This window comes from Sceloporus occidentalis, unplaced genomic scaffold, assembly GCF_023333645.1.
Source record: "Sceloporus occidentalis isolate IW3139 unplaced genomic scaffold, rSceOcc1.0.p SCAF_54, whole genome shotgun sequence".
Taxonomy (NCBI): Eukaryota; Metazoa; Chordata; class Lepidosauria; order Squamata; family Phrynosomatidae; genus Sceloporus; species Sceloporus occidentalis.
In genome coordinates, this window is record NW_028317034.1 from 1,932,668 (window position 1) to 2,004,756 (window position 72,089).

General features: G+C 39.2%; 1 protein-coding gene across 1 annotated transcript; it reads left to right on the top strand.

Annotated features, from left to right (window-relative positions):
* Nucleotides 1-15,929: 15,929 nt before the first annotated feature.
* Nucleotides 15,930-29,979, top strand: LOC149288025 (dapper homolog 2-like). Its single transcript, XM_089492163.1, has 4 exons — nucleotides 15,930-16,166; nucleotides 23,576-23,708; nucleotides 26,057-26,353; nucleotides 28,211-29,979. The coding sequence occupies exons 1-4, from the start codon at nucleotides 15,930-15,932 to the stop codon at nucleotides 29,977-29,979; spliced, it is 2,436 nt and encodes an 811-aa protein (XP_089348289.1).
* Nucleotides 29,980-72,089: the final 42,110 nt, after the last annotated feature.

The following is a 72,089-nucleotide window of genomic DNA, read 5'->3' on the forward strand; positions in this document are numbered from 1 at the left end:
AATTCATTCTTCATAAATTTGGGATGTGATACACACACTTCAAAATCGTGTTTGATTACACACACTATATGGCCAAAAGTATGTGACCATCACACCTGTATGACCTTGTTAGATACCCCATTCCAAAACCATGGGCTTTAATATGGAGCTGACCCCCTTTTGCAACTATTATAACCTCCAATCTTGTGGGGAAGATTTCATCAAGATCTTATGATGAGGAGGAGGCAACATAGCAATGGATACACTTATTTGAATTGAAATCTGCATTCACTCTAAATTAGAAGGATCTCTGGAAAGGCAGGGATCCTGCCCCTGCTAATTCAAATAGAATAACACTGCTTTTACTAAGTGGTTGCCGAAATCAATCCTGCAATCCAAAACTGAACAAATCACTCCACAGCTGAAACTAAATGATGAAATATATTTTTTTCTTCTTTTATTTAAGACTTTGGTAAAAAAAATAAATAGAAAAGACATCATGGAAGACAATGTGACCCATGTTAGTATCAAGCACATACCTGATGCATTTCATCCGAATTGGCCTTAATCGTAGGGGATATTTCCCAATTGGGGAAGAGAGTGTGCCTGGAGGCCCGTCCTTTTGCAGAATTGCACCGGGGAGCCTGGTTCCTTGGGGGTCCCTCCTTGTTTTTGGACATTCATACGAATTGACAATATTGGCAAATTTCCTTAGAATTACAATTTGTACCAGCAAACACCACCATGTAAAAAGCCATGCCTGTCACCTGCCCCAAATTTGCCAGGGCAGTCCTAACAGGCTTATGTCACAAGTTTTGAGTATCCCAGCAAGTGTACTGATACAGCTACAGTATGTCCTTGTGAAATAACATTCCATTGGTAGAACACATTGACACCCATGTCTCCGGAGTCTTAAGAATTGCAAATGTTCATAAGCATGAAGACTATAGAGTATACTCCCTGGCCAAACACTGTACAAACCCTCACATACCATATACATTAATGTTTTTATTGTTTAATGTATGCGCTTAATTTCAAAGTATAGGGAAAGTGGTCAGTGATGTGCCTATTTGGCATTTCTTAGGAAATACAAAACACATTGTGCTGATACAGCAATGTCACAAAGCATGTTGCACTTTGAACGTTGTATTATTTTTCTCATGCTGACTGATACTAGACAGGTGGCGGTCTCCATCCAGCCGTTGCAGTCATAATACAATCAGCTTGCACCATCCCTGTTCGTATGCTAATTATATTATGTTTCCTAGTCTAGTTTCAGTGGCTTGTAGTGCAAAACAATATACAGTAGCAACAAAGGTGGTACAATCCATTTCCTTTTCTTTTCATCCATTTTGTTGATGTTTGGATAATGGCATTCTGCAGTACAGAGGAAGAACCACGTTAGCTACCTTGTTGGTGGTTGGGAAAGTCATGGTGCCTTTGCTGAATTTATATGATAATTATACAATGGAATGCATACCATTCAAATAAGAGTTAAACAATAATACTAAAATGTAAAGGTTAAGGTTACAATATAAGTTTTTTCGTCTATTTTAACTTAATGATTAACTTTTCTCCCCTCTCTTTGAATTTGTGTGTTATTGATAGCAGGTGTGTGAAATTCATTGCTAACATAGAAGAATAGAGAAAATGGATCTTCTCAATTTTAGCAACGAACTTCACACACCTGATATTAATATACTGTACCTGTTACTGTTGTCTAAAATATTATTTTGTCTTATTCATACTTATTATTGTCTTATTCATATAGGGTGATCTGTAGGTGTCACAGGTGCAAGTAGATGGAAAAATGTATAAATCTGTATTTAGCACCAGTGTTTAAATTCCCTAAATGTTCAGTTCATGACAAGAGGTACATCTGAGAATGAAAAGGCACTTAATTGTGGCATATTTCATGTATAAATGCCTGTTGGAGAGGAAACGTAAAAATACATTACATTTTATTTTTACAATATGGTAGAGTGGAAATTAATAATAACATTAAAATGGAAAATATACAAGACTGAGAATAACATTAACACATGTTAAGCGATACTGGTACAGGAGAAGAGGACCTTCGTTGTGTGAGTTTATAATTTATTATGAAACAGTACAAAAGTATTGCTATCATATTCTAAACACAGCATCACATATACAACAGAGACATACATAAAGAATTATAATTATATGTTGAAATAAACTGCTAATTTTGTGGTGGCACATTAAAAAAAGTTAACAAAGCTCATATTTGACTTCTTCAGATTCTTCCCAGAATGAAGTCCTGTACTGCATGCTGAGTTAATCTGACTTTCTTACTCTATATTCTTAACAACAATATATATAATCTTACCTCTTATACCTGACTGCTTTTTACACACTGATATCTTACATTGTTTGTTTTATAGCTTTAATTTGAAGCCTAAATAATTATATGTACTTTGCCAATCCCATCTTGTGACATTTGCAGGGTTTATAGAATGTCATTTAAGGTGATAAAAATCAAAAAGCTGTTCTTTGTAGTCACTGTAGAAAAGAAAATAAGAGCTCTGCGGTGTCTAGTAGACTGGATAAACTTTGAATAAATGATAGACCTGTTGCCAGATACTTCATTAGCAAGTATATAACATTGCTGATGTGGCATTTCAATGAGAATGACAAAATCTTCCTGCTTTAGTTTAAAAGGGGAAACAAACAGCAGGAACGAATGCTAAATGTAATTTCTGGGGATGGGGAGACGCAGGCAATTTGTGGCTCGTTTGCTTTCTGTTGATTATTATCACTCTTATTTGATGTATTTTTGCAGTCAGTTCTTTTTTCTTTTCTCAATCCCACTATGACGTCGTGAGCCATGTTGAGTGAGTGCGCTGTCGATACTGAAATGGGTGCTTGTAAGCATGGCCCATGACTAGTCAATATATATTGTTGCCACATCTGCAGGCCATATTTTCGTGCTATTGTTTTGACTATGCCATTAGATAGAACCTTGCTATCATGCCTTTGTTTCCGCTCATTTTAATTATATATATATATAGATATAGATATATATATAGATATATAAATATATGTGTGTGTGTATCATGTCAGATGTAAACAATAAAGTAAACAATATAAGAATGTAAAAAATAAATAACTTTTTTGGATGGAGCTGATTTATGGATGGAGCTGATTTATGGATGGAGCTGGTTTATGCTGCTTTCAATCCCTAAAATGCATTGGGCTCTAATTAAGGCTATTAAGACACAAGACTTTATGTCTGTCTACTTGATTTTGATTTGTTGCCACACTGTTGACATTTGTAAAAGTTTCTCCCAATGGAAATATTTATCGTTCTCTGTGAGTTTATTTTGTATAAGCATCATCTGTCTTGCTATTTCAAGTTCTATGCAAAGCTGGAGAGTTTACACATATTCTATATTTCTTTCTTTTTTCAACAGTACTCTTTTTCAAGTGTTACTCTGACAACTACATTTTGGACATTGATCCTTGTACCCAATTAGCAGAAAATACAGAAATCAACAAGCAATAAAGCACTTACTCAAACAACCAACACAGTCAACCTAATATCACAGGTAATTTACCAAACTCGCATTCACTATAAGCAATAAATACCACTCCCCTGACTCTACTACTGGACACTAATTAGAAACTAAAAGTTTCCAAGTCCTACACAGCTATGCTGACATTTTACCACTAAAGATAATCAGGTAGATAAGTGAAAAAATAGTTCTGTGCTCCTGCTATTTTATAATTGTATTCCCCGTGTTTTGTTATTTAGAGTAAAAGAACAAAGATTTCAAGCTTATTTGATATAAAATACTACTGCATGTCATCTGCAGTAATTTCAAATACGTACTAGGCGAGCACACAACATAAAAAGCATAAAGGGCATACATATTCAGATTCCAGGGTTGCTGCTAGAATAATAATGACCAATAGACTTGTACATTCAAATTCATACGAATTGCAAATTTACCAAATTTTGGCAAATTCGGTGCAACGTAGCAACAAAAAGGACACCAGACCCCCTATGAAGAGGACAAAAAAGCTCTGAATTTTTGTCTGAAATTTGAGGGGCCCTTTCACTCACACTCTCACTAATTCTCTCACTCTGTCTCACACTATCTGTTTCCCCATGTTCTCTGCCGACCAGTTCCACTTCCGCATACTCTTCTCTCTTCTCTTCGGAAGTCGTCGGCAGAAGAAGAAGTGGTCGGCTGTGAAGAGAGAGTGTGAGAGAGTGAGTTAGAGGGAATGAGAGTGAATGTTGGCTTCATCCAGACCAATGTATGCGACAGAAAGTACAAAACCTGGATGACCCGGGGGAATATGGAATGCATATACTGTACTAAAACCACCAAGTAAAACAGAAATGGTTAAGACACATGGAAAATCAAAATGAAGGTTGATAGGCTTTAATAAACTGGCCCTTCCAGGTTTTGGATTTCCCAGGCGTGCCAACCCCGTATTCGTCACAGACCCATCACTTCCCACACTATACACATACGTGCATGTCACTGAAGAAACAAACAAAGATGACACTTGTAAATAGTGAATTATATTCACTCTGTCTTTAGCAATACGTACACAAGAGAGGCCTGCAGATTTGTCTCCACACAGGTGGAATATTGCCACATTAGGAAACATAATGCCATCACCACCAAGAAAACAATTGAACGCTCCTGCTTACCGAGCTACTTTTATTATAAATGAGCGTTCTAAATTACATTAAGTGTCTCGCACCCTACATATCTTTCCTTTTCTCCAAATGAATATATTCAAATAAGAATCTTGTTAAAACTTCTAGGTGAGTTCAAGAGATATAACCATTTGGCATTGCATCACTAAAAGTAGTTACATATTAAATAGGTCAAAAAGACAAAAGGTATCTAAAAAACAGCTTGAAGATGCTGCATTACCACTTGTAACTTGTCAATACCTTATCACACTGAACCTTTTGTCCCAGACGATAAGACATTTATCTAGTGATTTATTATGTCTCTAATAGCTTTTATGCTAAGTCTGCACTGTGTTAAAATAGATTTGAAAGGCATACATCAATGTAGTTTTAAGTATAGCTTAAGCCACATTTTAAAAAACCTCCAGAAGAAAATATTGACATATATATTACATCAATGATGTATGTTGTATGAAGAAATTGTTTTTGGCTTACGATAAATAAGTCAATATAAGATAATATAAGTCAAAGTTTACTAGATGTTAACATCATTTGCTAACGCAATGATATCACTCACATAGAACAATAAAAAATATATATTTGTGGCATTTAAAAACATCTTGATTCCATAAATAAGAAGTGAACCCTTCTCTCCTGCTCCATTACCTCTCATGTAAAGAATTGGTAGTTATGTATTAGAAGTGGGTGAAAAATTAGGGACACGTTACGTTCAATCGCACTTTATTGGGCACAAGCAATGACATGAAATTTAGCAATATATTGAACAAAGACCAAAAAAATTACCGGCACTCAAATCCAATGTTTAACTAAAAAGGAGACCATTTGTCTGTATTGGTTTGTACTTTTGTACATAAATCACGTGGTATAAATAAAACATTTCCGAATTTATTACATGAACGTCCACAAAAAAATTGCACATAACTGGTGAGAAAGGCCTTGTTCCCCGCTGTCACCTTAAAAAAATGTGTTTTAGTGTGCCAGTAATGTTACTGTTACTTTTCCAGTAACTCTTTACTCTAGGCTCAGTTCTAGGACCCTATTTGTTCCCAAGTTTCACTCTTTTTCTTGGCAAACCTATTTTGTCCTTTGGCTTATACTATCATCTCTATAGTAATGGTACTTAAATCTACCTTTCCTCCACTGATCTCTCCATCTCTCTTGAATGATGTCACTAATTGCCCTGCTCTGTTTCTAACTAGATATCTGGCCAATGTGTAAAACACAGTTTCTCACAATCTACAACTAAATCTCCCATCTTGACTACAGCAACTCAGTCTTAGCTGGTCTCCCTTGTACCCATCTTGCCCTCCTACAATTCATTCTGAAAGCCATGCTTATCTGTCTCACCATCACTCTACTTCCACCTTTCACACCTGTCGTTCTCTTTACTGGCTACTTATGCATGTCCAAGATTCAATCTAGAATCATGATTCTTCTGGCCTATTAAAGCTGTTCACAGTGCTTTCCCTACCTACATCTCTTCACTTATCTCTAAATACACACCATCTTGGTCCCTGAGCTCATCTGATGATCACCCTTAGTCCTCATTAGTCTAATCTCTACCTCTCATGCTTGAAAACAAGACTTCTAAAAGGATGTCCTTATCCTTTAGAATGCCATAACCCAGTTTATCATACCTTCCCTTTGTCTTCATTTCATCAGATTATACATCAAGGCTTGCTTCTTCAAGAAGTTTATAAATTTACAGGTTAAACCCTCTTCTCCCACTTACCAATGCGGGACCTTTCCCAGCCTCACTCTTTAGTGTTATGTGCAGGATTGTGGAATATATAAATTTAATACTATATACATTTAATAATACATGGTATGTTTGCAGTAGGTGCCCCATTTTCTGCTGTTTTAAGACAAACATTTAGAATACTATTGGGGATTTTTTTTCTAAAAACATCTTATTTTAATCATTTGAGTCGACTGTAAAGTTTGCATACCAGAGCAGTGCTTCATTTGGTGTAGCAGCTTTAAAGCAACCACTGGCCTATATCATGGCAGGCTATAAAGGCGGTGCAGTGTTTTATTGTATTGGTAGGTCACATTTATTTCATGAGCAGTTATAGTTAGACCGTGAATCATAAGGGATTGGCAGTTTTTAATGCCACTGATTTCTCCTGTAGTGTTTAGCAGGAGCAACAACATGATACTATAAAACAAAAATCTTCATGAACAGAACCCCCTCACCTTGTTCTCATAATCAAGAAGCTGAAATGCATGGTAAATCTCAATCTGTTTTCTAATCTGCATACCTCCTCATTATGCAAAAAAATATAGCTCTTCTTGACAGTTGCTTTATTATGATGTAAAATAATATGATAATATTATAAGGGCAGAATTCAATACAGCTAGACATTTGATGCTAACAAGCGCAGGACTGATTTATTGAGGAATATATTCACACCATGGATGCACAGACATGACAATGGTTATCCCACTTGAGCCTTTTATTCTGTTATTTGTGAGATGGCTGTAAATGCTACTATCTAATCAAAGAACCCTCTTGTTTGACCAGTAAGAAAAGTGTCTTACATATAGATAGAACAATAACCACAATGCCTTCAGCTGTTAGCCTCAGGCACTATGTTTATATCAGAAGCCTATTGTCTCCTTTCTAAACTCCATGAATACAGGCACAGCATTGTAACAGCTTCCTGTGCAGTATGTAGATGATAGGTTAGTCAGGATCAAGACACAAAGACATCAGCTAAGGGGAGGAACAGCAGGATAAATGCACTATGTAGAACTATGAGGCATCATTTGGGGCATTGCTCCCAGAAAAATATTTGATTAAATATTAAGTTGTTTATTCTCAGATGACCATAAACACTGGATACATAATGATCTCTTGCCGGAATGTATTTTTTATTACAGAGGTGAAAACAATAAGATTGTGGCCAACAATAAGATGTTTGACTTAGAGGGCCATAGACACTGATTAAAGGTCTAAGCTAAATGTGTTACTTTAAAATGTTAACCAATGTTTCATACCTTTGCTTAATGTAGAAACATTTTTTAAAACACCTCTAACCAAGGAGTAAGCATATGACAGGCGCATAGTCGATCCATGGGCCTATCAATGCCTTACCAAAAAACCTCCAATCAATCCCACAATAAGACACAGACACCAAATTGTGATGGAAAATACAGAACTTTTGTCACTGCCATGCAGAAATTTAACATGAATTCCCCAGCACCACCCGCCATTGAACACGTGACAATGACAACCAACAATAACTTAACATTATCCAAACAATACAATAATAATGTGCCAAACTTTTTCTAGCAAACTGCCCTACAATCCAGAGGGCAGCTCAAAACCAATTTACCTTTAGGTAACTTCTATCAAAATCCCATTCTTCTCCCCAACTTGCCTATCCAACCCCACCTCTGTGACATAACCGGGAACCCCCCTCAACCTTCACATATGAACGGTTGGTTTACAACAGGTCTGAAAAACTGATTAAATGTGCATTAACAAAATGACTACCCCTATTTATACAACCCTGCCCCTACCATAATTGACTAATTAAATGAAATCGAAATCCCCTAATAGGCCCACCTCCTGGCTCTGTCAGGGGCTCCACTCTGCTAATCGGTGCTCGTTTCAAGGGCTACAATATGATACATGATGTGTACTATTCTCTTATAACTACAGTCAAACTGCAATAATAACCGGTTAATTGATTAAAACAACAAAGCGATCACATGCTGTTCGGTACTGCTGGGTGTGTTTCAATATCTTTAAGATGGAGGAGTTTCATACACGGTATATGTTAAAGTTTTATATTGTCAGTATTATGGAGAGATTAAATAATGGTTTTTGCAAATACATTATTGATATAGTAGTTTGTGTAAGTGACCCTAATAAGGTGATAGCTACAGTATGTAAATCGGTTTGTGCATCGATTTACAACTCTATCTAAAAAAAAAAGTACAGTTCCCCTATCTTAAATCTGGAAAAGCATTCATTTTATCAAATTCCTTATTATTCTGCTAATATTTATACTATGTTAGCTAATTGTGTAAGCCTTTACTTAAAGTACAAATCTGGCATTCTGGAAGATAAGTGCACATGGAATAGGAGCTGTCCTTCTGTTTGTGAAGACATTATCTAGATTTGTCACAGGGGATGTGTTTAAACAGGAATGTTCTTTGCAAATAATGGAAGGGTCATGGGTAATGCAGGATAGGAAATAGGTGGAGCTGTGCGAGGATTAGATCAGCAAAAAGAATGTACATTTTTTTAGACACTTTCTGTGCTGCTTGGAGAATTTGGACACCCAGATGGAACAAATTAAGCCAGCGTATGATAATTACTGGGTGATTGCTGTGTAAAAGAACATGTACATTATACCAGAACCCATTTGGAAAGACCACTGCCTGGCCGGAATCTTGTATTTAGCATATTTGATCAGAATGGATTGATAGGACCTCGTGATTTTTGTAAATTATTTGGCAAAGGGTTTACTTTGGTTTAAACTGAACTAGGAGCAATCTAGAAAAGGGTCTGTGGTGAGTTGGACCGGGAAGTACAGAAAACAGATTTAAGGTGCACCCTACTGCTGCAGACATTAAGACACCTAAGCTAATATATTCCACTTGGCTTTACGTAACCCTACGCTTAGGGATGTCTAACCTTTTACTCATAGGCAGGTTTGTACATCATTGTGTACAGTAGATTTCTGTTTGTAGGCCTAGTACTGAGCATTCCTGTCTTCATCCTGAGATGTTAACATTGATTTGCACAAGCAGGCTTCTTAAAAGAGTATTTGAGAAAATGCCCCTATATGCATGGATAACGTCCACAAACCTTGTCATCGAAACAACCGTTCATGTGTGGACACTTTGCCTACAGCTCAACCGTGTGCACATCTTACAAATATGGAAAATAATTGTGTTGTATCTGCATATAACCATAGTTTTTTTAATATAGGATACCTAATCTAATTTTAGTAATTTTTAATCACGTTAATTTGCATGGTAGTGGGGAAAAGCCATTTAATGACAAAAAAGAGGGAATTAGGCTTATTAGGTGTTTATAATGAACAAGAGCACTTTGGGTCACCGACAGATTACATTTTAGTTGTGTGGGAATCCCAGCTCTCCTGTTTGTGTCTCTATGGTCAGTAGAGCTGAAAACTATGGCACTTTTAAAGTAAACTCAAGAGCTGAGTTAATTAGAAAGCTAGATGGATATCTCTAAACCTCCATCATGCCTGATTGTGATAGTATCTTCTCCAAACAACTCCAAATCAAAGCAAGACCTTGTCTTTTCTGTTTCCCTTTTTCCTTCCCTAAAGCCCCAGGGTAATTTTGTACCTTTTTTATTATCATAACAAACTTTCAGGTACCGTGAACATATTCTTACTCTGTTGACCTGCCTAATTTAGCTTCAGGGTGGACTCAAGTTTATATATGGTTTGCTATTGTAAGGCTGACAATTCAAATATCTTTATTATCCTAGCCTTTTACTCAACTGTATTGCATTTTTTTCTGCTCAGCAAAAAAAATTGAGCTGAGCTAAGTAAAGAAGGTTTCGGTGTGTATTAATTTCTTGATCAGTTTAATGTGCTTAGTCTCTCGCTTCCCATTCACAACAAAATCAGTAAACTGATTCTCTTTAGGGTTTCTTTATCGTTAACTAAGAATTAACTCCTCAAGCATTCGGTTCTGATTCAAATTAATGGGAGGAAGCTTTGAAACACGCAATGATTTATTACCCAGAATCACTAACTAAATTAAGTGGATATTTATAAAGCAAAATCAGGAGGTTACAGAGGTTGATGCACAAAACATACAAAAAAACTAGAACAATTTATTGTTTTTTTACTAATATAAATTTCACACAATGTGTCATTCATTGTACATAATGTTTATTATTAATGCTTTAAATCTGCATTATGCATCAAAAGAGGTAGCAAACTCTAGACTTAGGTCTTAAAATGTGCAATACAAGATGTCTGGAAGCAAATGCTTCGAAATGGCCCATTCTTTTGTATTTCTGGAATTTTGCTGAGCCGAGTGAAAGTTTTACAGGGGTATAGATCATTATGTACCTACCTCCTTGTCGAAAACAATCCATTTCTCAATCAAATACATTTTGAGTTTTGCTGCATTCATTTGACAGTTTACTTGGGCTAACAAATCGGTTACAACAAACTATTTGTTGTATATGTTTCAAAAAGAAGATTACTTGCTATTAACAAAGGACCCGTGTTGGAGAGTAATCTATTAATATAAAGAGATAATCCTGTGTCTGTCTAGGATTAAGATAGAAACTAATAACCCTTCTGGATAGAAGATGAATGCATGCTTGGATAAAAAAAAAAGATGAAAGAACATTAACAACAAAGGCAAAGCACTTTACAGGATGATAACATGAAGAAAAACAGAACTAATTTGTCACAAATATCACATTGAACAGTATACTTAACAGATCATGTGATCATATATATGTATTTTTTTTTAAAAGCATATTTATATATATACATTCAAGGATGGTTTTATAGATATTTATTAAATGCATGTGTTGAGGGGCCCCTGAGCCAATGTATGTATTTTCTGTATTATCGAGCTCATAAACGCTACATTTTTATTTGCCCAAAAATAAATCAGTTGCCTTGCACATGTCTACTAATAAACAATTTCAAAAGTCATTAGTGGCAGATATCATTAGTGGTAGTTAAGAAGGGCCAACTAGAAATCAGACTTTTGCAGGAGAAATATATTTGGAAAATAAACAACACTTTTCTTTGCGATGTATTTGCATAAAAACATAAATTTTTAATCTAAATCTACAGCACCATAACAAAACATGAAATATATAATACATATTTAAATATTTGACTTGAAATATATGGGCTTTCTAAAAAAACAGTGCAGTACTTAGGTATGCTCACAAAGATGCAAGTAAAAAACATCATTATTAAATTAAGAAAACTGTAGGACCATAAGCACACCAGTACAATAGTGAGAAATCCAGTAAAATAAATGTAAACAAACATAAAGTCAACAGGAAAGCAGACAAGCATGCAAGACAACCAAATGTTTCAGGACATCCACTCATCTCACTCTTAGGACCACACAAATACACAGCTGTGTACACTTCAGACTATGTGCTTGTCCTCTTAAACACTGACACTGCTCATTCGGCACCTTACAATACACTGAATCCCATCTCACATTAAGATGCAGATATGACAGCAAATATAGTTACATTTTTACAGTGTATTCTGCATGTGAGCGCTTTACTTTTGTCTCAATTGTTTTTTTCCACAACATGCCCTTTTTATTGATTTAGCCTTTTGCTTTTCCAAAATCTGCATCAGCCTTATCTCTCTTTGTAGGAACATGATAAACAATATTTCTATTGTGTTTCCTATGCTTCTCTGTCACTTCTGAGCAGCCTGTGGAGACACTGTTCCACCGCCTCCCAGGACAATTAGCCCCCTGTCCCACACTCAAAACCCATGCTGTGATGTGATGCCCCAAGCAACATCCCACCAACATCTTGGTCGCCCAAGAATGGTTCTTTTGCCCTTCATCAACTCAGACACACTCCTCATTGTATCTCATCCTGCATACCTCTCAAAATAAGAACTACAGTTCCACAACAGACTAGATTTCCATGACACTTGCATAGCTTGTCACAAGAGCTGCCAGGCTGTTCAGTGACTCTCTTGGTGCAGTTCGTTTTGGCCATGTTACTTCATAGCTTCTCATTTTGTGACTGACAGACCATGCCACTAAATTCAGGCTGTACATGGTCCCAAAACCCGCTTTGTAACTGGATATTTGCACATGGGCCTTAGAAGCACATGTTCCAAATGCATTTTTTTTTTAAAAATAGCTTAGCTCAGCAAGGAACTCAACAGCAACCCATCCATGTCATTTGAGATATTGCACTATTATTTTTTACTTTCTTCCCTACATGTACATGCGCCCCTATACCTGTGTCTTAGACAAACTATGATGCTGATGCATGAAAACAGGAGAGGATTAGCGAGAAAGCATAGTGTTTCTCATTATTTTGATTATTTATTAAGAAACAATAAACATGTAGCGCAAATACTAATAATTGTGTTGATATCGACAACAAACACTGTGTAAAAAAATTAAATAAGTAAGGAACGGGAAAAAAAATAAAAATTATAGTAATAATAAATAAAAATACTTATATTCCACTAGAATATGCGTTGTACTTTTACTGATTTTTCATTGTGGTTTCATTACTGATACACTAGGGATGTGTGCATAAGTGTCAGCTGCACTTATTCAATTATTTAACATTATTTTAAGTGCTTATTTCACTTTTGTATTGTTTTTAAGTGTCAACATATTATGAAGCTGTAAAATTTAAATGGGGTGGTTAACACATACATAACAAATTTACATGTACACACATACAGATACAACAGGAGTTAAGGACCCTGTCTATGAACTTGCCATCAAGCCTTATGGTACTTTCATACACAATTCCTGGCTAGAATGGTATAGGCTTATGAGTGCCCTGCTCATGAGCTTACAATCTCATATAGACAGATTTTTAGATATATAAAGGCTAGAAGTCCAACAGACTGACAAACAGTGAAGCGTGCTTTGTCACTCCACAAGACACATTTCCACTGCTCCAGAATCCACTGCTCCAGTGGAGTGCTTCACACCACTGGATCCGACGCTTGGTATTGTACTTGCTGATGAAGCTCCCACTGCACATTTTTTGTGCTGATATTAATGCCACATTAATATTAATGACGACATTTACGCACCATGCACATCAGTGATACTGCTCTGTGACTTTTCGTTGCTGCCGTTCCCAAACGCTTCCACTTTCCAATAATAATCATTTACAGTTCACTGTGGAATATCAAAGGTGGGCTCCTATCACAGTACCACGCTTGAATTCACTGAGCTCTTCAGAAAGACCCATTTTTTTCACAAATATTTGGAAATGCAGACTGCATGGCTGGGTGCTTTATTTTATAAACCTGTGGCAATGGGTCTGATTGAACCTCCTGAATTCAATAGTTAAGAGGTGTGTCCCAATACTTTTGTCTATATAGTGTATTTATAATATGTTACAGATGGTGGGGGTACTGAGATGGGAGTAGGAATTTCTCCTGGAAAACTGGCACTTTTGATAATAATATAGCTATTACTATTAAAAAAATAAATAAATGTAATTTATGTTTAAGATTGATACATTGCACTCGAAATTATTAATGAGACATTACACTAAAAATACAAGCATAGGGTGAGGTTGAAATAATAAGGGGTTTGGCCCAGTAAAAAAAGAATTTCTTAACATTGCTCAGACCAAGCAGGAGGTAATGGGTAGGTGGAGTAGGCTAATACAACATGGGAGGGTTCTAGTCTAATTTGGAGTAGTAAATAAGTGAATGTTCCTCTACAGATGGGAAAAGATAAGTGACAACGCAAATAATCAAACTACCCTCGATTCACATGGCACGCGCAAGGCGCAGCTGATGTCTGCTTCTTTTAAAACATTACACACTTAAGAAATGAGGGGTATTTGTTTTATAGTAGACAACATGGAAACTGTGGTAAAGGTTGTTTGGGGGGGGGGGGTAGGTGGAATTCAGCCTTGGAGAAAGTCTAGCCATGTTACCAAGTAATAAAGCAGCCCAAAACATGTTTGACAGACAAAACACCAGATGTTCACTAGCTAGTTTTGTCCAACACACATTCAGCAAATGTGACTGCGCAGAAAACCCATAAAAGATGCAAGTTGAGAATAATGTCTGCAGGCAGAACTGGAAAGAGATAGTCATTATTACTTTTGAGGCTCTATGAAATAACAAATAAATAGAATGAAATGGAGACTAGGTTATCTTCAAATCAGAGCAATTAAGAGATCTCTTATTTCCTAGCCAGCCCTACCCTGTAACCTCACCAGTCAATGGACCAGTTAAATCCAACCTATTAACAGTCCTCCATATTTTCTTTCCACACTGCTCCCACTAGAAAGAACGGTGGAGGGGGAAGCAAGACGGTTAGGCCAAGGGCAGTGCCAAAGGTAAATGTGCCACTGCTACCTTGGTTATGATTTCAATTACTCCTGCATGCTGAGACATTGTGAGTACAATTTTCCCTTCCCTGCAAATCAACAGTCTTTTATTGCGTATAGTAGTGTATTAATGACTGCCCCTCAGTGCCTGCAACCAAAATATGTGAAAATCTTGTTCCTGGACTAACAAATTTACAAATAAAAGAAAGATGGTAAACATCAGAACATTTTTGTTAGCTTTTGGAATGCAAGGCTATACAAGACGCCACCAAAAATGGTGGGATGGGCTTGAACCCTCTAAAATGGTCTTTTGGGGTTCGCATAAAATTACAGAAAAGCATATCTAACCAAAAAAATTGCTGCCATGGCCCGGCTTTTCATCTCCAGCCTGGCCATGGTCAATAATACCATTTATTTTAAATAAATAAAAATGTGCAAAAATGTATATTAACTTAGTAAATTTATTAAGAACTAATGATGCCACATGTTTTGGGTTTTTTTTGGTATCTTTTTAAACTAGTCCCAGTACGCCTAGGCAGTGATACGCTAACTTAAGGCAAATATAAAAAAGGCTATTATTACATTATATATATATATATAAATATTTAGCTGTGTACAAAAGTACCAAAAATTAAACATGTGTATTCTAGGTCTAGGGAATGCATCTTGTATATACAACATAATCTGTGACCTCCAGCTCAGTATTTATCGTTGTTGACAAACAAGACAAATTAAATACAAAAAGACAAAGTCAAAGAAAAGGAGAGGTATTTCTATTGTGTGGTTAAGAGAAGAGGGTGGACTTAGCAGAAGAGAAGGCCAGCGGTGGGAGGGCGCATGGAAGGGGAGGAGGGATTCCTACAGGTAGGTGTCACACTGCGGATGACAAAAGTGACCAGACGAGCCTCAGTCATTATCCTGTTACTTCCCCCGGAATCAGAGGAGGTATCTCCCGGACACCGTCTGTCTGCAGACCCGACATCATAGCGCTGCCGTGCAAGGTCAATCATAAACAGTGCCTTCTGGAGCACCGGGTTTCTTTCATTCATTCATTCGCGCACATATATTGCGCTTAAGAGTAGAGCGTCATTCACTTACACACCGATCGTCATATAGAAACGTGGCAGTATTCCAGCATTTGATTTTCTCGGCTGAGATGACCAGAAGTTGCTAGTAGACACCATGATGCTTACCGGGAGTAGGTCATCTGCCGCGATGGGCCAGGCTGGTTGGGACCGCTGCAGGTTTGGGGAGAGGCTGCAGGCTGCCCTGGCCGGACTCCATGAGCTTCATCTCTTACGGGAGAAGCAGAAGAGACTGGTGGCCGCAGCGTTGGCGATGAAAACCGATCAAGGAACGGAACAGCCCGGCGCTAATCCGGCGCAGTCGGGCGCATATCACTTCGAGGAACAGAGACTGGAAGCCACCCTCACGGTTCTCAAGGACCAATTGGTAAGACTATTATTATTTTCATTTCTTGTCACGAATGTGCAGTTCCGACGGATTATAGTCTTGTTGAATTAACGGTGTGTGTTTTGTACACTTATTAAGGGGCATACAACGAGCCTTTGGCGCAGAAAAGGTTAAGCATTAGATAATGCTGTACTACCGATGCCCTCGCACGCATATTGTTTACTTAACATTTATATAGTGCACGTTTTTGAAGGCTGGAGCCGTACCCTCCATAAATTCAAGTCGTTATGTGATGTACAGCGCTGCGGAATAAGGCAGCGCTCTAGAAATCAATAAGGTGTAATATGTGTAACACGAAAGCAGCTTTATTGCTGCGAAATGAAGCGCTCCGTGGGTTTTACTACTGGTATTAGGCAGCAATTATATGTTTTGGAAGTGGTAGGTATATTCCAGGATTAAAGAATTGGAGGGTTTTGGGTGCCTGCTGTGAAAGATTGCAGTTTCATTGACATGCCCTCCATAGCAGGCAGATGACCTCTAGGGTATCGTTTTGGGGGAACTCTGAGTACTTCAAGGGTTTGCAAATATTTGGAAATTCCAAGAAAGCCCCCCCCCTGCTCCTCACAAGTCTGTCTCCCAAGGCTTTGCAAAGCCAAGAGGATGAGTAACACGATGGTTTCAAATTTGACACTATTAGCTCAGATTTTGGGAGCCACTGAGATTTACTGCATTTAAAAAAAGTGCCTATTTGTAACCCAAAACAGTAAAGCACACTGTTCTGACTATTGTTATTATTATTATTATTTATTGATTTATATAGGGTAGAGCTGTACAATTGGCTATTTTCTATTGAGTCTTTCTTAACACTGGTTTTAGCAGATTTCACCTATTTATATATATATATATATATATATATATCCATATTGTGAGCTCAATTACCTATTATTGTGCATTATTAATTGTACATTCTGAAAATCCAAATTGTTATGTTACGCACTACTTGTTATGATGTGCTGTTTACCCGTCCTAAAGGAATATGAAGGAGCTATGTAAATAAAAAAATAATTAAAAATCCCCTTTTCTAGTTCTATGTCCTATATAGCACATATAGGCTACTAGATCAGTATGCCTTGGAGACCAGTAGTAACACAATGCTTTGTAATGCACAGCATGCATTGTTTAATTATATGCGAAATAGAGATATCCTACATGTCCAGCAAGATTTCAGTCCCCTTTTTATTGTTGTTGCTAAGTGCTATTTTAAAACAAAAGTGTGCGTGACAAAGATGCAACAAAATGAGAAACATTTACGATAAAAATATAGAGGCGAAAGCCCTGATTTCGCTTTTAGTCGTTCTGATTGATAACCTTAGTAGGGCCAGACAAAATATGCTTAAAACCTCTGTGCCACCATGGCATTTATTTTAATAGGGAATATTTTTGGAGAAGGTCCCATCATTTTAAAAGTAATTGATTTAAATGATTTAATTATCAAAGTGTAAAATCTTAAAGTAATAATAATAATTACTATTGTTATTGTTATTATTGTTATTATTATTTTACTTTAAGATTGTAATCCATTTTGATTTATTTGTTCACTATTTGATCACATCCCTAGGCAACTATTTTAATGATGTCATGTAGATAAACTGCATCTAAACTATGCTTCTTTAAGGCATATACCATCTATTCTTTAGAATTGTAAATGCAGTATCCATTTAAGATGATAGATAGATAGATAGATAGATTATGTTTGCTGCAACTACTTGCTATACTTGTACATTCTAATGCCAATGGTCACTGCTGTAATGTCTATTTGTTATTATATATATTATATATGCAAAAGAAAGCAAGCTGCTCAACTACTAGCAGTAGTAATCAGAACAAATTATACCATGTGTTATTATGGCTATGAACAGTCACACATTGCTGCAAGCTTTGCTGAGATGGACCTTCTGTTTGCAGAGTATGCCATCTAGAATAGTGATTACAGTTGTCGGTGCATTCACATATAGGGTTGATTTCTATTAACGGACGTGGTTTCATAGGTGGACTAAGAGTCGCAGGGTCATGGAGACCTGAATTCTTGATTCATAGGGGGTAAAATCAGGATGATGATTAACTAAAGAACCCTAGAGATCAGATTTGCTATGGCTTGTTAGTAACCCCTTCAGCAATTAGAGTATTAATTACACAAAGCCAACATAAACATGTTTTTTAATATATGTTATGAAGAGAAAAGAAAACCCTTTTTTTAAAAGATCATCATTACTTTCTTGGATGGAATTATTTGATCAAAAGGATAAACTGAGTAGCCTTAGTAGCCATTGCCATTTACATTTTAACATGCTACCTTTGTATTAATAACAGTCCACTGCGATAAGACCGGGAGACTGAGTTCAAATGTCTTCTTCAGCTCTGCTGATCACACACACACACACACCACACACATCAGTGAGTTCCTGTTAATTCAAATCCAATCTTCCATGCTTGGTGTCTATGAAAGCTGATGTTTCTAATATTCTCTGTTGCTTTTAATTGAATAAAAAGTATATTACGTTGATCACTGATGTTTTCTAATTTTAACCATTAAAAGGAATTCCATGCTTGGTCATTTGTCCCCACTAGACATATTTAGATCTTTCATGGGAATTTAAATACTAAACAGATTAGTTTAATGATTACCTGTACCAATGCCAGTTAAGCAGTGAAACGGTGGTCTCTTCAGCATTTCTTGCCCCACAGTATGATTCTTCATGAAATACTCTAGAGAACACCCAAACCCTTCCCCCATCAGACTAGTGTACCGTGTACTTGTGGAACTTTTGGGTCATAGCAGGGTTTAGTTGTGAAGCCATTGGCAAGGGGAAGAGTGCATCTATGTTTACTGTTGTATATGTTTTATTAAGTAATTCTCTACATTTAGTAAACATATGGATATAAAAAAAATTCTAGATACAATAAACAAGATAAATTTGGTATTGGGTTTTATTTTACCAGATGCTAAGTAGTTACCTGCACTCTGTTATATGCTTTCTAAATAATATTGAAGCATGTGACCCCTGCTGCTCCCATTGGGGCATAATTATAATGGCTGGTTCAAGACAAAGAGTTCTAAAAGAGTAAAAATCAGCATGAAAACCAGTCTGCTCTATACTCAAAACTGACCTTTATGAAACCAGAATGTTATTTCCATTCTTAAGGTCCAGTGCCTTCAGCTTTTCATAAGCACTGTACATAAGCATCTAGTAAAATATGCAACTATGTTGTTTTCAGTAAGAGCCATAAGTTACATTTTTAAGCTACTTTTATATTTTGGTGTTATTTAAAGATGACATATTTTTTTCTTATGTGACTAAATACGCTAGTGTCTGTAGTTAAATGTGTAATCTATTCCTCTGGTATCTGAATGGAATTTGTTGACATCATTTTCACATATTGCTGACCAGCACCGTTTATATCCTGCCCTTTGGTAGGTGTAAAGTAAACACTACAGAAGTGAACTTTACATGTGCTGGTTAGCAATATGTGAAAATTCTATGTGTCCCGTAAAAGATGGCAGATGTGGCCACCCTAATGTTAACCCTAATATACCATTTGTGTCTTTTGACACAGAACAGCCAAACAGTTGGAGGCTGAGGTTAATAATTGTGCCGTGTAATTGGGAAATTCAGGCAACACGGGAGCCAGTTATTGATAACGAGGCAGTTTGTCTATTTGCTTTCACAGCATGTAAATCAGAAGCAATATAAGGGACTGATTCATATGATCAATAGAGTTGCTCCAGAACAAAGGCAGGGTCTTATTTCACCAGCATGCTTACCCACACACAGCACTGCGCCTTCTTATATCAGAGGACAAAAGATATCCAACACCTTCATGCTCTGTGCATCATGCATTATAAATACATTATTTCAGGGAGTGGTTCGGTCACTGGAAAATGTAAAGATGTATCAAAATAGGTGACGTGCAGAAGATTGGATTTTTCTTCTTCTTAACCCCTTAATGACAATTGCCGGTCCTGGCACGGCACGGAAAAGCATGTGCTTTACGACAATTGACGTGCCAGGACCGGCACGTCTTTAAACGGGTGCAGAAAGCGATCTACTATCGCTTTCTGCACCCAAAAAGCGTTGCTGAATGCCTCGACCTCGAGGCATTCAGCAACGCCGCGATCGGCACGAAGGGGCCATCTCTGGCCCCTCCACGGGGCGTCAACATCCGCCATACTTTGTATGGCGGCGGACGCCCGTTTTAAAAGCGTTTAGGAGGCGATCGACGATCGCCTCCTAAACTTAAATGGTGTCGCTGGAATGCCTCGATCAGGAGGCATCCAGCGACACCAAACACTAACCTTTTGATGGGCTGTGACCGCTCCGGAGAGCGGTCACAGCCGCAGCTGCCGGCAATCTTCGCCATCAAGGAAGATGGCCGCCGTCCTGTAACAGGAACCACAAATTTTAAAAGTTCGCTAGATGGTCCAGACCATCTAGAGAACTTTGGCTCCACTTGCAGGTTGAATACAGGTACTGCATTCACCATGCAAGTCAATGGAGCCCAGCTTTCTAATCACAGTGTGATTAGTAAAAATAAATTAAAAAATAAAATAAAATTAATAATTAGAAAAAAATAGTAAAAAAACAGTAAAATGTAAAAATCATTTCCCACTGATGTCACTATCAGGGGAACCTCCAAGTTGAAAAAAAATGTTAATTTTTTTTTAAAAAAAAATAATAAAAAAAAAATATATATATATATAAAAAATATATTTTTGTGAGCAAGTCCTAAAATTAGCATATTAGCTTAAAACAATTCTCGCATGGAAAGAGTTAAAATACTGGCATATTAAATGCCCGTGGGGTGTCTACTTTTAAAAAATGTATGATTTGATGGGGTAAATTGAATGGGCCAGGTTCAACAACGTCCCAATTAACACGGGGGGAAGGATGGCCACACATCTAATTTCCAATTAGAAAAATGCACACGTACCAAATGTGGCCTTTTAGTTCCCCCAAAAAATGACACACCCATGCATGTGGGGTATCACTGCACTCAGGAGATGTTGCTGAACACATTATGGGGTGTCGTGTGACAGCGGCATATACCAGGAGCTGTAAATTCATACATAAAGTAGGTGTGTGTGGGAAAAATACACACACAAAAATATTACTGCAAACTTTGAAAAAATGCTGGTGGTAAAATATGTGCATGCAAAGAGTTAAAATACCAGCATTTAAAATACCCTGTGGTGTCTAGTTTTGAAAAATATATGGTTTTGTTGGGCACACTGAAATGGCCTGGCTCAAAGATGTACCAAATAGGGCATGGGCAGTGGATCCCAAATGCCAAAGTTCAACATTGAAAAAAGCGCATGCCCCAAATGTGGCCCTTTTGCCCCAAAACAGCCAGGCAAAATCATTCATGTGAGGTATCGCTGTACTCAGGAGATGTTGCTGAACACATATTGGGGTGTTTTGTGATAGTGACATATACGAGAACATTTTAATTCATACCTGAATTAAAATGTGTGTGGAAAACCAAATGCAAAAAAATGACTACCACAAAGTTTGACAAAGACTGGTGGTAGATATGGTGCATGGAAAGAGTTAAAATACTAGCATTTGAAATACCCTGGGGTGTCTAGTTTTCAAAAATATATGGGTTTATTGGGCACACTGAAATGGCCCGGCTCAAAGATGTACCAAATAGGGCATGGGCAGTGGATCCCCAAATGCCAAAGTTCAACATTGAAAAATGCGCATGCCCCAAATGTGGCCCTTTTGCCCCCAAACAGCCAGGCAAAATCATTCATGTGGGGTATCGCTGCGCTCAGGAGATGTTGCTGAACACATATTGGGGTGTTTTGTGATAGTGACATAAAGTAGAACATTTTAATTCATACCTGAAGTAAAATGTGTATGACAAAACAAATGCAAAAAAATGACTACCATAAAGTTTGACAAAGACTGGTGGTAGATATGGTGCATGGAAAGAGTTAAAATACTAGCATTTGGAATACCCTGGGCTGTCTAGTTTTCAAAAATATATGACTTGATGGGGTAAATTGCATTGGCCGGGTTCAAAGATACCCGAAATGGCACATGGGGGGAAGAATTACCAGATTTGGAAAAAATGGCTTTGAAATAGCAAAACGCTACCTGTACTTATTGCCCCATAATGGGTAGAAAAAAGCAAAAAAACATAAAAACATTGGGTATTTCTAAACTCAGGACAAATAGTAGAATCTATTTAGCAGGTTTTTTCATTACCTTTTATAGATGAGTAAAAGATTTTTCAACTAAAAGTTAGAAACAGTCATTTTTTTCTAAATTTTTCACCATATTTTATAATTTTTTTAATAGTAAATAATATGATACAATCAAAACAATGTCATCTAAAGAAAGCCCTTCTTGTCCTGAAAAAAACAATATCTAATGTGTGTGGGTTCAGTAAACGGGAAAGAAGAAAATTACAGCTAAACACAAGCAGCGCAGAAATGTTAAAAAGGCCATTGTCACAAAGGGTACAAAAAGTAAAATCAGCCTTTGTCTCGAAGGGGTTAAACAGTGAACAAAGGGAATTGGAATGCTATATGCAATTTTTCCATACTTCCTACAAATAAAAATTAGCTGATACTACATGGCTGTTTACAATTATACAGATAGCTCAAGAATTCATGTGTGCCATCATATTTTTATAGATTTCATATGTAAATCATCAAGTAAATGGGTACTCAAGAGTAATCAATTTTTAGCAACTATAAAAAATATTTTGTGACTGCACCCATACATTCATAATTACAATTAATTTTGGCAAGACATGGAATTCTGTATACACATCCTTGGATATCTATAGCAGCAACTGGAATTTTACCTGCTATGTGGATTTTACATGATGAAGGCTCAGTACACAAACACAACTGGTCCGGAAGTCATAACAGAATAGTTGCAACTGTATTTGAACAACTGTGTACACAAAGGGGAGTGCATATGTTTGTGGATTGTAAGTCCTGTTTTCCAGCCGTGCATTTGATAGCATCAGATACCGTGATACATAGTGTAGATACTAGTGAAATTATTTATTAGTACAACAAGCACTGTTTGACATTAACAGAAATCACGATGAGTATAGTCTAAAATTAAAAAAAGAGTGAACAAAAAGTCAAATGAGAACCATGCTGGCAGAAAGTGCTCCTCTATCTCAATGCTGTATGAAATGCTGAAGCTAGTATTTCTCTTTGTATCAATCCCCTCAGTATTTTAGTTAGATTATAAGGTGTACATGTCAGGGTCATCAAGTCTATTTGAGTCTGTGTGTTTCTATATTATATGTAATCACATGTCTTTTTTCATTTGATCACTCAAATGTCACACATGTCTTTCTATCATTATTGTCTAGATTTTCTTTCTTAAATGCGACTAATTATATTGCTTACTCTTGTTCTTTAGTCTCGTTTGCGAACACAAGATGCTGGTTTGAAAAGTCACTTGGATCAGCTTGATCAGCAAATCAGTGAATTAAAGCTGGATGTGTGCAAATCATCCAATGAGCATTTGGAGAGCGATAGCAGGCCAAGTTCAGGTAATGTACTTTGTCAATCTATATATATATATATATATATATATATATATAGAATTATTGAACCTGCAAATAAATGCGGATGGTGTGAACGTCTATCAATGGGCCTCCCAATCCAACCTCATCTGCAGTTATAGCATTGTTTTAAGGATAACATTTATTTTTGTTCTTGAAGCAGAATGGGCAAAATTATGTAGTAGTGATGAAATAATACTGTGCTGTGGCAGGCCGACACATTTCAGTCTGGCGTAATTTAAATAAAAAATCCCAGTAAAAGTGTCTCAAAACACAACCTCGTCCGGTTTCAGTAAAAATGCAGCAGCTCTGGCTAAAACATACTACATATATTCACACGTGCCAAGTGACATATCTTGTTTTTTTACTGATTAATGCCTTAAAGCATACTTGTGACTTCCCCAAACCCTACATGTTATAATTCTATATACTAAACATACGTAACAGTGTTTACAGATTATATATGTAACAGTTCTTACAGGTTACAGTTTATCTATTAGAACCGTGTCATATATTTATACAATGGACCAGCTTTATAATACCTTTCTTTCCTACTACTTGCTAATTTTCATAATGCCTTTGTAAGGGTGGGGTGAGCAGAAGGCCTTTAGAGGACTTCAGGACACTATTCAATATGGTAGTTGTGCCAAAGCCTGCTATTAAACTCAGCTTAGTGTAGTTAAACTTAACATCAACAAAACAATTACAATGACAGACAAAAAGCACAAGCCATAAGTATTTTTTAGTAAATTACTATAGATAATCTAAAAGCTGAGATGTACACAATTCTCCTTTAATATATGAAAGGAGCTGTAGATGACTTACAGACACCCAAAAAAGTCTTCTGTTGCCTTAATAAGCATGCATTGCGATTGGCCAACTCCAGCAAGTTTTCCATGAGAAGGGACATTTAAAAAGTTAATGTGCCACACTTCGTGTAACTCCTTAAATAAAAATATACAAAGCAATAAAAGTGAAATGTAGTATCAGTATTTTTACTCTGCTTCCTGACTGGCTCATCAATCCACCCTCTTACCTGTTTTATTAATTGACACCATTTGTGGGGGTTTTGCAGATGTGAAAAATGTTACTTGGCATTATCAAAACAAAAATTTGAGTTTTTCAATCCAAAATAATTTCTAAAATCTCCAATATGGAATTAATGATCTAAATGCATGAACAGATATCATATGAATAACTAGTCTCTAAATGCCTTAAATATGTGACTGCTCAAAATGTCAACAGTTACCTACTATACAATTATTTGCTTACTTTTTGGTCTTTGGTAAACTTGTGGTAGAATTTACAGATTTTCCGCTTTGATGCTGTATATTTCTTAAATACATTTGTAAGGTCTGAGAAACTTGACGATTTTCTGTTTGCCTCAATGCGCAATTGGCTTCAGACCTATTTGTTAACAAAAAATGTTGAAGGGTTAAGGGCTTGGGGGCTTATGTACATAATAATGGTAATTAATATTTTATTAGGTTATGCTTCATCCTTTTGTGAGATGCAAAAACAGTGTGGGGCGTTGTTCCTGTATGACATTTACCAAATCACAACAAACACTACTTTCTTCTTCACGTAAATGTCAGATTAAACTGCTTTTAAAGTACGTTGTCTTGTTTGCAAAACTCAGCACAAAAGCAGTGCCCATAGTTGGTATTAATGTGTTATTAGCAATCAAAGACAAGATGTATATGTTATCAGTAGAATTTAGCAATGTAATCTAGAAATGGAAAAATCAATGGATTCATGTTAACATTAGCATTAAGTGGAAGTTTTCCATTCACAACCAAAGAGTGTATATTAATGTATTTTTAAAGAAAGCAGAGAATATAAATTAATCTGGTTAGCTTTACATAGAAGTCAGAATTGTTTAAGGTAAAGCTGTTTGCTTTGTCTGTTGCTTTATTGTAATTCTTCCTCTTACCTTACTTGAAGTCTTTATAATGTTTCTTTAGGAAGCAGGGTTGCCAAACCCCACCCTATATCTTACACCAACAACTGTTTTATTAACAGATTTCATTGCCATAAATAGTTCTAAAACCCAGCCATGACAAGGAAATATACTGGAACCATGTAGAACCATGGTCTTAACATCATCGGTTAGCTTGTGAGCCCATAGACACATTTTACCACTTTGTAAAAAAGGGATTAACAGAGAAATCTTGCTGATGGTTCCTAATTGTTCTTAATAAATATCGACCGTTGTCTTGTATCTCAAGCTACAATGAAACACTATTGATGCAAAATAATTAAGTATTTGGTTTCTTCAGCAGCAATAAACATGTACTATTCAACATGTATTTATACTTTTGTTTCTTTATTTCCAGGTTTTTATGATCTGAGCGATGGTGGGTCATGCTCTTTGTCCAACTCTTGTACATCGGTTTATAGTGAATGCATGTCTTCATCTCACAGCAGTTTGAAGCCCTGCTCACAGGAGCTCAGGAACCGTCTGAGTGTATTTCACTACCGACCGAAATCAGCAGATGAGACCACTGTGCATGTGTCCTCAGCCTTTACAAATCTCCAGCAGAGGGGTGTTTACATCAAGGATGGCGCTCAGAAGCAAACCTCTGACCTCACAGGGAATCCAACAAGACAACGACCAAGACCAGTCTCAACAGGTGAGAATATGACTTCGTTTTTAGCTAATGAAAACTACATATAATGTGCCAGCAAAGGCAACAATATTAATTTACAGCGTGCGTGTCTGGCAACATTTATGTAGCAACATTAATATGATATAATTATAATTTTTTATACTTTGTTACCACATTTGAGAATGCGTTCTTCAGGTTTAATGCCAGAATATCTTCTGAACACAATAAAAGAATTGCCTTGGGAATTTCTTAAATTAAAACTACTGGAAAATATTAAATCACATTTATCATGTGCAAAAATGTATATAAATGCTTAAAGATAGTAAACAAGTGAAAAATATATACATTTAGAAAAGACATGCATATTGCATATGGTGTCCACTTGTTGATGCATGATGACTTTACCACCAGTTTTTTTTTTAAAGTGTAATAATATTTGGGAGCAGAGGGCGAAACAGCAGGTTAAAGTGTTTCAAGAGTGTTTTCTTCTTCTTTTTTTTTTTAAAGAAGATGTCATGAACAAGTGTGCAGGCTTTGAGTCTATGGGCTTTATGTGGCTTTTTACAGCCCCTTTTTTGGTGGGGGTTGTGTTTTTCCCAGGGCATAGAAGGTTAGTGTCCCCAGTTCACTAGTGCATCATAGAGGGTTGCCACCTGCTAAATCCTAGCAAAATCCCCAGGGTTAGAAGCAAATCAACAGGACTTAAGTGTTGTGTGATTAGGATGAAACTAAAGAGATTCCTTTTACATGTAGAACATACTTAGGAAGCAGAGAGAATGCTCTTTTATGTAAAGCCATATTTGTTTGACTAGCTGGTACTTTGAAGGTGCTATTACAGTTAGACAAAACATTAATTGCACTCTGTAGTATGTTAAGCAAATAAACTTTAGCAGATCTGTCGTTTTATTTTTCCTTTAAAAATGACAAACTTTTAAGACACTTTACTCAGTTTGTATTGCATTAGTCTGCTTTTGTGATGCAGTTAAGTGGACATTTATGAACAAAACTAAATTGACATTATTTATAGGAAGGATTCGGGACTTCAACAATACTAGGAATAGTGTTTTTAATGCTGCATTTTAGAAGAGCAGATGGAAAAGCACCTTTAAGGTTGTTTATAGGTGACTACTCACAATGGTTGTATTCAGTGTTGTAGAATAGGATACCACTATACAAAAAAATAAGTAATAATGCTAATTTGAGCTACTTGAAATTGTTAAGGTGAATCATGCAAAAATAAATATGTCTACCAGAAAGTACTACTTCTAATTAAAAAATCGTGTTGTACAAACTTTAGAACTTATTAGTACATAATTTATTTTTTTATATATTATTATATATGTCTGCTTGGATCTTATACTAAAATGTGTGTTTATATATCTCTAAAGATCCTAGTTTCTTTACACCACAGCTGGAACTTAGTTTGTCTTAGTTGATCTCAAGATAGGTTAATATAATGGTGCCACATGTCTTATCTCCATAGCCTATCATTATACAGAAAATGAAAGAACCTTTAATTATACAGCTTTCTATATATATTTTAATCACATGGCATTTATTACCAAGTATGAAAAGTTTTAGAAATCACAGGAGCAATCAATGGTATGCTCTGTTCAAAAAAAGATAGTGATACCATCTGGTGATAAAGAAAGTGATAAGACCACTTCTTAAACCTAGTCCCCAGGACTTCATTTAAACAACCACATTTTTTATTAATTCATGGAACATACCTCCATTAGCCAGGTCCATTCAAAAAACTTGTATATACTAGTAATCAGGTTCTCTTCAGAATGCATTTTCCATTAATACTGTTTATTTTGCATGGTAGAGTTTTATTAATTTGCAATGACGGATTGTAATATGTATATTGTATTTTTGTAGGGGACCTTGAAAGGATGATTCCATCAGACCATGGATTTCTATCTGCGGCAAAACTTCAGCGTGTCTCAACATTTTGCCATGGCAATGACCTGCAGTCCCACAGTGTGGATCCAAGATACCAGCATGATTTGGTTTCTAAAAAAGGCAACGATATATATACCTACCCAAGTCCTCTACATGCTGTAGCATTGCAGAGTCCACTTTTTGCATTATCGGATGATACAAAAGAAGGGGACAGTCCTCCTATAGAAAATAAAAATACTGACCATGCTGTTAAGGGTGTGTTACTGGAAAGAAATGAGTTTGATGCTGAACTCAGACTTGGAGGTTATATCAACAAACTGCTTCAATTAAATAAATGCAAAGCAAACAAGCAAATTGGGTATAATGAAAAAGCCTCAGAAAAGACTCAACCAACCATAAAACTACAGAGACTTGTTCTAAGGTCTAGCACCGGTGGAGTGAAAATTAATAGCAGTTATAGTCCAGTGGAAAAACAGTGTTGTACATTGGAAGTTGCTAAGGAAGTAAATCTACAAAAGGATGTACAGTCTTGTGAAGCAGCAAAGCGACATGCTATTCATGCTCTTCAAGAAAAACAGATAATCAAGATTCCAGTTACAGAGAGTAAAGCCACAACTAAATGTTGCTTGAGCGCAATAGAGGATACCTCAGCAGAGTCTTTAGAATTACCATCATATTCAAGTTTCACATCAGAAGAATCAAATAAGAATAACACACACTTGCCAAAAAAAGTTGTCCCTGTCCAAAAAAACAAAAAACTTCTCAACCCCAGGGATAAAAGTTCTAAGGGTATTCCCACTCAGCATGAATTTGTCAAAGCCAGTTTTGTCTCTGCAGAGAGCCACCAAGTTAAACTAAGAATGTCTACCTCCAAAAACAAATTAATAAAGAGAAGAAACAGTGAAAAGCCTTTAAGATCTGGGCGACCTGTGTTTGCTATGGACAAACAAAGATTAAGTGAACCATCTAGGGTGCCAGATGAGTGGATCCAAATGAATAGACCTAATATAAGTGGAGGAAAAATGCTTATGAGAAGGCCTACTTTTATAGGGGAGGCTTCTGGAAGGTCTTGTTCAGAAACTAGTTTGTATCCTGTTCAACTCCGAATGCCGCAGGTTCCACCCAGGTCTCATGTTTATAGATGTTCATCTAATGCTTTGCATTCCCTCGATACTGTTACTGCTGAACGATCTGTAAATAAAAAGCAACGTAAGTGGCAATCTTCAGTAGAGATTTCTGTGAAGAGCCAGTTGCCTGGTTACCCTGGTTGCCCGAGACCAGGCTTAGTGCAAAACAGACAACCAGTGAAAAAAGCAGGTGTTATAAGGACTATAAGTCTAAGGAACACATCAAGGCACCACCGACAAGTAGATACCTATGCAAAAAGTGAGTCAGATTATTCTGAATATTCAGCAGAGTGTGCCTCTCTTTTTCATTCCACCATAATTGAGACAAGTGAAGAGGAAGTCAGCGACTACACTACTAACCGGTTTGGAGACAGCGAATCCAGTGACAGTGACTCAGAGGGTATCACAAGCTCTAGCAGCCTTACTTTGGACTGTGATTATACTGACGAAAGTGAGATCGTTTGGACTGAGGCTACCACCAGACTTCCAGTAGCTGAGTCCATGAACAGGCCAATGAAAGCAGAGCCAAAAGTTTGTCGCATCAAAGCGTCCAAAGCACTAAAAAAAAAGATTAGGAGATTCCAGCCGGCATCCTTAAAGGTTATAACCATGGTATAAGGAAGGGCAAGACGTCATACTGAGTCTCTCTTTAACAAAACAATAGAATTGCTGCTTCCTGAAATGACATTTTCAATTGAACTATGAACGACCCTTGCGTTTTCCAAAGAGCCCTTTCATTTGCTAACAACTTTCAAATGGCACTGTACCTAATTTCCTTTTGCTATTTCATTCAGATATTGTCTTATGTAATTATATATTTCTTTTCTTATTATGACTTCATTATGCAGCAAACTCTGCACTGTTTTAATTAAATGTAAATAAAAGTTATTTAATATTGTCCAGATTATGTCAATGTAGTATTAAATGTTATTCAAATTATTATTCAATATAAAAAAACAATTTTTTTTTCGTATTAATTACAAGTTCAAGCTCTGTACAGTATGTACACACATACACATTATAACATAGTAAAAGGTCAGCTGCAGGAAACCTAGAATGTCTTTACAAATATAAACCCAGTAAATGTCACTATGTAAAAGCAGAAGAGGTTAATAGTCTTAACAGTCAAATAGACCATCAAAGCGTATACCATCAAAGCGTTACCAATGGCAAGTTACCATGCCATTTCCTATATAATGCAGCAATAAAAGCCCAAAACCAGTGTTTTATCAATGTTTGCCCCCCCTGCCGCTGTTTTCATGTTACTTATTGAAAATTCAAGTAGCTGTCTTTTTAGACAGTAAGAAGAAAACAAATATGTTGTTAGGACTGACAATGCAATAATCTCTATGATGTGCTACTTTTTTAATAGAAGCTTGTTTATGTAGATCATAGCAATTCAAAGGTATTCAAATTAATTTATTAAAATAATACCAAATTACCTTTTCTAAATCTACACTGTATCGTATATAAGACTCCCAATTGGTGTGTTTGCTACCAGTATGTTGTGAATGTTATTCCAGTTTGAATGAGGATGACTCAATTATCAGTGTGTTTATGTAAAGTCAGGGTCTCAACGAGGACCGGTATTAAAGCCATTTGGTTAACACATTTGATTAGTCACTATATATATATAATCTTCATAATGGGCTAGTAAATGGTTAAGATTTCTAGAGTCTCAGGGTAGGCTCATTTAGTAAGTTCCCAGGTATGGATTTGTTTTGTCTGTGGTACATGTGGTACTGGTTAGTTACCTTTCTGTGCTTAAAGGGCCACACTTATGTAAATGCACTTGGTACTCTATATAATAATTCACAGCCATGTTTATTTATTTGAGGCATAACTACATAAAAATACAATTTCAGCCTGACAGGTAATCTAACACCATTTACACAACTCACAAACAAACACTGACACAGCTCATATCCCTCAGTCACACAACAATATTCACAGTCATACACACACAGCTGGAGATGGAGACTCATATAACAAGGCACAGCACTCGCATATATGCTCTCACACAAGGGCAGTGCTTATAGAAAGCACTTACAGGACCCCAATGCATGGATCCAACCATCAACAGGATGTAGATCTTCACAGTTAAACACCCTTTAATTGGGAACCAGCATGGGGTTTGGTGGTTATTTTGTTTGAAACCAATAAAGGCTGTTCCACTGTGGAGATCTTGGAGGCTGTTATACTTTCTTTATGGTTATGGTGAGTTGGTTACATAGGAGGTTAGATTAGACCCATTTGTAGAATAAACATATACATTGGCTCCTGGGACTGTTCTCACTTGCTTAGTCAAAGTCATTATTGTCACATATACAGTGTGCACATATACCACACAGCATGTTTGCACATTACCAACACTGCTCCTCTAGAACAAGAGCAAAGTTGATGAGCCACAACCCCTGAGCAAAAATGCACCCATCAGGTCAACCAAAGTAGTTGGTGTATGTGCTTCAAATATCAAAGTTTATTGATTTCAGATCTCTTGAGGACCACCCCCCAGACAGACTTTACAAATTCAATTTCCCATTAGTTGTCACGTTTGCAGATCATTCAGGAAGTTTTGCCAACAGAACCAGGTTTTCTAATGTGGTATGTTTTGGACATCTGACATCATTGTAAGCTCCTTCAGTGTATAAATTTGTTCAACTTGTGAGATCCATTCCTGGAGAGTAGGGGGGAGCTTGAATCTCCCCAGCGCAAAAGGTATTAGAGCTTTTGCTACGTTCGATAAATGCCTGGCAACAGATTTTTTATAGTTGGAGATCTGGTGGAGTGATGTAGCAAATAAGCATCTGGGGAGAACGGTGGGGGGTAGTCCATAAAGTGTTTTGTAGTGTCTTGTATGCTTCTCCAGAAGGGTGATATTCTAGAGCATTCCTGTCATATATGTATTGTGGTTCCTGGGGCAGACCCATATTTCCAACATGTTCCTGATTTTCCAGTGGAAGGAGTTCTGTTGAGAAGGTAACTTATAAGAGGGAGCTCTTGTTCATAAGTCTGGACTGCTGCTATGTGCTTGTAAATTGGGGGCAACAAGTCTGGGGACCTTTGAAGTAATAATTTGTATAAGAGGGAGACTCGGTGCAGAGGTAGCTGTTCTCCGACATAAAGTTTTCAAAATAAAGGTCCTACCAAGAGCATGCTTTTGTGGTATTGAGCGAATTAAGTCACAAAGTTGGTGGTATTAGAAGAAATCCAAATAAGAAGATTGTGTCTGATTTATGAGTGCTCCCAGCAGTTTCAATTACCCATTCAACAAATTTTGACATCTGGGAACCTCCCTCTGGAGTTGAGCAGAGGAGAAATCCCTGTCCTTGTCCCAGGGGTAACACCTGATCGACATGAGAGGGGACAGAAAAGAAGTAAGATGGTGTTTTTGGTGGAGTGCAGAACCAGCAGGGTCGCTGAGGTCAATGGGTGATCACTCACCAAGGGAGCTGTGTGGCAGGGTTGTAACCAGAATAGGTTTCCTGGGTGGTATCTTGGTAAGAAGGGATTCTAGCTATACCGAAGGTTTATGGGGTGCCTGAATAGTCCCTTCTAAAATTCTTAGCAGGTGGCAAGCCTGGAAGTATGTTTGGGGGCAAGGAAGTCTCATCCCCTCATCTTGGGTAGAGTCATAGTATCGAATGTAATTCTGGGTTTCCACTGTGCCCATATAAATTGTTTGAAATAGATAGAGGAGTCTCGGTAAGGCATTACTTTTTAACACATTGATTCTTCCAAACCAAGAGAGGTATATCTGATTGCAACTTAGTTAAAAGCGGGAAAAACTTATATTTGTATAAACAAGTAAGGACATCAGTGAGCCACATGCCTAGGTATTTTAATTTCTCTTTACATCATTTGAAGTTGTAGGTAGATTTATGTTGACAATTTCTGACCTGGCATAATTTATTTTTTACGTTTGAGAGACAGCCTTAGGTTTGGAATTCAGGTAGTATGAAAGGTAAAGATAATCTTGGGTTGGTTATAGTGAAGAGGAGGTCGTCTGCATAGCCAAGCACCTTATGCTGGCAATTGCGGATTTTAATACTGGTGATGTCTACATTTGGATGTACAGTCTCCATAAAGGGTTCCAGAGAGAACAAAGAGTAATTGGGAGAGGAGGCACCCCTGTCTGGTTCCGTTGGTGATCTTGAAGGGTGTCCTCAGAGCACTGATAATCCTCAGCCTGGCAGATGGGCAGGAGTAGAGGGCGCTCACCCATGTCCTGATGTTGGGGCCAAATCCCATACGGGACATGAAGGACCAATCCAGCCTGAAGCTTTTTTCAGCATCTTTCGACAGAAGGATGGTTCAGTTGTTGGATTTTTGTGCATGGTGAATCAAGTTCAGTGCGCAGATCAAATTATCTCTAGCCTCTCTGCCAGGGACAAAGCCTGTTAGGTCACGATGGATCAGATGGGGGAGAAAGGGCCATATTTTGGTCGTTAGGACCTTGGATAGCAGCTTGAAATCAATGTTGAGTAGGGATATTGGGTGAAAACACAATTCTTGCCTATTTTTGGTATAAGCAAAATATTGTCCATCAACGTAGAAGGATGTATGGTTTACCCTCCAAGATGGTGTTTATAGAAAATAATAGAAAATTTGGAAGAATATTTTGTAATAGCGAAGCGTGAGGCCTCCTGGCCCTGTAATTGGAGCCTCCACACTTTTTCTGGGGTCAATTTATGATGTAAATACTTGGCAAGGTATTCTGAAATCCTAGTCTTCCTGCGGTCTAGGACAGTCGATGTCCTCTTTGGGGTAAGATTATAAAGTTGTGTATAGTATGCGACAAATTTGTTCATGGTGCCAGTGGGGAGTCTACAAAGATTTCCAGACCAGTCCTGGATTTTGGAAAAGTGTTATTGTCTTTGTTTGCATAAGGCTCAAGTCAGGTATTTGACCTGGCTTATCACCATGTTTATAGTATAGTACCTGTAGATGCCTGCTTGGGAGTTTAAAATGGAGGACAGTTCACTTCAGAAGGAGATAAGGTCCAGGAAGTCTTCTTGTCTGTGTTTTGTTGTGTGACCATTCCAATACAGTAATTTGGGTATATAAATACTGGAGACTAGCCAAATTGGTTTTCTTCCTTCTGAACAGAGGGTCAGGGGTGCATGGTTCGATCTCGTTATTGGGCCATATTCACCTCCAAGTAGCTGAAAGCGTTGATAGTATTGTAGAAACCAGATAATTTTTTTAATTCTGTTTAGTCCACAGAAAATTGTGTTCAGCATTTTTTACATTAAATACTTCCATTAAATAAAAAATATGTGGATATAAATATGTTATTAATATTATATTGAATTAAGTTTTTGGCATTAAATGTTATTCTAAAGTGATCACCAGACATGAGTCACACTGATCCAGGGTACCCATCCCATCCATTTATGAAAAAATACCTTACTATATCTTGCTTTAAAAAAAGCCTACAAAGGATTAAATGTTGAAAGCAAGTATTCAATTGTTAAGGTTCTTCATGATGTCAAGGAAGTAGGCCCTTAGGATACACTTAAACCCACTGATGTAAAACATGCCCCATTTAATTCTAATCATCTAAGGTCCCTTTTGTTTCCTTTCCTTTGAAGACTCCTTTTTACTCTTATTCTACTGATTATATTTTTATCTTATATATCTTTTGTCCTTTTTCTTAATTTTTCAGTGTATTGTTTCTTAAATCTGCCCTGTTTTAAAACTATTTCCTTTGAACTATAACTATTTTTTGTCACAAAGTTTAAAATGCAAATCAATTTATAACTTATTTGAAATGCGTTATTCTGGATTGTTTTGTTGTTATTCCGTCTCTCACTGTTCAAATAAACTTACCATTAAAATTATAGACTGATCATGTCTTTGTCAGTGGGCGAACGTACAAAATCAGCAGGGGATCAAATAATTATTTCCTTCACTGTATGTGCGTAAGTATTGGTTCATATCAGAATTGGCGAGATGTCGTTACACTTTACCCAGGCCCACTTCCTTATGATACAATTTACAGCTTGCAGTGTTCTCACCTCCCACATTCTCAAACTTATCCCCAGTGGCGACTGTAGAAACAATATATAGGGGGGGAACACAAGTTACCACAGTCAAACTGGGGGGGCATTCATAATTTCCAAAAGTAATGTGCTATGGAATTATACCTTTGTTATTGGGCTAAAATAATACTTGATCATTCAACATGGGAATCCTGAATCCACAATTGAGTGCGACTAATCCTTGAAATAAATATTATAACACAATAAATAACTTTTCCACTAAATGATTTCAGGGCCTTGAACGTTTTTTGTCCCCTGAAGTCACTACAACTTCAGGAGGGCATTTTATCTCTGGATAAATATAAATTAAATAATTCCTACTGTAAGTTAAGTGCCAGGAAACAGATGACCAAACACACACACCAACACAGGCTCTGTCACACCAACACCCAGACACACACCTGGACAGGCTCTGCCACACCAACACCTATACACACACACCCCAAGACAGGCTCTGCCACACTGACAACCAATGTTCCATCTAATTTTTCTTAGGTGGCGTGCGCAGAAAATTTCTCTTGTGCAAAAATTTTCCCAGAGCCAAAATTTTGTGCGCACAATATCCGCGCAGCATAAAGTATCAAAAAAACAATATTTTTTTTTATTTTTTTTTTATTGGGAAAAACTTGATATGTGCGTGCGCACAAGCGCACAGCTTAGAGGGAACACTGCTGACAACTGAACACACACACCAGGACAGTCTCTGCCACACCAACACCCAAACACACACCAGGACAGGCTCTGCCACACCAACACCTATACACACACACCTGAGGACAGGCTCTGCTACACTGATAACAAAAAACACACAAACAGCAGGACACAATCTACGTCACAGACGTCTACATCAGGATGGATTTTCCACACTGCATTGTCGTTTATACCCCCTTATTGTTTTTGCCCCTTGCGTATTGATGCCCCTGCTGCCCATATATATTAATATTAGCCCCAGTTGCCGATAGCAGGTATAGATCAACACATTAACACACAAACCAAGCTTTGCATTTATAGATCAACTGAAATTCACTTGTGATCTCCGCACTGAAGGTATATATCAAATAAACAGAATCAGACATACAAATCCTGTATTTGCAGGTATACAATAGTATATGAAACGTAGCATTGCTGGTATAGATCAAATAAATACACGGAAACAGCATTGCAGGTATTAATCAACTGAATAAGACATACAAACACTGTATTTGCAGCTATACATAAATAATGTATGGAAATATATAGATATGGATCTACAGAATAACGCAAAAACCCAGCTTTGCAGGTATAGATCAATTGGAATTCACATAAAAACACGTCATTAAAAGGTATATTTAAAACCCCCTAAATTACAGGCATAGATCACAGGTTGCACACCCCAAAGCCAGCCTTGGCATCCACACTGCCCACACAGCAATCACACTCCTATCATACCCAGGCAACCAGTAAATGCTTGTACCTAGGCATGATGGGACAGTGCTTGCTGTGATTGCTGTTAGCAATCACACTCCTATCATTCCAGGTCAGCCAGTACATGCTGGTACAGGGTGGCTGTAAGTGAACCTAGCAGAGTTCACGTGACATCACATGACTCTGCTCCAGTCCTGCTTCCTCTGTGCAGTACCAGAGAATGCAGAGGGAGGCCGCGCCCTCTGCTGAAGTCTGTGAGCGGCATTGAGGAGCTGCAGTGCAGGTAAGGGGGTGGTGAGGGTGTTTGAATGAGTATGCGTGATTGAGGGAATTAATCTGTGAATGAATGAGTATCTGAATGAATGAGTGTGTGTGTGATAGCATGGCTGTGTAAGTGCTGGAACCTAGGCATGATGGGACTGTGATTGCTGTTAGCAATCACACTCCTATCATGCCAAGTCAGCCAGTACATGCTGAAACCTAGCTAGCTGCCCCCCTTGTGTATTGAAGCTGCCAGCAGTATGGGGTCTGCACATCATTTACAGCCACCCTGTACCAGCATGTACTGGCTGACTTGGCATGATAGGAGTGTGATTACTAACAGCAAAGTCCCATCATGCCTAGGTTCCAGCACTTACACATCCAACCAGTAAATGCTGGAACCTAGGCATGATGGGACTGTAATTGCTGTTAGCAATCACACTTCTATCATCCCAAGTCAGCCAGTACATGCTGATACAGGGTGGCTGTAAATGATGTGCAGACCCCATACTGCTGGCAGCATCAATACACAAGGGGGGCAGCTAGCTAGGTTTCAGCATGTACTGGCTGACTTGGCATGATAGGAGTGTGATTGCTAACAGCAATCACAGTCCCATCATGCCTAGGTTCCAGCACTTACACAGCCATGCTATCACACACACACTCATTAATTCAGATACTCATTCATTCACAGATTAATTCCCTCAATCACGCATACTCATTCAAACACCCTCACCACCCCCTTACCTGCACTGCAGCTCCTCAATGCCGCTCACAGACTTCAGCAGAGGGCGCGGCCTCCCTCTGCATTCTCTGGTACTGCACAGAGGAAGCAGGACTGGAGCAGAGTCATGTGATGTCACGTGAACTCTGCTAGGTTCCGCTTCCTCTATGCAGTACAGAAGACCCTCCCACAGGTAAGTAGCAGGGCTCGAGGTGCGTAAGATCGGTTGCCCTGGTTGCCGATGTTACGCGGGCCGCACCCTCTCTCTCCTCCGCGTTAAAAATAAGTAAATAAATAAAAAAGACGGGATTTAAAGTCGCACAGGGGGGGCAAGGATTAACCTAGGGGGGGCAATTGCCCCCCCTTGCCCCCCTGTAGCGACGCCACTGCTTATCCCACACTTTACTAAGGTGTGGTTGTTGTACTCATCAATCACAGCCATGACCTTCAATAAGAAACCAGCTTGGTTTTTTTTGGCTAATTTTACCAAATGTATCGCTGATATGTACTTTCCCTTCCCTCATTAACGAGTGGCAAAACAGGTTGTAAGGGTGTCAAAAAAGCTTGTAATGAAAGACTGGTATGCTCGATATAGACAAATAAAGTTGGTATGAATCTGAATGCACAAGTCTAATGAATATCCCTTACCCCTCCATTTATGGAAATGTTTCTTATTTTTTAAAAACATTTTACTTCAGGCCTTCTTATTAATTAAACCCTGTCTTTTTATTTAATCCCCCCCAAATTACCTACCTGCCCCTTGACTGATATGCTTATTCCAACTACTCGAAGAAATGCTGCACCATCTGACCATATCGTAAAGCTCAAAAATGTAATATACACCAATCAGCCATAACATTATGGCCACTGACAGGTTAAGTGAATTACTATTGTTATCATGGCATCTGTCTGTGGGTTGGATGTATTAGGCAGAAAGTGAACATTTCATCCTTAAAGTCAGAGCATCTCCGAAACTGCAACTCTTGTGGGGTGTTCCCTGTCTGAAGTGGTCAGTACATATAAAAAGTTCCATAGAACTCTCTTTTTTAACTTTAACAAAATAAACATGTATATACGCAAATATTCCAGCAGGCACCATATACAATACTCCATACTGTCTAGGTGCTAAGCAACACTGAAAGCTAAGCTATTTCTATTTCTATACCGGTTATAATCAGACAAGATGCTACAAAAAGATAGGGAAATTATTATTATTATTTGTTGTTTTATATAGCGACATCAAATTCCGTAGCGCTGTACAATGGTAGACAGGACATAAGTAATATGTAACATAACAATTTGACCTACAGAAACAACAGGTTAGGAGGGCCCTGTTCAGTAGCGTACCTAGCAGGGGGCGGGGGGGGCGGTCCGCACTGGGTGCCGCTCATCAGGGGTCCCAACTTGCCGGCACCCGGCACCCCTCCAGAGACCGACAGTAATGTCCGCCGCTGGAGGAGCAGGCTCGCAAGGGAGCGATATTGGAGGTCTTTAACAGACCTCCGGCTCCCTTGAGTGATTTTAAGCTGGTTCAAGGATCTCCCTTGAACCCGGCTTAAAATCACTGAAGGGAGCCGGAGGTCTGTTAAAGACCTCCGATACCGCTCCCTTGCGATCCGCGCGGCAACAGCTGCTGTGCGCCGGGGTTTGTTATCAGATCCCGGCGCACAACACTGAAGCCGCGCCCACCGCCGTCCGTGCCCTCTGAACAGGAAGAAGACAGAAGAACTGAAGAGGAGCGAAGAGGAGGAAAAGCAGCTGACTGCTGTAAGGAGAAAAGAGGAAAGGTAGGAAAGCATTCAGTGAGAGTGACAGTGACAGTGACAGTGAGAGTGGATTGGTATATGTGTGGATTGGTATATGTATGGATTGGTATATGTGTGGATTGGTGTGGCTTGGTAAGTGTGTGAGAGTGATGGGTGTTATGCTGTACCATTTCCAATGTATTTTTCCATTATATAATTATGCTCTAAAGTACATCATAACTCCCATCACTCTATACGGTTCCATACAGTGGCAGAGCTGGGAGACAGAGGCCTTGCACCCCCACCGCAGGACTCCTGAAAGGTAAGTGAACTTCAAAGAGGGAGAGGGTAGATAGTTAGGAGGGGTAGATAGGGAGAAGGGAGTGAGACGGGGGATAGGGAGTAGATAGGGAGAAGGGAGTGAGAAGGGGTAGATAGGGCAATCATACTCCTATCATGCCAAGTCTGCGAGTACATCCTGGAATCTGGGTATGCCTGGGCATGATAGGAATGTGATTGCTGTTAACAATCATATAAATATATATATATATATATATATATATTAATATTGTTATTTAATTGTTTTGTCCTATTTTGGTGTGTTACTTACTTTAAATAAAAGTGTTACATTTTTTTTTTATGGTGTGGGGGGGTCATATTCGGTTTCGGCCAGGTAAATGCTGCATTTTCAGTTTCAGTCCAGAATTCATTTTGGTGCATCCCTACTACTAATGAAGTGGTAGGCCTACACCACATCAATGTTTGCCTCAGTATATAGTGATAGGTGTTATGCTGTACCACCGTCATTGTCTGCCTCAGTATATAGTGGTAGGTGTTATGCTGTACAACCGTCAATGTCTGCCTCAGTATATAGTGATAGGTGTTATGCTGTACCACCGTCAATTTCTGCCTCAGTATATAGTGATAAGTGTTATGCTGTACCACCGTCAATGTCTGCCTCAGTATATAATGATAACAGTAATGCTGTACCACCTTCAGTGTCTGCGCCGGTATATAACGGTAGAAGCTATGCAGTTTTAAAGTGTTTGTGTGTGGGGGGGTGCCACATACAGGATCCGCCCCAGGTGCCAAATACTCTAGGTACGCCCCTGGCCCTGCTCAAAGGAGTTTAAATAGCTTACATGGTGTGGCAATCAGAATGTAAGATGTAGCAGGATTGATATCTGTTTATACATTATTCAAGTTTTCTAACATGGTTTGTTGGATACGTGGAACAGCCCTCCAGGAGAAGTAGAATTTCTAGAAGTTAAAGCTACATGAGGATAGGCATAAGGTTATCGTAAACAGACAATATCAAAATGTAAAGAGTAGATGGGCCGAATAGATATCTGTTGTCAAATTCTAGGTTTCTATGTTTTTAAGTTTAAATGACTCAGAGAGTAAAAATAAAATAGTTAAAGGCAAACAGTTGTGACATGGCAAATCATATAAAACCATCAACGGTTGTTCTGGCACTGGCAATGAAAAAATTTACAAAGCTCAAACATGTTTTATAGAACATAGGCATAATAAATGTTTTATACCCCCTAGAAATTCCACTCCTTTCTACAAATAACATTGTGATTGTCATATAGTGCATAAAATGTATTCTAGATTTCATTATAAGGCAGTTGTGTTTTGATACTTTTTTCTCTTAACAAAATAAATGTACACTTTTTTATTTCAGGTTTCAATAGATGAATCTATGGGTGTCATGTATAAATAGTGATCCTCAGGAAAGGTTTTAAAAGTGGTGTTATCTCATAGCAACTCATTGGAGATTCAATTGGTTTCTGTTGATTGGTGTCGCCTTTTATACAACCATCCTGACATTGTTTCAATGGATATGCTGCTTCACCATTCACCTCCAGCTGCCTCCTGACCTTAAGGATCCATCATAGTTATCTACAAGTGCTGAACATGCATGTTCTTGACCAAGTCCTCAGAGCACACTAATGCACTTGAAAGTGCCAAACGACGGGCCTTAACGGTCACAAACAGGCCAAAGATTTTTTACACATATTAAATCCTTTGGGTTCAAGCAAGAGATTAAAGAATTCCTGGCTTCAGAGGACTTGGGTGAAATTCAAATATTTAATTCAAAAGGGTAGTAAAATTTATTTTTCAGTGAAAAGACCAGACAAAGTTTTTTTGAACAACATGCTTTGGAGAAATATAAATTATTTCAATGTTGCTTTCTGCTGCTCTAACGTTCAATTTCATTTTTTTTTTCAATAAAAAGGCATTTGGTTTATGTACTGGATGATCTTGCATGCTATCACTTGAAAAACAACTCACATATTCACCAAAATATGTTGCTAATGCTTGCAATTTTTTAAGTTTCCCTGGTTTTTTTCAACTCAAATCAATTCAACTGCCCTGCAGTGCATGCCAGTTTTAAGTAATTGTTTAAGCAAGCAAGTAATCTTTAGTGTACTTCAAAGTTGCAGTTTTGCTCCAACTTGTGTAATAATGCTACTGCAAACTTGCATGTTAACAGGAGAGGGCTGGAACTCTTTGGAGACAGGCAAAGTCAAGTAGCCCCATCAGGGCCTTGCCCTTCCCTGGTAACTAGCATACACACTGGCAAACATATTTATACACACTTTCACAAACGTACACGCTCACGCTAACATAAACATACATACACTAACACATACTCACACAGACTTATACACTCATGCTAAGACACACTTACACATGCACACTCATGGTAACAGACACATACACACTCACCTAACACACACATACTTACACATACACACTCATGCTAACACACATTCCATCTACCACACACTCATGCTAACAAATACACACTCATGCTAACAAATACACACTTGCATTATACTCCCTCACACACCTACACATACACATTCATGCTAACACACACTCCTCACACTTATACATACAGACGCATGCTAACACACACTCTCACACAGTGCCTCCCTTGCTAACTACCTTGCTTTCTCACTCACTTACCTACTCACTTACTCCCTCACTCCTTCTTCCCCCCCGGCTAGCCTGCCTCTGCATGTTAAGGAAATTCACATATAACTGCAGTTTAGTGCAACATGGTAACTCTGATTTAAAAAGATGATAGATAGATAGATAGATAGATAGATAGATAGATAGATAGATAGATAGATCCAGTGCCTATCGCCACAATAATATTCTTTTATATTGTTCAAAAAGGTATGATGTAATCTTAATTCACTAGAGCCGAATAACCCTATGGCTGTGTTTCTCTGGCATAGATCTTCATAATCTGATGTGAACATATCAAACACTTTTATGATTTGATGAAATACTAATTCAATTATATATTTCTCATCTTCCTTTCAGTGTGCAGTTTTTCTTTTTTATTTGAAAGAAGTCCCTCTGCACAAACCTCTGTTTTATATAAATGGCTATGGGACTAAAGATCAAGCAGGTGCACATATTATATGGTATTTTAGGCTAAATACATTTCTATTACAGGTGCGCATGTGAGCAATAAAGCTATGAACAGGTTGTCTGGCCACAGTTTCACCAAAATACACAACTGAGTCAAGCATTTTCCACTTGCGCTGGTATCTTCCAAATATCTTCCAGAAACATAGGTGGTCAAACCTAGCTGCTCTAACATTGATTGGCAAAAGTAATTAGCTAGTCTTTCTTGATGTTACTACATTAGTTATAGGCCATAAAATGCATTTTTGTGGCCTTTTTCATTCACAACTGCAGCAGCCTCCACTAATTTTGGCAGCCTTGGTTAATATGAGCAAAGAATTCTGTAAAAAACTGTCTCTAACCCTATGATCTTTTCTTTACAAAATATAAAAAAAATACTCTGCTCTCGTGGATATCAAACAACTGCAAACATAACACACGTTTATACAAAAAATTGTGAAATATTTGTGTGGCATCATTTTTGACTCCTATGAATCCATATGAGAAAAATATATTTGAAGTATACTCCCATTGATATTTAACATTTTTAGTTCACCTGGTTGTAGAAACATGAAATTCTTCAACCATAACTTCCTGTTTAACAGGGGTATAAATATTAAGAAACACATAGGCCAAATTCCCTTCAACATCACCTACATCACCACAACTTGTTTGAAAGGGTTTCAAGAAAACCCTTAACTCTTACACAAAAAACAAACTCAACCATCTTTAGTTTGCCAGACACCACTGGACCTTCATGTGGGATAGGGTTCTATGGTCAGATGAAACCAAGATAGAGATTTTGGCAATGAACACCAGAGGAGGGTTTGGTGCATACAAAGAGGTAGCCATATGGAAAAATAACTGTAACTGGTAATTAACTGGTGACTGTTTTCTAGCCACAAAATCAATGTACTACCATTTCCATACCAGTCATCTGACTTGGACCCTATAGAAAACCTGTGAGGTGAACTGAAAAGGAGAGTCCGCCAATGTCGACCTGAAAATTGGAAGGATCTGGAGAGATTCTATATGGAGAAATGTTCCCTTGCCATATATTCTCCATCCTCATCAGGCATTATATGAGAAGACTCAGACCTTTTATCTTGGTTAAGTGAGGTAGCAAAGTATTAACTAAAAGAATGACAATAATAGAGCCACATATATATTTCAGTATATAATATATAACAGTATATAATATATAACATATTTAATTATATATTTCAGGATAAAATGATAGCAGTTATGCTGTACCACCATTAATGTCTGGCTCAGTATATAGTGATAAGAGTTAAGTTGTAACACTTTCAATGTCTGCCTCAGGATATAATGATAGCAGTTATGCTGTACCATATGTATATATAGTATAAAATCATGACTAGACATAACATTGACATTATATATGCAAATGCTTAAATGAAAAGAGAAAGAGGTTTTATGGTGACTCCTGTTCTTAGAGTCTTTAGCTGCTTAGCCAGTACTAAATTTGTAATTTTATTCACTCACTTGTCAGGTCTTTGTAGAAACTTTATCAATTAAAAAGAATCTATGTTGGAGAAACAATAGAAATATTTTTATTTTTTTCAGAAAACACCAGTATGACGTGAAATTGACCAAGTGGGTTTGAGCAATGAAAGTTGAAGAAGACAAGAGAAAAGTCAACTGAAGCAATGTCGGGATCAATTTTAAAATATGTTTTTAAAATATGTGGTACTCTCAACATCTATTGAGGTAGGAGAAAGTGCTGAAGACATTCAATCTAGTGAATCCAGGGGGGGAACACCAGAAGTATCTTCTTGAGATTCATATGTAAAAGCACAAGAATTGGAGGAGATCAAATTATTAGTAATGTAGAGGAAGGAGACACCAGCAGATGTCTGCACCAGCCAGATTCTCATGATGAAGAAGAAGAGACTGGTAGACTATCAGTTTATTTTGATGTCGCTGTTTGGCCAGACCCAGTTCCAGATGACAAAGAAGATTGGGCCTCATTAAGAGGGGAAGTGAACGTTTCCAATATAGGAATGGGCATTTCAGTGTTGTTCAAAGGCAAGGAGAGAAATCAAAAGGAATATGGTCAACAGATGAACACAGCATGGTTCTGTAAGGATCTGCTAAATGGTGAGAAAGTTCTTAGAACGTGTATGGTGTACTCTGCTTTTTTGTTTTTTTGCTGCAGACTTTTTGCTCTTCATAAAAAGTAACCGTTGTGGTGTCTGATCACAAGCTTCTAGGAAACATCTTACATGCTTGGAGAAATGGAAGACCTTAAGAGCAGGTTTGAAGCTACAAAAATGCCTTGATTATGTCCGTCTAACAACAAAATGAAAAAGACATGGAGGGATATTTTGCATCGCCTATTATAACCTTTTTTTCTGGCTCGCTAGAATCTACCTGATGGTCATTGAGAAACCATGTCATCAGCAAAAAAATTAAACTTCCTGAAATTGGTAGAATTGCTCTTAAATTATGATCCAGTGTTAAAGGAACATTTAATTATCTCCAATTTTTCTCCAAACATTCAGAACAAATGAATTTATTTTCTGGAGAATCATATGAAAGAGAAAATAGTGGCAGATATCAAAAAAGCAAAGTAGTTTGGGATTCTTTTTGACAGCACCCCTGATGTGTCCCACACTGATCAGATGTGTGAAGTGTCTAGATATGTCCTTATTGCAGTAGACTATGTTGAAGTAAATGCATCTTTCTTGGGCTTCTTTCCTATTGCTGGAAAAACTTCTGCTGGGCTCACAGAAAATATCTCAAAACATTGAAGAAAGATGGAATGGACATAAGCTTTTGGCATTTATACAAAAATAAAATAGATTAATCCCAAGGCTTTGTTTGTGCCATGTGCAAACCATTTTTTAAACCTTTGTGGGGTGCACTCTCTTGGAAGTGTAGCTTCCTGTGGGACTTTTTTTGGAGAGAGTTTATGCCTTCTTTTTAGCATCATTCCTTTGGGTAATGCTGGTGGAGAAAGTAGGCATGACAGTGAAAAGACTTTCCCAGACAATATAGAGTATTCATTATGCTGCTATGAAGCAAATTTTGAAAAACTGACCTCAGCCCTTCAAATCCTATGTAATCACAAAGAAAATGTGGACACAAGAGGTTCATCTCAGTTGTTGCTGTCTGCTGGGTGTGATTTTTCATTTTTGTGTTACCTTTCTTTCTGGTATGAAGTTCTGAAAGAAACCAGTATCACACAAAATTATTTGCAAACAGTGGGGATTACTCTTAAAAAGTGCATTGTGAAGCTGCAAGCTCTGAAAGTGTTTCTTGCAGATGAACAGACTAAAATTGTGGACCGGGTCATTTGTTATGCAACTACAATGTGTGAGGAGATGAACCTTTCTATGGAGAGAAGAGAAATAGTAAAGCTAAGGAAAACAATGCCAGGAAAGAAGGCAAAAGGATGCTGAGTCTCACATTGCCAGATGAAATAAAAAGGGCTTTAAGTAGTCCTTAATCCTGTCCTTCAGTGGGGGTGCATAAGAGTGTAGGGTTCAGGGGAGCTGCAGGCTGGAAATTGCTAGGGATGGCCATGTCTTTAATTGATCTTAAATGCACTTATCCCATGATGAGTAACAATGCTACAACACTAACAGATCATATTAAAAGAAGTAGAAGGGAAGATTTTGTTGCAGTATTCCCTAAAGCACTTAATTTCTCAGATCATAAATACATCTTCATTGCATCATAACATCAGAGTTGGATATAATTAATGACAATAATACCAGCAGATCATGATGTTTCATTAAGTAAATCCCAGGTTCACAACTGCATTTCAGAAAATATGATAGGTTTTTTTCCACATCTGTCTAGTAGTTAAAAAAAATGTCACACAAACAATTTAATTTGTTGACTTCACCAAAGCAAAGGAAAGAACGCTGTCTGAGACTGATCTCAACTTGTTTTTGTGTAAATACCTAATTACTAATTACCTAATTACTAGCAGAACTATAAATTATTGTACAGTTCTCATGATCATTGAAACTCCACAAGGTGAGATCTTGCATGGAGCTCCAGACTGAGGGAGATTGACAGTTATTTTGTGTTTCTTCCATTTGCGAATAATCGCACCAACTGTTGTCACCTTCTCACCAAGCTATTTGGCGATGGCCCATTGTCCCGTACATCCTTGGACAGCTCTTTAGTCTTGGCCATGGTGGAGAGTTTGGAATCTGATTGATTGATTGCTTCTGTGGACAGGTGTTTTTTATACAGGTAACAAACTGAGATTAGGAGCACTCTCTGAGGACCCTTTGCATTCCTGGATCTGATATGGGGGCTTATAAGGTCTATATGGGTCAGTGTTGGTTCAAGTATGATCAGCAGTTTAGGCAGAAGATGGCAGTGCATCCTGACATTAGGTTTGACCTTGCAGAATGGGAGTTTGTGGTTCTCGCTGATGAATCCAAGTGGACCAGTCCCCTTTCCAGTCGGTGCCAATGCTTTGAGCTCCAGAACCAACAAGGGGTTTTCTTGGCTCTATAATGAGAGGCACAAATTCTCTGTTTGTGGAGGAGCGCATCTGGCAGTTAGGTGCTTCAAGAAAGTTAGGGTCATAACAGGCAAACCAGGAGACAGGGATGACAGAGCCAACGAGGACTCCAGTAGTAGGGGATTTTGGATCTTTTTTCAGTCCTATGATACGCTAATTAGGTCGGATAATTCGAAGTCTGTCAATAGTTCAGGTTTTATTAGGGCACTTGGCATTCACATGTAGAGTGATGCAGATGGGTGGTTCCTTCTGTAAGCAACTTTCATCAGCAATGGTTGGGTTCAAATGGCCCTCTCAGTACATCTGGATAATGGTTTAGAACAGGTGTTGACTCGGCCGTTTAGAGATTCTTTCTGTAGAACTACATCGACCATATGTGCGTCAGGATCAGTGGGTATGGGTGCAGTGGCTGGTGATGTGTTTAGCAGTGGCTAATATTTGGCTTGGTTCTCATCTTTGTCGGAATCTGGTATTTTTGGATTTTTTTCCTAATGTGGTGGCGGTTGAGCTTTGGGGCTAGTACTTGCAGTCAGATAGACTTTCACACAGATAACATGAGTGTTGTCCATGTGATTAACAGGTCATCCTCAAGCTCACTGACGGTGCCTGCCTTATTGTGGTATTTGGTTTTGAGGTTAAATGTGATTGGGAATGCATTGTCTCGTTTACTGGCTACAGGATAGCCGTACCAATCGATCTGAGCTTTCCTTCGCATTTTTGGAACCTCTTTACACCAAACTGTTGAAACTGCTACAAGAGTTGCTTTACCTGGGTTCATGACGGGCATACATGTTGGTGGTCCCAGAAGTAGCACTTGCAATAGGAAGAGTAGGTTGTGTGTTACATTAGTATATTTGGCCAATAAGAGATCAGCAACCTTGTCTGGTTCCATGTCTGAATACAACATATAGACCCTGTCTTTTTATGTCATTTTTGGTTGCCTGAATATAACTAAAGAATTTGTGTTCAATGAGAGCTTGAGAGGTTGGACTAAAGTGGTAGTGCCTGATAGACAGTTCCCAGTTTCATTTATTGTTCAGGTTGTTGAGCTTTCTATGGCATGTGTGCTTCAGTTCTTCCGAAGCGCAGTTGTTTCAGGTAGCGTTTTCTCTGGAACTATTGATTTGATTCATACTATTAGACAGGGTATAGCTAGGTGTTATTCACTATTTAAGGATGTTGTTTTAGTTTGGTCAGAGATTATTCCTAGGTCGGCTTGGGCATTGATTGGTAACAAAAAAGGGCTAGAGCATTCATCTTATGGATATTGGGTTACACATCTGTAATCTTGGGATGTAGGTAAATATTGAGCAAATGTTCACGGTAGTAGAGGTTAGGTGGGACTGCTGGTGAGGTGTTCCCTGGCCAGTGCTCTGAGGTGGTGAGAACAGCAAGGTCTGTGAAGATGATTGGGGAGACAACTCCTTTGAGAAGGCTGATGGTGCTTTCTGTGGGCATCTGCCTGCTCAAAGCAATCCCAGCACCTGGGATGTTGGATTGCCTGTAATTGGTTAAATAAAGCTGTGGCCAGCGACCTTATTCACAGTTGGTTGTTGTGTGGTCACTGTGTCAATGTGGGCCTAAACACAAAAGAACTGCTTCTCTGGTTTCCTCAACTTATTGTGAAATTGTTGAAATTAGTTCAATGTCTTCTAAGATCACTACACAAGAGATCTCTATTTATTGTATCATGTAAACTGGGCAGGAGAAGTGTACCTGGGTTGTCTGTGTGTTGTTATAAAATTAAGATACAAATAGTCACCATGTGTATTCAACAAGTTTGAAAATAAGAAAAACTCAATCCCTAAGTAGGTAGTATGAGAAAAAGTGGTCCCACACAGCTGGAAGAGAAATTGTGAATAAAGTGACAGAAATTAACTATATCGAATAATTAAATGGCTATTTAACTAGGAAACACTGTAAAAATGAATGTTGGACTAGTTTTCACTTTAAACTTATATAAAGGGACATGTTATAATAGCTTTGTTAATCCTTAAAAAAAATTCCCTTAAGAAATAATGAAGTAGAAACCATTCTATTTCACAAAGTAGAGGACTGTGTGAGTAAAAATATATTCAAAAGTACTTCTACCTGATACAGATTTAAAGAGAAGTTGTCATTTACAATCAAACATAGATTACAATGCATTATAATACAGTATGGCATATAAATAAAGAAAGGTGCATATACTGTTTATGCCACCTCATGGCTGACTACTTTTAATGTATGGTACTTTTTAGGTAAGACAGTATGGCAGTTGAATATACAGATGTTATACTAACTGGCCGCAAATTCTTACTTTATCACCACATAATGCTAACTAGACTTGGGCACCAGGGGGCTCTTCGTGTTCGTCTTCGTGCTCGTCTTCGGCAAAAAAAAAAACTTCGTATTCCGCGAATATTCGCCTGGTCCTGTCTTCTCTTCGGGCGAATATTCGCGGACATTCTTCGTGTTCGGGTTTTCTTCGTTTTCCCCGGTTAAGGGGTTAAAACGGGGTTAAAGCCGCTCTGGCGCCAGGAGTTTAAATGTCCGTATGAGCAACTCTATTGGTCGTCAGCAGGGGGCTCGTCTGCCATTGGTTGATGGCAGACGAGCCCCCTGCTGGCGACCAATAGGGTCGCTCGTACAGACTGTTAAACTCCTGGTGCCGTAATTGTCCGCCAGATCCCGCTGGTCTTCCTGTTCTATCATTTATTAACTGATAGAACAGGGAGACCAGTGGGATCTTCCGGGTAAGTTGCAGCATTGGGATTTTAAAAGTCTGTACGAGCAACTCTGTTGGTCGCTCGTGCAGACTTTTAAAACTCCAATGCTGCAACATACCCGGCACATCCCACTGGTCTCCCTCCTTGTTCAATTAATTAAATGTCCGTACGAGCGAACAATAAAGTCGCTCGTATGGACATGTAACTAATGGAACAGGGAGGGAGACCAGTGGCATCTGCAGGGTAAGTTGCAGCATTGGGGTTTTAAAACCCCAATGCTGCAACTTACCCGGCACATCCCACTGGTCTCCCTCCCTGTTCAATTAATTAAATGTACGTACGAGCGAACAATAAAGTCGCTCGTACGGACATTTAACTAATTGAACAGGGAGGGAGACCAGTGGCATCGGCAGGGTAAGTTGCAGCATTGAGGTTTTAAAACCCCAATGCTGCAACTTGCCCTGCAGATGCCACTGGTCTTTAACTAATTGAACAGGGAGGGAGACCAGTGGCATCTGCAGGGTAAGTTGCAGCATTGGGGTTTTAAAACCAATAAAGTCGCTCGTACGGACATTTAACTAATTGAACAGGGAGGGAGATCAGTGGCATCGGCAGGGTAAGTTGAAGCATTGGGTTTTTAAAACCTCAATGCTGCAACTTACCCAGCAGATCCCACTGGTCTCCCTCCTTGTTCAATTAGTTAGGGGTGAACTTTGTTTTTTAAAGGGTTAAGGGGCCGTGCAAGTGAGCCTATTGGTCGCTTGCACAGCCCTTTAACCTATGGATTTCCGCTCCCGTTAACCCCTTTGATGCTGTGTTAGATAACGCAGCATCGAAGGGGTTAACGGGAGCAGAAATCCATAGGTTCGCTGTCAGGGGTTACAAAGACCGTGCGAGTGAGCCTATTGGTCACCTGCAGGGTCTTCCTCTGGCATCAACCAATTGGTTGATGCCAGAGGAGGTCCCTGTAGGCGACCAATAAGCTCATTCGCACTGCCCTGTAACCCGTGACGGCGAACCTGCGGATTTCCACTTCCGGGAACTGCTGCGAAGCCGCGAAGACAAGGTAAGTTAGAAGGGGGGGGGAGAATGGTAGACGAAGACGAAGACAATCACGAAGATCTTCGTGGTGTGTGTCTTCGTCTTCACCTACGTTTTACCGCCGCCATCTTCTCTTCGGCGTGTCTTCAGAACGAATACGAAAAGGCACTCTTCGTGTTCGTTTCCATGTTCGCCCGAAGACGAATGCACAAGTCTAATGCTAACCACTAGCCGGCTTTTACGTCAGTGGCACGTCTATTATCCATTACCATTAGGCTAGGGGAGGAATTGACCCATGAACTCTTATTTCCCAATAACTCTTAAACATCCCCAATTGGCAAAGACATATCCTACATGTTATGAAGAAAGACAGCATTAATAAATGGACACAACCCTTGTAGTCAATATTTAAATAAAAATAATATACTTATAAATGTTCAAGAGTTAGGAGTCACCTAGAAATGTCCTTTTTTTTAAACAAAAAAATCCAACAAATTTTGTCCATTAAACTAACATCAAATGGATCGGAAATACAGTGTAAATATTGCTAATGTTGTAAATAATAGACTTGGGCACCAGGGGGCTCTTCGTGTTCGTCTTCGTACTCGTCTTCGGAGAAAAAAAAACCTTCGTATTCCGCGAATATTCGCCCGTTCCTGTCTTCTTTTCCGGCGAATATTCGTGGCCATTCTTCGTGCTCGTTTCATCTTCGTTTCCTCCCGGCTGCGTAGCAGGGGTTAATACGGGGTTAAGAACACATCGGAGCAGCAGCAGCAGCAGATGCGTTCGTGCCGTGAAGGTACGTGTGTGCGACTCTATTGGTAGCCGGAAGGGGGCTGGTCTGGCATCAACAAATGAATTGCAGAACTGCAGAATGAACCTCATTCGTTGATGGCAGGCGAGCCCCCTGCCGAAACGACCAATAGAGTTGCACACACGTACCGAGGTGTACTGTACACAAAATGACCTAAACAAATGCTCCAAGGAACTTGGCCTCCTTTGTTTTTATCATACACAGTCACACATCCATAGATGTTTCATAAAAGAATAGGGATTATTTTACATTTTTAAATTGATTTTGGACCACTTGTAATACATGCCTAACATTTGCTACCTAGTTATAATGGCATACTTTGCAACAACCCAACTTTTACTGGACAGGACTGGAAAAAAACAGGACTGTTCACAAAAATGTTGGGTGTGTTGGCAGGTATGCGAATGGAAAAATGTTGGACAAGAACTAAAAAATAGCTTAGGGTTAATGTACGGTTATTTTTAAGATTATTAGCAGTGCACTGTTTTGGTTAAATATGTATTATGTCTAAATAATAATTGAATTTTAATTTTAATGGGTTTATTGAATTTTATTTTAAAGTTATATTTATTATTATTTACTTTATTATATTTATTTAATGTTGTAGTGCTACCCTACCCAGCTATACCTATGTGCACTAGCATACCTGGTTTAGCTAAATTTGATGGGACAGGAAAAAAGCAGGACTGTCCCTGAAAAAGTTGGGTCTGTTGGCAGCTATGTGGATGGAAAAATGTTATAGGGTGAAGTGTGAGTTATAGCGTTAATGCTAGTGAGTGTAGAAGTGAAGGCCAGGGCAAATAACAGGAGGAAAGGTCCTTGTGATTTGTGAATTGTACATGTGTGTGTTATGTGTGTTATGTGTTATGTCACTGTGTTATATGTGTTATTGTGTGTGTTATGTTTGGTAGGTTGTGTATCAGACGGAAAAAAATGAAATGGAAATGGAAAAGGAAATGGAAAAGGCGAATGAGTGGGCAATTGGCGACCCACTCACCGGTTTCACCCCAGAGCAAAGCATCTAAACACTGTCAGTCCTTGGCGTTTGGGAGCGGACTTCCAGAGCTCAGACACACCGCAAACAGATGCAGCCAGGGGGGAGAAACTACCCTTACCATTAGGGACATTTTGGGCATGACTCTAGCCAGGAAGCGAACTGGCAAAGAAGAGACGCTGGCACCACCACCACCACCAGCAGCAGCATTGGGAAAGGCGAATGAGTGGGCAATTGGCGACCCGCTCACCTGTTTCACCCCAGAGCAGGCCCGGACTGGCCATCAGGCGGCAGCAGGGCCGGATTACCTTAAAATAGGCCCAGTCAGGACCGGACTGACTAAGCCCGCAGCAACTGAGACCGGGCCCGCCACTCTAGTAGCGGACCCGCTACTTACCTGGCAGACGCACGCGAACAGCGTCTCTCCTACCACCAGGGGGACGCAGGAATCCAACGAAGTCACGTCACGTTACGTACATCACATGACCCTGCTTCGCGTCTGCTTCCCCTGTGCAGTAGAACAGGTTGTCCGTGAGCCGCGCGTACATCATCCGTTCAGGTAAGGGGGTGAGGGAGGCTGTATGAAGGAGTATGTGAGATTGAGTGAGTGAATTAATGAGTATCTGTGAAGGAGTTAGTGAATGAATGTTTGTGAATGAGTATATGTAAATTAGTATCTGAATGAGGGAATTAATGAGTATCAATGTATGAATGAATATCTGAATGAGCGAATGATTATCTGTGTGTGTGTGATAGCATGGATGTGTAGGGGGGGGCAAAGATGCCACCGGCAGGCTGTTTTGGTGGCAAAGATGCCACAGGCAGGCTGTTTTGGTGGCAAAGATGCCACAGGCAGCCTGTTTTGGTGGCAAAGATGCCACAGGCAAGCTGTTTTGGGGGCAAAGATGCCACAGACAGGCTGTTTTGGAGGCAGCGACCATCACATAAATCAATACCAAAGTGAAACCGTCTGTGGAAACCCTCAGGATGCGGGTGTCTGTGTGGCAGAGCCTGCCCTGGTGTGTGTTTGGGTGTCGGTGTGGCAGAGCCTGTCCTGGTGTGTGTCTGGGTGTCAGAACCTGTCCTTGTGTGTGTGTTCGGGTGTCAGTGTGGCAGAGCATGTCCTAGTGTGTATGTTTGGGTGTCGGTGTGGCAGAGGCTGTCCTGGTGTCTGTGTGTGTGTGTCTGGGTGTCAGTGTGGCAGAACCTGTCCTAGTGTGTGTGTTCGGGTGTCAGTGTGGCAGAGCCTGTCCTGGGGTGTGTGTTTGAGTGTCGGTGTGGCAGAGCCTGTCCTGGGGTGTGTGTTTGGGTGTTGGTGTGGCAGAGCCTGTCCTGGTGTGTGTACGAACACAGAAAAGAACCCCAACACTCCAATCAAGCTCAACAGGCCCTGTTTGGCCAAAACGTTGCTTTTTTTGTTTTGCTTTTCTCTGAATAAAGTAACCTACGGACCTAGCCAGGAAGCGAACTGGCAGAAAAGAGACGCTCGCACCACCACCACCACCAGCAGCATTGAAAAATGGAAAAGGTGAATGAGTGGGCAATTGGCGACCCACTCACCTGTTTCACCCCAGGGCAAAGCATCCAAACAACTGTCAGTCCTAGACGTTTGGCAGCGGACTTCCAGAGCTTAGACACAAGGCCCTAGCGTAAGCTGGCTACACCGGCGGAGGTAGCAGGCGTTGCCACACCGCAAACAGACGCAGCCAGGGGGGAAAAACTGCCCTTACCATTAGGGACATTTGAGGCATGACACTAGCCAGGAAGGGAACTGGCATTGAAGAGACGCTGGCACCACCACCAGCAGCAGCATTGGGAAAGGCGTATGAGAGGGCAATTGGCAACCCGCTCACCTGTTTCAACCCAGGGCAAAGCATCTAAACACTGTCAGTCCTAGGCGTTTGAGAGCGGACTTCCAGAGCTCAGACACTAGGCCCTAGCGTAAATTGGCTACACCGGCGGAGTGTCACGGACTGGGTCCAAACAGATGACTGAAAGGACCCAGTGCGCCCAAATATTGTGTGCAGGAGTCACAGTGCAGTAGTGGAGTTAGACAGGGCCTGGTTGCAGGGCGACCACACTCACCCAGGTATTGAGCACCTAGGGTTGTGCAGCCAAACACCAGCGCCCTGATATGGCAGCGGATGTAGTCCAGAATGAAGTTAAATCCTGCAGACACCCTGGAGCAGGCATGAAGCATATCACTAGAATCATGTGCGGGATGCTGCAGGCTGGGAGTATGGAAGCTAAGCAAAGGGTATAGCAGAAACATAACAAGCAAGGGACAGGGAGACCAGGCACGAAACATAACCAGACAAGACATACATGTTACAGGGCACTACAGTGAACCAGACAAGGAATAAACATTACTAGACAAGATATACATGATACAGGGCACAAAAAAGAACAGGGAACAAGGCAAGGAACACAGGGGAAGGAGTGAGGAGCCGGAATCCTCGGACGCTTCTCCTTTAAGCAAGGATAGGCCATATAAACTAGGACATAGGGAGAGGAGAGAGGAACCAGAATCCTCAGATGATACAAGGGAGAAGGGCAAAGGTACATAAGAGACAAACAAACATGAATACAGAAACTAGCCTAAGACTGTTTGATAACAATTGGAGATTCCGTCACATGATATGGCCATAGTATGCTTAGCCCACCACTACGCCAAAGTACTCCAATGACGGTGGGTCCTAACGCTAATCCCTGCTGACAGTGGTACGAAACAAACCAAACATGTAATCAAAACACATAGCACTGAGACATACCTTAGACTGCAGACTGAGACAAACAGAACACACAGGTGGGGCACACCTTATAAAGGAAACAGAGCTGAAGCAGAAGCAAGGAATGGAAGATCAGAACAAAGCAAAAGGAAATCCGGTAATGGATCGAAGCAAAACAGGGAAACTGAAACAAGACAGATATGCAGCTCCGCAGCCTGGGCAGAACGTGACACGGAGGTAGCAGGCGTTGCCACACCGCAAACAGATGCAGCCAGGGGGAGAAACTACCTTGAACATTTTGGACATTTGAGGCATGACACTAGCCAGGAAGCGAACTGGCAGAGAAGAGACACTGGCACCACCACCACCAGCAGCAGCATTGGGAAAGTTGAATGAGTGGGCAATTGACGACCCGCTCACCTGTTTCACCCAAGGGCAAAGCTTCAAAGTCTGTCAGTCCATGACGTTTGGGAGCGGACTTCCAGAACTCAGACACTAGGCCCTAACGTAAATTGGCTACACCGGCGGAGGTAGCAGACGTTGCCACACCGCAAACAGACGCAGCCAGGGGGAGAAACTACCTTAAACATTTTGGACATTTGAGGCATGACACTAGCCAGGAAGCGAACTGGCAGAGAAGAGACGCTGGCACCACAACCAGCAGCAGCAGCAGCATTGGGAAAGGCGAATGAGTGGGCAATTGACGACCCGCTCACCTGTTTCACCCCAGGGCAAAGCATCAAAGTCTGTCAGTCCATGGTGTTTGGGAGCGGACTTCCAGAACTCAGACACTAGGCCCTAACGTAAATTGGCTACACCGGCGGAGGTAGCAGACGTTGCCACACCACAAACACGTGCAACCAGGGGAGAAACTACCTTAAACATTAGAGAAAAAAAAATGTAACTTTCCAAGCTAAGAGCTGCGTAACCCAACTTGGGCAGATTGAATTTAAGAAAGGCAATCTGCTCCATCAGATGAGTTGCCATGCGTGGACTCGGTATGTTTCCAGTCATAGAAAACACGCGCTCCCTTTGAACAGTGGTTGGCGGACATGATAGAAGCTGCTGCGCAACCCATGAGAGTGCAGGCCACACACTCTTCTTTTCATCCCAGTAGCTAAGAGGATCAACATTAGGTGCAGAAGGAACTTCACAGAGGTAAAGTTTGACCATTTCAGCAGCACTACTCTCCTTTCTGCTGCTAGCTCTGTCAGATGGTCCAACTATACTCCCAAGTGCCTCTTCCCAAAACGCAGCTGCTCCACTCAGCTGTGTTGTTGTGATGCTTGTGGCACTGCTGCTGATGCTGCTGCTAGGAGTAGCAGACCACATAATCTCTTCATCCTCCTGCACCTCTCCCTCCTCGGACAGCATTCCCATTTTACGCTGCCAGTCACGCACCTTGTTGACCAATTGCTCCCGGTAGCTACTGAGAACATTGAATTTCAAAGCTAGCTTTCCCTTAATTCTTGGATCGCAAAGGCACACTAGCATCATTTCGGGACTCTCTTCCATGCGTTTGCGAAGGTGTACTTTTAGCAGATCCTTCAGCTTCCTAGCTATGGCTGCTACGTCAGGATGTAGAGTGCCACCTTGAACAGCCTCACGGTTTTCAAGGAACACATCCATCTTGCTGCCTAGATGGGAGAACACTGGGATTACCTGGGCCAGACTGGCAGTGTTTGAGCTTAAATTTTCTGTGGCATCCCTGAATGGTTTAAGGACTGCCACTAGCTGGGCGATCACTGTCCAATCCTCCCTATTCAATGGAGATGTAATCCCAATATTGTGCTCTGAGGCAAGATTATGGATTGCCCTCTGCTGCTCCAAAATCCTCTCCAGTATGTCTAACGTGGAGTTCCACCGTGTACTGATATCCTGACGTAGGCATTGTACGGGAAGACCTGACCTCTCTTGCTCTTCCCTCAAAAGTTGGCTAGCCTTAACACTATGGTGAAAGTGCCCAGCGATCTTTCTGCAGCGGGACAGAACTACTGCTGCTACATTAGTTCCTTCTGACATTGCTGCCTTCACTACAAGATGGATGATGTGGGCTGCACAGCGCACACCAACAATATGACCATCTCGCAGCGCTTTCACCATATTGGCACCTCCGTCAGTTACCACAAAACCAACTTCAACATTGGTGCCTGCCTCTGCTCCCACCCAAAGGCTAAACATTTTCCTCATCGCATGCAGAATATTTTGGGAAGTATGCTTTTCATCCATCACTTCTGCATGGAGAAGGACTGATCGGTAGCCTGCTGCAGCAGCTTCCTTGGGCACACCGGGCTGCCACCAGTGTGCTGTCAAAGAAAGAAAGGCATGCTGCCCACTAGGTGCACTCCACAAATCTGTTGTGAAATGAACAGACTGACCAGCAGCCTTGGAAAGCTCCTCTTTCACTGCTGCAACACAGGACCGATACAATGAGGGGACAATGTTCCTGCTGAAAGTGGAACGTGACGGAACTGTATATTGTGGAGCCACAGCCGCCATCAATTGTTTGAAAGGCTCCCCTTCGATCATAGAGAAGGATGCCCCTCCAACAGCAATGAACTGACCAATAAGTCGCGTTACTTTATTGGCCTGCTGTTTGGGCATTGACATTTTGGATTGAAATGCCACAAATTGTTCCAGGGTGGGCTGGACATGCAGTGCTCCAACCTGCCTTGGTCTCTTGCTGCCAGCACTAGCTGCTGCTGCTGCTGCTATTGGCTCAGAAGCAGCTGTTGGGGTTTTTCCACGGCCACCAGCTATGCTGCCTGCAAGTTTTACTTCTGCATCTTTTCCCAATAGCACAGCGTTGTTTTGAGTGCTGAGGTGATGCTTCATGCTAGCACTGGTAAAATGGCCAGACACTTTCCCTCTGCTAATTAGCTTCCCACAATGTTTACACTTTCCATAGTGCCCTTCTTCAACATTTTCAAAGTGCTCACAAATTGGGGCGCGCATAGCCTTGGAGTGTGCCTTGGGTGCTGCTCCTGCTGCTTGGACAGAGGCAGAACTAGTGGTGGTGGGACTGGTGGTAACAGTACTGGCCATAGCGGGACTGCTAATTGCTTTAACTTTAGATTTGCTAGGTTTTGCTGCTGCTGGTGGTAGTGATGATCGTAGCGGAGAAGGTGGAGGCTCAGGGGAAAATTGTGCACTAGTCATTTGGACACTGCTCCCTGAGGAATCTGATTCCTGACCACTCATCTCCTCTACTTCCTCTGGCTCATAGTCTAGTTCTTCATTAGCCAGATCGAATGGAATTCCTGCTAGGCTGGAGCTAAGACTGATATCGTCGTGAGACTCGTGACTAGTAGTAGTGCGAGCAGGAAGAACAGACTCTGCACTTGGCCTCTCAGTCTCAGGCTCCTCTGCTACCTCGCTAGGTGGAGTTCCACTATGTGTAGCCCTCTCTATAACTGTCTTCACAAAAATATTGTAAGGACTTGGTCGCTTGCTAGAGGTACTAGGAGGACATGGTGTGGCGGTACCGGTGGGAACAGTAGGCGCAGCACTAGTGGTGGTAGAGGCGGTAGAGGTGGGGGTGGTGGTGGTGGTAGTTTTCCCTACAAAGGAATGAGATCGCTTTGGTTTGGGACCACTCAGAGTCTTGCTGCTAATTTGGCTCTGCTTGGTACCTTGCATGCTGCTCGTGGATGGGGAAGATGCTGCTTGGGGCAAAAGGCACTTCTTTTTACTCACTGGGCTAGTAGAAGTACTAGTTGTGCTACCCTTTAACTTTGAACGTGCTTCTGGTGCTTTAGGCTTTCCGTAAAAAACCATAGAGCTTGTGGGCCTAGCCGCACTACTACTGCCTGCTTTTGGTGCCTTTCCTTTACTTGATGATCCTTCAAGCAATGCTTCCCCAAATGATAAGCGAGAGCTTGGCCTACTTGGCCGACTAGACTGATGCAAAGGCTGCATCTTAGAACTGGTGGTGGTGCTGGTGGTGGTGGTGGTGGTGGTAGATGGAGCTTGTCCCTCCTTAGTCCCAAAAGGAGGATCCATTTCAAATTTTGTGTTGTGTGTGTAGTGTAGTGTTTAAAAAAACGTAAAAAAATAAAAAAAAATAAAAAGGGGGATAAAAAAAATTTAAGACTTTGAATTTACACGGGACTAAGAGCCTATCCTACTACTATGCTAAACCTAAAGCTATATTAGTATTCTAGTCTAACTCTAGGCAGATGCTCTCAAGCCCACTAAGCTAAAGTGAGGTTAAGTTATATATAATATTATATTATTAATAGATTAGAATTACTTATATTTTGGATTATAGATAGAATATAGATTATGAATTAGAAAGAATTACTTATATATATTATAGATTATGAATTAGAATTTATATTATATAATATATTATAGATTAAGAAGATTAAAGATTAGAATTATTTTAGTACTACAGCTAGTAGCTTGAAGCTTTGCTTAGTACAGTTGTTGTCATCACACAGTCAATCTTTCTTGAAAAGAAATTAGAAATAAAATAAAATGTCACAGCAAAACAGTTAGCTTCACTGCTTGCTGAAACACACAGTACTTATGCGGCGGCACTCACTAGCCCAACAAGTTCACTTCACTGATGGACTGAGGTGAGCAAAACAAATGAAATAAAATGAAATATTATTAATTAAGAAAAATTGACTTGGTCTCTTGCTGTTGCTAAAACAAACCACAAACTATAGAGCTGCAGCACCAGTACTAATAGATTAGCTGAACTATAAGCTAGTAGTAATTATTAATTATATTTTTTATAGCTAATTTAATTAACTATTAAGATAAGAATTATAGAATGATTGATATTACTGAATGGTTTTAGATTAGACACTAGTAGATGTCTTGAATGTCTACAGTACACTCTACACTAGTATACTATTACTAACTATAGTATATATAACTGACAAATATATATATAATTTTATAATGTATTCAATTATTAATTATTAATATTACTGATTTTAGATTAGACACTAGTAGATGTCTTGAATGTCTACAGTACACTCTACACTAGTATACTATTACTAATACTATACTAACAATAGTATATATAACAAATATGACAAATATATATATATAATTTTATATGTATTCAATTATTAATAATATATTCTATTAAATTATTTATAAATTCTATTATTTAATTTATTTAAGCAGGACAGGCAGTAGGCACTAGTGCCAGCCCCGGGCAAGGGCACCCCAGTGCCAGTAAGGCACTGAGTGCACTGTCAACTCAACAGCACTACACAGTTGATGACAAATTAAATAAAAAAAATTAATAAATTAATCAAATTATTATTATTAAATATTAATTTAGTAGAACTGAAGTGAGGATGAAGTACACTGTAGCTAGAATTGGCTGATTTTTAATGGGCCAAGTGTTCCAATAGTGTGTTGTCTCAGCTAATCCAGGTTTAAGTTTAAAAGGTTAATTGATCATTAGAAAACCCCTTTGCAATGATATTATACAGCTAGAAATTCCCTTGTTTTTATATTTCTTTATACACGCATACAGTACATTTAATTTATGTCATCACATTCATAAATGTACATTATAATGCTTACCAAACATAAATTGTATACAATAAAATGTGGGACATTTAAGATTAAGGTAAGTATTTCCTTGGCATTCTAGAATGTTATTTGGAAATCCTCTCTGTCACTTCCTGACAGGTCATAATCTTTTTCATTAACAGTTCACCTTTACTTGACTGTCAGAAGAAGAAAGTCAATAAAAGGTTCAGTTCAGTTAAATGTTCAGTTTCCATTAATAGTTGAGAAATTAAGTTATAAAAAAAGAGGACCAACAAAGGAGCATATGTGACCTTCAGTAACTGCTCTTCTTTCCCTACAGAAATCAACATGACAGACATAAAACAAAAAAGGCAATTCTTATTGAAAATGCTGATTTTAACTTCAAATAAGAGTGAATGAGGTTTCATATCCTAAAGAAATGTCAAATGTTGACAGAAGAATATTACTTCTTATGGGGGAAAGCCTGATATGATGAAGAAACGTGAAAGAAAGATATTAAAGGACCCATCTGGTATATCAGATCGCAGACATTTGCAAACGTTGAATAATGATACACGACACTCACATGTCACAATCTCAAAAGGAAAAAAATTGAGAGAGAGAGAATTTATATTACATCTGGGGATTTTATTATGTAGTGCTAGCATGTCTCCTACATAGAACATATTTTATTTGTATTGATCATTTCCAGATCTCAATACAACATAATTCTTTAATATTATACTTAAATATATTGCCCTAGCTGCAGGCAAAAGGCTTTTGGTACTCCACAAGTTATGCATTAAATGATTTGAAAAGAGCAATGTGAGAATTTAAAGTTTTTAAGAATGATATGGTCTAAGGAATATGCAATCGTAAAACCACAATGGCTACAACAGAAATTATGCATACATTAAATACATTGAAAAAAAAAAAGGAATGTGAGAACCAAAAGTGTTTAAGAACAATATGGTCTGAGGAATACAGATTGAGGGGAAGAACAGAGGAAGAAAACTGAAGAACAGTATTGGCAAATTTTTCTAAGGTCGAGAGGATTTCCTAAGTGCAGCTGTACATTTGAATTAAGGCTTGTAAGACCCAGGGTTTTATGCATTACAAAAGTATACAGAAGTGTTTGATGGTGGGTCATTTAACCATAGGGGTCCACAAGGCAAAGATCTCTCTACCTTATGCCACAGATAAGGTTGTCCTAACTGAAAGATCATCCCCAGGAGATCTTTGAGGAATCCCTAAAGAACATTTTTTTTGTCTGCTTTATATTTGAAAGTCTGCTTAACACCATTTGTTTCCACAGTAACCAATTATTTTGAATGCCAACATGTGGCTGAATAGGACACTTTTATAATAGTTGTCTGAGATATCTTTTTTCAAAGTTACTGAAAGCTTAGCTTGGTAAAAAGAATAACAAACTTGGATACATTCCACATATCCATTATGGTTAAAATGAGAGTTTATGTAGTTGCATTGGCAAATAAGTTCAAACTGACAACAAAAGATCATATCATGATCTAGCCTACTGCTTTTCTGTGGCCAGGGATAGGACCAGGGACCCCTACCTTATCCCTTGTGCAGTATATAATGCCCTATTTTGGCGTGCAGCTTTACAACATGGCGAGGAGGCCACATGAGAACTGGTATTGAGTTCTGCGGTATTGCAATTTGTGAGGGAACCAACCTGTACACCTACTGGGTACACCCGTCAGACGTTGCTTCCTCCTCCCCATAGCCACTAGGAATACAAGACTTGAATCATCAGCGTCAAAAACAGCAGAAACTCTTCTCCTCAGGAGTCTTGGTGGCACTGTAGCATAGCAACAGTGCTTTAGCATCCTACACTGAGACCCCAATAACAAGACAGAACTTGTACTGAGGTAAAACAGGAACTGACTTTATTGTGAACAGTACAGCTATTTATACACACAACATAATTGGATCCACTATTTCGGGGTAATCCCGAGGAAACAACATCAATCCCGGGGTACCAATGGAGAGCTCAGGGTCCAAGGATGTTATGATTCAAAAAATGACTTGAACTGATGTCGGGACCCTGAGCAACAGTGTCAGAAACGTTACTGGGTATAATCCACGTGGTAGTCAGGCAGAGTTCCATTGCCATGGCTGGGTAAACGCCGATCCTAAAGATGGGTAATAAAACCAGGGTTCCCAAATGAGCTACCTCCGAGTGTTGCCCACTACGAGCATAGTTTAACCTCACAAGAGCGACATGGTGGGACAACAGATGTCCATAGCAACACAGTTCCAATTGTCGGCGGGCATTGTCGCAGCTCCTAGCCGCCGCCCAGTTCCATGGATTTGCGGCTATGTCCCAGTCAGACGCATGGAGTGTTTCCAGCTATGTGGAGCCCCATAGCCGACTAGTCCATGGGAGTCTGGTTAGGGCAGACCAGATGTGGTGTCCCATTCCCATAATAATAATAGTATGTGTAGGTTTCCAAAATCTATCATGTGGCTTTAACCAGCTGAATAAACCATTGATTGTTTTATGTGTGGTTTTGCTACAAAAAACAAACAGGGTACCATCTCCATAGATATGTTTTACAAGAAATGTGGAAAAAGATGATTGCAATATGAATAGTAATACAAACGATAAACAAATCATCTTTCTGTGCATATTCAGCAATGGTCTCTCAATAAATCTGTATCGATATTAGGTGAGCAGAGGCAAACTTGATTATCAGTATCATCATCTGTCAGGTGTGTCACTATAAGAGTTACTTAAAATATGATTATACTAGGGATTTACTAGTTAACTCTTAAAGGGACAGTTCACACCAACATTTGGCGTTACAGAGAAAGGACACCCGAGAACATCCACATGGCTATTGGAAACTACAGGTTTTTATTCCATGGATCATCAAAGCAACCAATGTTAAATCATTAATGCATTATAACCAAGCCAATCTAGATATATATATATATATATATGTATGTGTATATATATATATATATATATATATATATATATATAGATATATATAATTTATTTTATTTTAGGCTAAATTATTTTGTATATTTAACTGATTTTTATTGGTGAATCTTACCGCTCTTTAATCCAGTGATTGCCGGTGATACATTTCATACTTCAAAGTGGTTAACCAGTTTCGAAAGTCATATATGATACAAAATTCTGTGACCATTTTTTAGAGTTTTAAGTAGAAGTCCTCAATAGCCATTTCTCTCCCTCTCTCTCTCTCTCTCTCTCTTTTTCTCTCTCGATATTAATATATATATATATATTCAAGTTTAATTGGAAAAATTTAGTGGGAAAAAATCCTATTGTATCTTCTTACTCTTTCATTATGATTCCCCTGGCGTTTTGTGTACTCAAATGACTCATCCTGAGTTTATCTCTTTTCACAGCTGAACAAACCCCAGAACACCCTTAGATATTTAATTTGTATAATGATATCAAGACAGTTGAAGAATTTAGTGCACTGGAGTTTACTCCCAGATAAATTCTACACATTGTTTTTTAGGTCTCCTGAAGTAAATACTTAATTGGTAAACAGAGGAAAAGAGGTCAACTATAAATCAGTCAAATGAATCCCAAAGATTGATTTATTGGGTACTACTCTAATCAATCACATCTCTCCAAGATCGTAACTGTTAATGAATTCCTAGAGGAAAAGTATTGTTACTGTACTGATGCAAATTGGAAATGTCACAAGTCATAAATAACAGATTATTTACCGTAAGGAAATGTTCACTTTAATATGCAGAGACAGCTAGAGCTTGTGTGTTGGCAGGTACAATCATGGTTTTTGTAGTAACGTCTGACGTCACTGTGATAAAGATGATACCTTCATAAGCTGATTGAAGTATAATATACTACAAGCATTTTCTACTATCTGGGTCTCTTATTCAGGCATATTATACCAAGAGCAAATTTGGCTAAAATGATACCTTTATTGGCTAACTGAAGTATAATAGATATAATAGTTAAGACTATCTACCGTAGGTTTCTTCTACAGGCATATTATACAGCTGTCGGGGCTCACTTCTAAACCCAATTCTTAGATCCTGAACTTCAAGTTTCCAATATTTTTCGCAGTAGGGGAAGGGAGCAAAAATCATTGTACTGTTGTTTGGTTTTTTTGTAGAAGCTGAAAGATCTGTTTTAAGTAGTATTCAAATAGCGTTCCTATAAACTACAGTAAGTAAAAAAAATACTACAACTGCTGTTTTTTGACTGGCTCATTAGGTAATTTGGTTTGTGTGTTACCCACATCACGCACATTAGATACACTCTTCATAAAAAAAAATGGAGATTAAGTCTCATTTATGTCTCCCCCTAATTTCTGAATCATATATATTTCAAAATGTTTGTTTAAAAAACTTAAACTAAAAAGTGTTATTTTTTCTTCAGGATTATTTTTCCTTTAGGACTAAATAGCTATAATGTGTCATTATGAGCTAGATGCACCATGGGCTCACATCCACACTTCAAAGTGCATTTGCATTATATAAGAAATCTGGCAATGCAGTGTTTTACTTCCCCATGAACAAATACATGATACAGGCTAAGTCAATGCTCTTTATCGCATAAATCTACTAGCACAAGTCAATAGAGCGTCATCTGATCTGCATTGATCTAAAGCAGACAGTAGAACATAATAAACTCCTCTGCTGTAAAACTAAAGAAGTCATTGGAGAAAAGGGGAACATGACCCTGTCAGTGGAAGGCAAGGAAGGGTTAATTCAAGGAAGGTTAGCAGAGGAAGGAAGCAGGGGGTATGTGACCAAGGGGGGAAGGGAAAGCCCCAGCCTCTGTAGCAGGGGGCAGTTATTGTAAAACCACAGGAGCAGTTCCCCACCTGCCCTCCCCCTTTTTCCATTTAATTTGTGTTGCACTTTGCCTTGTTTCTCTTTCCTCTCTTTCTGTTTTCCTTTGCAGCAATTTTTGGTAATGGCAGAGGAGTTCCCTGGAAGAGTTTGAAGTCTACTGGGAGTGGCAAATTGAATTGTTTGGTTAGAGGTTAGAGTCAATGCCCTCCCTAAGTAAGGCTAAGCAGAAGCTTAGGGTGGAGCTGCCCTACCCAACCCACGGTCAGTCAGTGACCGACAATATTCGGCATAAGGGATAGTCTTGCCACTATCTTCTCTAAGATGCGAACCCTCAGTTGGTTTTAGTACAGATGTACATAAGATGGGATAAATTGTTATACGGTGGTTTATTCAAGTCTGTTTTAAACAATTTGTTTTACAAAAAGTTTGAATAAAGTACTGTCATGATAATTGTCTCAGCCTTTTCTAAATCCAATCCTGCGTGCATCTTGTGTATTATTGTGGTATGGGAAATTGGAGGTGGTGTGAACCTCCTGGGTATGGGTAGTGCAAAGGTCAAGGCATACTGCTGTGTTGGGCAATTAAACTTACGGTGCACAGCTGCTCAATGGGTCAGTTACAACAGAGAGCTCTGATTTAAGCAGTCCAATGTACACTATTGAGGGCCTGTACCAAGATTGCACAGCCTTCGTAGTATACTGAAGCCGGCACTCATATTTCAGCATTTAGTAGAGTACACCATCACTCAGTGGAGTAAATGGTGGCTGCTGGTGTGTATGGGCAGCACTTAACTTAAATATCTGACTGCCTTAGGCCCTCAAGGCACCAAAAAGTTAACAACTTCCTCCTATGATGTTTCCCCATACCCCACTAACATTTCATGTATCCAAATCAGGAAACCTGTGTTGGGGTTTGGGGAGGGTCAAAGCCAACCTTGAAAGTGTACAGGACCGGTTTCAGAAGTGTACAGGGTCAAAGGCATGGTCACCTGCCTGCCTTATGCGAATAGCCACCTTCTAGTGCTAGTGTCCTGAATGGGCATGTGGGGGCTGCAAATGAGGTCTGTACTGTAATAACTGATTGCTTTTGGATAGTATGGTATTTTGCTGTTAGTTGGTATGCTTGTCTGTGTTTTCAAAACATCATGTGGCAAAAGTTTCCAGCGGTTCCTTGTAATTCAAAGTTGGATATAATAAAGCATAACCTGTTTTAAAATGTAAGTATAATAAGAACATGAGGCTAGGTGTTGCTTATATTGAAGCCCCCATCTTTTTGACCTCTTGTTTGTGTTATGAACTAAACTTAAATGAGCATTTTTCTATGAGAACACACTGCATTACATGTATACTAACAGCAGTGTTTTCTTATAATTAATTGTTATACTAGTTCAATTATTCTAATTTAGTTATGAGCTCTAGTTCTTTATTCAGTGTGGAAAAAAAACAAAGATTACATCACTAGAATTGTGAAATAATAAAGGGTATAATTTTAAGTGACAAACAACTCTTTTTAAAGGATTAATTTAAATCACATAATATAGGTATTACTGTCACAGATAAAATTATTTATTATGCAAGTCGTGATTACTTTTTTGTCATGTATTTGGAATGTGATTGACATTAACTACACTATTTGGACAAAAGTATTGGGACACCTACTCTTTCCACAAGATTTTGGAGTGTTTCTGTGGTAATGTTTCCCCATTCATTCAGTAGAGGTCAGGCACTTATGTTGGACGAGAAGGCCTAGCTCGCAATCTCCGTTCCAGTTCTTCCCAAAGCCTCAAAGTTGAGGTCAGGGCTCCATGTGGGCCAGTCAAGTTCTTCCACACCAAACTCATCCAACCATGTCTTTATGGACCTTGCTTTGTGCGCTGGGGCACAGCCATGTTGGAATAGAAAAGGGTCCAGTTACCAGTTAATCATATACAGTGGCTGCTAACAGAGTTAAATAAAAAAATTGGTTTCATTTATATATATCAACAGATTCGGCAGCGCTTTATAATCAGAGATAGAGATAAGAAATAACAATTTAAAATTACATAACACACCTTAACACATACTAAAACAAAAGGAAGGAGAGGGCTCTGTTCTTGTGAGAATACTATAGTCAGTCGCTGAGAGGGGGACAGTAAGAGAGAACTGCTTGGATAAGGATGATTTGGTGGAATCAAAACTGGTTGTTCAACTAACCCACACCTGTGTTTTACAAACATTACTTATTTACAATTTGTGTTTCACTTTGTAAACATTTTTTTATGTTTCTTTCCAATGCAGCCTTCAAGTGTCCCTGTCAAAGCAAATTATTCAAAATTTTACCAAGGAAGGATCACGATCTGTAGTGGGTTTCTTTTCCATGCGGCGCTGTCAGAGAAGCGGTGGGAAAGAGCAATGGGCTCTTACAAGTAAGTATGCCTGGGAATTTCCCAGGGTGGGCTACCTTGAGCTCTCCCGCTTTTGGGGGAATAGCTTCATGAGGGGGCAGGGCTAACTGCATGTGGAGGCAGGGCTCGCTTTATATGGGGCAATGCTAGGTATGCATGGGGCGAAGGTATCCCCAGACAGTATTAAGTGGGTGTGGAGTAGGAAGGCAAGTGGCCGGGAGATTAGGCTCGGTAAAACGCCACTCCTCCGACCCGAGAAAGAGGAAAGCGACTTAAAGACCTAGGAAAGCAATACTTCACCTGGACACTCTGGGTCAAACCTGAGAGCTACTAGGTACGTAAATAAATATAAACCAACAGCTCCCATGTGGCCACCTTACAAGACAATCCTATAATGAAGGTGGCCTAAAATGTTGGGTGAGGGGTATGGTATAGGGTTACAGTTTAAGTGATTTATTGAACTTGAATGAAAAATACACTGCACGCATCAAACAACAGGACTTCAATTCATCTAAGATTGAGTACATGAGCTTCATGACTTCCACAAGTGGTTGCTTAATGTAAAGATTAAACAGGGAGTTATTTATCTATATAATGCTTTATATACCGTGTCCACTAGTTATGTCTTGTGATACACAGCCTTTCATGTTTATATACTCACAGTATTAAAAATATGTAACAAAGATATGAGCACATCAGTGGCTGCTACAGGCAATATAATTCACAATGTTCCAACAAGCACGGTTGTAATTAAAATGTACAAATACAACTGATGTGGGCAAAAGATATATAATGATAATTACAGTAGCAAAGTCCCAGTGACATCATTCGCTTAGGAAATATTTTTATTTCATATAAATGTCTGAAATGTATCCTGCCAAGGAGAAATTTATTAGCTTGTTCAAACATTTCTTGCCACTATCTGAGCATCAAACAATGTTTAACGTTTGCAGCGATCAACATATTTAATCATTGCAAATAATGCTTTCCTGGGTCAGAGGTAAGGTTATAAAATACTTTAGATTTTTATGAAAAAAACATGCATAAAAGTTATTACACTCAGAAGCTAAGTACATGGTCCCATTAAGTTTAATTCAAATTGCATGATTATAGGAGGATTTTGCTAAGACAGTGATATAAAATAAGGATTTTATTAAATACAAGAGGTGAATATTATGAGATAGAATTGCCAAAGAAAAACTTTGAGTAGATCTGTAGTAAGATAAATTAAGGAAAATTAAGCTGTTGGACAAAGAAATTCAGCCTCAAAAATACATACACTGTCTGGACATACATACACTGTATTGGGATACCTGACCATTACACCAATAGGAACTTCGAAGATATCTCGTTGTAACTACATGGACATTAATATGAATGTTGGTCCCCTCTTTGCAGCTATAACAGCTTCCACTCTTCTGGGAATTCTATCTTAGAGTGTTTCTATGGGAATGTTTGCCCATCCATCCAGTAGAGCATTTGTGAGGTTCCAGTTCATCCCAAAGGTGTTCCATGGAGTAGATGTCAGGGCTCTGTGCGGGCGAGTCATGTTCTTCCATACCATGCCTTTATGGACGTTACTTACTTCAGTCCATCAGTGAAGTGAACTTATTGGGCTAGTGAGTCCAGCCACATAAGTGCTGTGTGTTTTATTTAGCAAGCAGTGAAGCTTACCTAACTGTTTTGCTGTTAAATTTTATTTTTTTAAATTCCTTAAAGAAAGATTGACTGTGTGACACCTGTACTAAGCAAAGCTTCAAGGTAGCTGTAGTCAGGGCCGGATTAACATAGGGGCTGATGGAGCTGCAGCTCCAGGCCCCTAACTGAAAATTAGGGGCAGCCCGTCGGGTCTAAGGAAGCTGCTGTAGCAGGCTATCGACCATTCTCCATGCAGAAGTGATGGATGAAAAGCACACTTTCAAAAATATTCTGCATGCAATAAGGAAAATGTTGTCTCTTTGGTTGTGAGCAGAGATGGACACCAATGTATAAGTGGGGTTTGTGGTAACTATGGATGTACAAACATGGTTAAAGCGCTGCAAGATGGTAATATTGTTGGTGTACACTGTGCAGTGCACATCATCCATATTATATTCAAGTCAGTAATTCCAGAAGCAAATAATATAGTAGCAATAGTTTTGTCACGCTGCAGGAAGATTTCTGGGTACTTCCACCACAGTGTTAAAGGTAGACAATTTTTAAAGGAAAGAGAAAGAGAAGGCGGGTCTTCGCATACTCTGTCTACGACAAGGTGTGAGTACACGGTGACAATCAACTTAAGATATGCTTAAGTATGCTTATTTAAAAAATATCTGATTTTTAAAGATAATAAACCCCACTGATCTGCACCCTAGGCTGGCACCTACTTTGCCTAAAGATAGCACTGGCCTGTTAGCTAACAAATAATTCTTATGCTATCAAAATGTTATCCAATTTTACAATTTTTCTTACTGTGAAGGTCATCACTATACTTTAGTGTTCTTTAAACATAATGAAAGGCTGAAAGTACAGAGAACTAACTAGGTTAAAAATAAAGCATGTGGAGTCCTTTAACATTTAAGACTCTTTAATATGATGCTAAGCAAACATTTGCAATTCATCATGAAAGCCAGTTTTTTATCCTCTTGACCTCCAATTCCCTGAGAAACAACTAAACATTTCTAGTTCTCTTTAAGTGTAATTCAGTCTTAAGAGTTTTCTTTAAATGCTTATTGTGATTTAAAGTTCACTATTTATTCTTTAAGCTAACCATCACCATAAAAAAGATATTTGAACTAAAAGGTTATAATTCATTAAGCCTTAATGCCAGGAAAATTGCCTCTTTTTATTTTTCTATAACATTAGAAAACATATACATATAAAACAACAGATGACACACTCACATGACTTACTTTACCTCCACTTAATAAAATCATATGTGCCAAGTCATCTCTCTCAAGTGCCTCAACTTACAGTTGGAACTGTACACGGATGCCTCTGGCTCCACTGGTTTTGGTGCATTTTTCAATGGGCAATGGTGTGTTCAAGCATGATCCTTCATGAGATGTTGCCGAGTTGTTGTGTAATCTGGCACTCTTAGAATTTTTCCACGTTGTCGGAAGCGGTGGAGCTGTGAGGTGAAGAAATGGCTAACAAGGGGGTTGTTATAACCGATAACATGAATGTGGTACACGTCATTAACTGATCTACCTCAGGTTTGTTGCTAGTCTTGTCATTTGATTCTTCATTAAGTGTGGCTAGTGTAGTCACAGATTCCTTGTATCGTTTGCAGTTTGAGAGATTCAGACTGGCTGCTCCAGAAGCACCAGAGACTCTGTCCCGGTCTCTCCCCACTGGAGGTCGGCAGTCCTACCGCCAGCACAGGAGATGGGAGGTCAAGCCTGGGGATCCCACGACATGCAAATTAAGGGTTGCCCGTTGGCACAGGAGTCCCCAGAGGGAATCACTTATCTGTCCTCCGGTCGCCAGCAGATTAGTGATGTCCGGATCATGAACGAATCGCTCATTTGATCCGAATCTTTTTAGTGATCCGGATGAATCGGTTCAGTAGACTGAACGATTCATTTGTAGCAGTTCAGTCTGTGAATCATGCAGTTGTAACCTGATCATAGAGCGAGTC

Coding starts and splice junctions, on each gene's coding strand:
- LOC149288025 (XM_089492163.1), top strand. CDS start 15,930: ATGGGCCAGGCTGGTTGGGACCGCTGCAGGTTTGGGGAGAGGCTGCAG. Junction 23,709..26,056: donor CGATAGCAGGCCAAGTTCAG/GTAATGTACTTT, acceptor CTTTATTTCCAG/GTTTTTATGATCTGAGCGAT. Junction 26,354..28,210: donor ACCAAGACCAGTCTCAACAG/GTGAGAATATGA, acceptor GTATTTTTGTAG/GGGACCTTGAAAGGATGATT.